Raw genomic sequence first — 70687 nt, 5'->3', positions numbered from 1 at the left:
ATCCTCATAGTAAAAATTTTTTCTTTATGTTTAAGTGGAACTTCCTGTGTTTTGGCTTGTGCCCACTGCCTCTCGTCCTGTTACTGGGCACCACCAAGAAGAGACTGACTTTATTTTTCACTTACTCCCTATCAGGTACTTATACATATGGATAAGATGTCCCTGAGCCTTTTCCTCTCCAGGCTGAGTGGCCCCAGCTCTCTCAGCCTCTCCTTGTATGAGAGGTATTCCAGTCCCTTAATCATCTTTGTGGTCCCATGCTGGACTCACTTTAGTAGTGCTGGGGAGCCCAGAGCTGGACGCCACATTCCAGGTGTGTCTCACCAGTGCTGAATAGAGGGGAAGGATCCCCTCCCTCAACCTGCTGGTAGCATTCTGCCTAATGCACCCAGGAGGCTGTTGGCCTTCTTTGCTGTAAGGACACATTGCTGGCTGATGTTTAACTTGGTGTTACAGGACCCCGAACCTTTTCCCGCAAGAGTTTTGTGTCACTTGCAAGCTTGCTGAGGGTGCACTTTGCCCTGTGGTCCAGGTTACCAACCCCAGTATCGATCCCTGGTATACACCATCAGTGACCAGCCTCAACGTCAGCTTTATGATGCTGATCACAACCCTCCAAGCCCGGCAGTTCAGCTAGTTTTTAGTCCACCTCATTTCCCATTTATCTGCCCATTTAACAGCTTGTCTATGAGGATGTCACAGAAGACAGTTTCAAAAGCCTTGCTAAAGCTGAGATAAATAGCACCTACTGCTCTCCTCTCATCCTCGAGCCAGTAATCTTGTTGTAAAAAGCTATCAGTTTCATGAAGCAAGACTTTCCCTTCATAAATCCATGTTGACTACTCCAAATCATCTTTTTATCCTTCATGTGTCAGTCTGCAGAGAGCTGCTAACAGCTGGAAACTAAAGGCTAGAAATGTGGGCCTTATTAACCTCATTCCCACTTTCAGGTGAAGAATCTCCTTTCAGTTGCTTTTCCTAAATACTGTTGCCCATGGTGGGCTGGCCATCAGAGAAGGGAGCAGCAAGCACCATTTTTTTGTGCTCTCTCTGCTGACTCCCAGGTATACTACAACAGAAACTCATCTTTCTTAAAGGAGTACAAGACTTGTGAGGTAGGAGAGTGGGAATGACTGCAGAAAGAGATTATATGGGGAAAGCTAAATCAAAGAATGCTTGTAAGGAAATCAGGGGTGGAGTTGTGAGCATGTGTGGGCCAGAGCAAGATGGAAAACCTAGGGAGAGAAAGATTGATTCTGTATGGAGATGGAGGCTGAACATAAGAAAGGTGTGGGTGGACAAGTGGGCTATTACTGAGAAAGGGAGGAAGAATCAGGGATGAGTTTGGTGATGGGGTCAAAGAAAGAAGGGCTTCAGGATGTGCTGGACCACCAGGAAGAAATTCTTGAGCCACATCAACAATGAAAATGCGGTGTTGGCCTGAAACAGAGGCCAAAGTAATAAAGTCTGCTGGGATTATTGGTTTGCATTTCACAGCTGGTTTGCATTTCTCCAGTCACTGCCAATTGCACAGGAAAGGAGAAGCAAAGGGAGGAGCAAGGGAGAAGGAAAGAGAAGGAATAAAGGGAAAAGAGAGGTGGCAGAAGAGAATACAGGGCTGGGAGCAGAGCTCACCATCTCCCCTTATCAGAAATAACAGATCCATCTCCACCATTCACTCCTTGTCCCTCTGGTCCTCCGGAGTTCAGAGATGCTGTTAGTCCTGTAAGATGTATTTCTTGTGGGAACTAGAAGCTACAGTTCCTGGAGGAAGGATGAGGTCCTGGTGCAGGGTGTTGTAAGCTGTCCTGGAGATGTGGGTCTTGCTTTGCCTTTACCAACTGCTCTGCACATACTGCCAGGCAAGATACATAAACATGGCATTTAAAAAGAAGCAGTCATGCTGCATGCATTTTCTCTACACCTAGTTTGATTGTCAATAACTTTCTCACAGTTGCAACTGCAATGAAAAGCAGCTGCATATTAAGTATTTACAGAGCTACATAATACTAAACAGCTGGGGGAAAAAAAGATGCCAGATACCTCAAATTGTCATCCAAAATTAGGAATCTTACTGTGACTCTGCTACCGGACTGTATAACAGGGACTGCTTACTGGGGAACTATAACAATGCACTGACTAATGTTGTGTAGAAGACAGTCGTGGAAGTGATCAGCCCCAAAGAAAATGCTGGAGGAAATTCATAAACTTATCATCAGGGCATAGTTTGAATAGCCTACAATGAATGATGCAGTGTGCCAACATGCTGAACAATGAGAAGAAACCACATTACTTCACACATGTCTGCAGTGACAATGTAGGGTCTAGGGTAAGAACAACTATCACATAGTTAAAGACCATAGCAGGATTCATAAGTCCAAGGAAACTGAACTGAGGCTGAAGGGGCAGTATTACTCCTAGCACTGCCCAGCTTTTTAGGGATTCATCCTGAAGCCTTAGTTCTTGTGATGATCATTAGTTAGTATGGGTTAGTAAGAAATGCACTAGAAAGGAGAGAAAAGGATGATAAATCATTTCAAAGGATCTTTTGCTTCATGCATGTTGAAGAAACCATAGGCTTAAAGAAAATAATGGAGGCTGTGAAACATCAGTGCTGCCTTTCCCAGTAGCATTCAGGTTAAGTCCAGTAGACTTCCTACCACTAACATCCAAGACTCTCATCCAGCTACGTCTTCTAGAGCTCAGTCCTCTCCTGAAGAAGGCCAGCCCTGAGAGTGACAGAGTCCTGGTGCCTGCCTGGCTGGCTGCGTGAGTTAACCTGGGCAGGAGGACATCAACACACCTGTTTAATGGCCCACAGTCCCTGCCTTTCCTTCTCCTTGGCCATCTCTCATCTGCCCTGTTATTTTGGCACCTGAGATATCCCAAGGATGTGCACACTCCATGCAGTGCATGACTTCTGAAAGAGATGCGAGCATGTGGCATGTACCAGCCATCCCTCTCCCACACTGAATTTTAAACCCATCATGTTCAATGTATCATGTAAACAGCTGGCCAGGCAGAGGAGAGAAACTCTGCCAGTATATTATAGAGAGAACTTCCCAGAAACACAAACTCAAAATCTCTTCCTATACTGTTACACTGTTAGATAAGTAGCGTTCCTTAAAGGGGTTGGCTTGGGAGTTAGTGCAGGCCAAAGGACCGGTCCTAATTGCTGATGCAATCACTTTGTGTTGGAGAGGGAGAGGTTAGTGGTAGGGGCCTGGCAGGTTTCTTTGCTACTGGTCTCAGAACCAGCAAACAGCCCCAGCATATATATTAGCACAGCTGTATCTTATCTGTGTCCGCTCAGAGAACAAGACTGCTGCCTACCCTTTGTTAGACACCAGAGAACCCACATTGGAGAAGTTAGTACCTATTCTCTAGAGGGGTGACAAGAACTCCAGCTGGGGTCTCTGACCTGTGAGATCCCTGGGTTAAGGACCTGTGTGTTTAAAAAGGAGAGAGCTTATTCTCTAGGTTTTTATAATATTAAAGTAGTAGTTCACCATCCATGCAGAAAAACAGCCTTAAATCACACTCTTTTTTTTTGTATTACTAAAGTTTACCTCTAGTAATGCGCTTGTGTGACAAAGCTCCACAATTTCAGCTCTGCAGGAACATGCTTCACAGCATTCTTAGTGTCCAAGAAGAAGTGGTAGTAGAAACAGTCATGCCAAGCAAACTTTGCACCTGGGGCCTTAACACCTCACAATTTAAACATCAAAGCCAATGTCCTGAACTGCAGCTGGAGATCAAGTGAAGCCAGTCTTGTCTCAAAAGTAATGCTTCTATGTTCTCCGAGTGTCCATTTTTTGATGAACAATTGGGCAACTTGATTTTGCAGCAGCTGTAACTTGAGCAATCTCCAAACAAGCTGACTGTACTACACAATGCATTAATCCAAACTCCAGTCTTGAAGTCGGGATATCTTGGGTAAAAATATGTATTTTGGAGAAATAGCTAAAGCTTTTGTGCTAAGCAAAATGGCCAGCAAAGTCTCCAGGGTTTCCCTTTACAAAGATGAGAAAGAAAAAGGGAAGGGTAGGAGGATGCATTACATTGTGCTTATTACTCCGTTGACATTCTTCCTTCTCAACAAAGCTGAAGGACAATTTTTTTTTCTTTTTTCATTTCTCCACCAATATTTTTTGTCATGTTTTCCTTCTTTTCTCTGCAAGAAGCATGACATCTAATACTTCATGAAACAAACCAGCCAAATTGCTCTGATTCCTTTAACAACAACTTGTCACCCTTTCCTTGCTCACCCAGCAATTGGATCATTAAGCTTACAGAAACTTTGGACTCTTTAGATAGGTAAGGGCTGTGAACAACATCCTCTGATTCTCAAGTGTACTGAGAATAATATCTACAATCGGAGAATACTGCTGTTTCAGATGTGCACGAAACATCATTCTGCCTCTTTGGTGGGTGAGATTCAGGTAAATACTCTCTCTGCTTTGTACTCCACTTCATACTTATGGGAAAGACACCCAGTCACAGTGGTCTGAAGGAAGGAAAAGCATTCTTCAGTCTGGTCCCTGACATTGGCAATGGGTGAAGAAATCAGGATGTGCTGTGGCACCCAGATGCTCTTCAGCCTCAGTGAACCCAAATCAGCCATGGGCTTCTTTTTAGCAATTATGAAACACTCATCAGATGGGAATCCTTAATTCCGTTTTCATCATGTACTGCATTTGCATGATGAATGGATGATGTGTGGATGAAATCATAGAATCACAGAATCATTCAGGTTGGAAAAGACCCTTTGGATCATCAAGTCCAACCATCAGCCCTACTCTACAAAGGTCTCCCCTACACCATATCCCCCAGCATCTCATCTAAACGACCCTTAAACACATCCAGGGATGGTGACTCCACCACCTCCCTGGGCAGCCTATTCCACTGTCTGACCACTCTTTCTGTGAAAACTTTTTCCTAATGTCCAGTCTAAACCTCCCCTTGGAGTTTAAAGCCGTTCCCCCTTGTTCTGTCACTAATCACCTGTGAGAAGAGACCAGCACCAACCTCTCTACAACGTCCTTTCAGGTAGCTGTAGAGAGTGATGAGGTCTCCCCTCAGCCTTGTCTTCCTCAAACTGAACAGTCCTAGCTCCTTCAATTGCTCCTCACAGGATTTGTTCTCCAGGCCCTTCACCAGCTTCGTTGCCCTCCTCTGCACTCGCTCCAGCACCTCGATATCCCTCTCATATTGAGGTGCCCAAAACTGGACACAATACTCCAGGTGTGGCCTCACCAGTGCAGAGTATGGGGGGACTATCACCTCCCTACTTCTGCTGGTCACACTATTTCTAATACAAGCCAGGATGCCGTTGGCTTTCTTGGCCACCTGGGCACACTACCGGCTCATGTTCAGTTACTTGTCAATTAGAACCCCCAGATCCTTCTCTTCCAGTCAGCTCTCCAGCCACACCTCCCCAAGCCTGTAGCGATGCATGGGGTTGTTGTGGCCCAAGTGCAGGACCTGGCACCTGTCCTTGTTGAAGCTCATCCCGTTATGTTGGCCCACTGATCCAACCTATCCAAGTCCCTCTGTAGTGCCTCCCTCTCTTCATGCAGATCGACACTCCCGCTTAACTTGGTGTCATCTGCAAATTTACTGATGGTACACTCTATGTCCTTATCAAGATCATCAATAAAGATGTTGAACAGAAATGGTCCCAACACCCAGCCCTGAGGAACACCACTTGTGACTGGCCGCCAGCTGGATTTAGCTCCATTGACCATCACTCTCTGGGACCGTCCATCCAGCCAGTGCTTGACCCAGCAGACCGTTCGCTCATCCAGGCCATGGGCAGCCAGTTTTTCTATGAGAATCCTATGGGGAACTGTGTCAAATGCTTTTCAAAAATCCAGGTAGATAATATCAACAGCTTTTCCCTCGTCCAATAGTTGGGTCATCTTGTCATAGAAGGAGATCAGGTTTGTCAGGCAGGACCTGCCTTTCATAAACCCATGCTGACTAGGCCTGATCCCCTGGTTGTCCATTATATGACTTTTAATGGCACTTGAGATGACCTGCTCCATGACCTTCCCTGGCACCGAGGTCAGACTGACAGGTCTATAGTTTCCTGGATCATCCTTTATGCCTTTCTTGTAGATGGGTGTTACATTTGCCACCCTCCAGTCCAATGGGCCCTCCCCAGTTAGCCATGATTTCAGGTAAATCATGGAAAGCGGCTTGGTGAGCACATCTGCCAACTCTTTCAGGACCCTTGGGTGTAACCCATCCGGTCCCACAGACTTGTGTGCATCCAAGTGGTGTAGCAGGTCTCTGACCACCTCCTCTTCAACTGTGCTGACCTCAATCTGCTTCCCCTCCCCATCTCCCAGCTCATGAGGCTGGGTGTCCAGGGAACAGCCAGTTCCACTGCTAAAGACTGAGGCAAAGTAGGCATTGAGCACCTCAACCTTTTCCTCATCCTTAGTTACCACGCTTTCCTCTACATCCAATAGAGGAGAGAGATTTTTCCCTAATTCTCCTTTATGCTGTTAATGAATTTATAGAAACATTTTTTGTTATCCTTAACAGCTGTAGCCAAGTTGAGCTCTAGCTGTGCTTTGGTTCTCCTAATGTTCTTCCTGCATAACTTCACTACATCTTTATAGTCTTCATGAGAGACCTGGCCCCTCTTCCAAAGGCAATAGATTCTCCTTTTGTTCTTGAGATCCAGCCAAAGGTCCCTGTTTAGCCAGGCCGGTCTCCTTCCCCGCCTGCTTGTTTTTCGGCACACGGGAACAGCCTGTTTCTGTGCCTTTAAGACTTCGCTCTTGAAGTATGTCCAGCTTTCCTGGACTCCCATATCCTTCAAGGCAGCCTCCCAAGGGATTTTGTTAATCAGTCTTTTGAACAGGTCAAAGTTAGCTCTCCGGAAGTCTAAGGTGGCAGTTTTACTAACCCCTCTTTTTTTGTTTCTCGAAGGATTGAAAACTCAATCATCTCATGATCACTGCACCCTAGACAGCCTCCAACCTTTACTTCTGCCACAAGCTCTTCCCTGTTCATAAGAAGCAGGTCTAGGAGGGCACCTTCCCTGGTCGACTCACTCACCAGCTCTGTGTTGCCATGCTAGTGTAGATATGTGAACCTAAATCCTCAAGTCATCCACACATCAGAGAAAGGAGGTCTCCTGTAGTCACGGAAGCTGGCTGTAAGGTATCCAGGAATTACTGGGGAGATAGAGGGTACACTTGTACACCTTGCACTGTGGAGTAACTGTGGAAATCCCCAGATTCCTTTGCAACTAATTCCTGAGATGTGTTTGAAAATGCAACAGGATTGCCTAAGGTAGTGAACATGCCATTAGAGGAAGGGCTGGCCACCTGTGAGTCCATAGGACCTCTCATTCCCACTCTGGCCCAAGAAAAAAATGTGTACAAGTAAATAGCTTTGAGGATCTGGGTATCAAGGGAATTTGTGTGACTGTTATTTGGAGCATGAACAATAGTTACCAAAAATTACAGGTGTATATTTTGGGGGAGGGGGAGTTTTTTGGCCTGGATTTGGATGCAAAAGTGCATTTGAGCTTTTTTTTGTTTTGTTTTTAACCTGTCTTTTGGAGTCTTTCAAAAGTACTTTCCAAATCCCTCAACAATGTTCACATTCATGCCTCATACTTGTGGCACTTTAAAAATACTAATGCTAAGGGTCACCATTCATGAGGCTAAGGGAACAGAAATGCCTCTTAAGTAACTACAAAATGCTGCAGACAAAGAGCTTCAAGTTTTTCCCCAATGAATATTTCTTTGGAGATTCAGCAGCTGATAATTTAGTGAACTTGTTCTGCCTGTGGGCAATCATAATAGCTCTCAAAAAAGTAATCCACACCAAAGCTTTGAGCTATAAAGCAGAAAGCTGCAGGAAATTAGGTTTATTTTGCCGTTAATGGAAAGAGGCAAAATCCTGCAGTAACTTAACTGTTTTTTTTTCATTTTTAAATGATTGAAAGAGATTAATAAAATTTAAGAGACAGAATGAATTTGCACTTGCTATGAGCATGAAAGGGCACTGTATACTAACAGTAGATTTCTGTGATAACCATAAAGCAGAATTTAATGAAAATGATTCAGAGAAATGCAGCAATAAATACATGTAATGAGCAACAAAAGGAGCCAGGAGGCAAGGTGCTTCCATAGATATGAGTCAATAAGTGCATTAGTGAAAGGAAGAATGGGATCTTAGAGAGAAAATTGTTTAAAGTGATCGGAACAGAGAACAGAAGTAATTTGTACAAAATTCCACCAAGAAGTCTTTTTCCCCTCGGTTATATTAGAATATCTGCACTTTATTAGAAGTCTGAAGAGGCCAAAATGGTAGTTAAACTACTAAGCTTTTACTGTCAGCCGAAGTAGTTTCAAAGGCTGATGTATGATATGAAACAAGGTTGTTCATTCCAGCTCACATGCACCGTATTACCAACCAGCACACAAAATACAGAGCTGATGAGGAAACAGCAGCCTCAAGATGACCATAGCTGGACCTTAGTGTTAAAATATGCATCACTTAAGATGGGGTCCATACTAAATGAACCAGAAGCTCTCCAGCGGTTAGATTTCTGAGGTGTGTGTTTTCCACCCAGCTGGTTACAGCACTCCCCCTCTCACAGACTCAGGCTGCAAGGGTGATTTCTAACAGTGAGCCCAGAGGCATGCGGGTGATAGAAGGTAAAGCAGAACTCCTGTCTCCTTTCCTTTATGGCTTTTGTGGAGCTAGAAAAAACTGGTGAAGGAGCTTTGCACCCTATATACACCAGCCAGCAGCAATTTGCTGCACAGAAGTAATTTTATGATGCCATTCCTGCCCCCTACATTTTTTTTCCTCACTAGGCAGCTCCTGTAGAAGATTCAGGGAAATGAGAGAACTATCAAAGTAACTGCCTCCATTTGCACAAGGCAAATGTATATCTTCAGGAAGCCACTTGTATGTCTTACCAAATTACTTTACCTAGAAGGATGCATGATGATCTGACATAATAATTCACAGCATATATTACATTTAAAAGGCCTAGCCTACATGTAGTCAGTATGTGAAGGCGTTTATTTCTAAGATGTGAAGCTGAATTAGAGCATCATATGCAATGCATACATCTCCTGGGCTGAAAATAATGGAACGTGGTATAAACAAAACATTCTAGAGAAGACATGTTCTCTAGAGATAAGTAAGACATTTCCCTGAAATCAGTCATTGCACGGCATGGAGCACAGATGTGACAAGTCCTGGTTGTGACACCAAATGGTTTTGTCATGTCCAGTGCTGCATGTTTTTTAGAAGAAGGCTCAAAGGAGCTCCAAGGAGCAGTCTTGCCCCAAATAAATTACCAGAAGGAGTCTTACTTAGAGCTGCTCTCTAGAACCTGCTAAAAACCACCCTGTGAAATTAGGAAGCTGGCAGTAGCAGTTGTTTCCTTAGAAGAGAGAAGGGGTTTTGAAGGGTATTATACTCCAGTAAGTACTCATTCTGAACACCAAGGCAGATTTCAACATCTTGTTGGTTAATTATACATAGTATCAGTAGGTATGGATGTTCCATTTTCTGGAATTGATATTTTTTCTGTCAGGTGCTAATGGATGTTGGAGGAAAAATATCTTAAGCAAGCTGCTATGTAAAAAACTAAGTCAAAGAGCAGACCTTTTTAAGATTGGGAGGGCTGCAGGATAGCTCTAATTACCAGGTCATTAACAACCAATGACCAAGCAAGAGCATTTGCGTTCATTTTTTCCAGACTTCTCCAGTGCTTTCTTCACAGCATCTATGAATGGTAAAAATATTCGTCTTCACCATAAAAGGAATGTAAATATAAAGCGCAGTTAATCCATCAGTTAAGAGAAACCTTGAGCATTGTATGCATCCTGCTGAATCCCACTTTCAGACAAATGATGCTGAAAAGCTGGGCAATAGTAGGGCAGTAAAAAACAAAACTTGCATGGCTTTCAGATGGAAGTGGCAATGATGAGCGATTCTCTGGTCCATGTGAGCCTGAGGCTGCATTCAGTCCCAGCACCACGACTCTCCTAGCTCTATTTTTTCCCTGATTATTCCTCTCGCAAAACTTTTCTGCAGAGGCATGTGCCAGCAATACCATCTGCTGGCTAAACCTAGCACTGTCCGGAGGAGTGGGCAAAGGCAGCGGGGCTGACAGCCCCCATGGCAGCCGTTTTTCAACCGTCGCCCTCCTGCCCCAGGAAGGCTCCTGTGCCTGGGGCAGCAGGCAGCTAGAACCAGGGAGCTGCAGTGGCTGGGGAAAGGCAGCAAATCCCTATCCCAGCCTCCCAAGCCAGAAATGTATTCGGTTACTCCTATCCCACATCTCTCAATGTTCTGGCTTTCAGTTGTGGTTCACAGGAGTTGGGGGTTTGGGGGCTTTTAATCATCATGCTTAACAAGAAAAAAATGCCTTGCTTGACCACCTCTCTGCTCAGCTGCCCAGGCACACAGAAGAGCAGACACAAACTCTGGACTGTGTTCAGGGATCAAGCACAATCTCTCTTCCGTATCTCAGGAAAAGAAGAGCTCTCTGTGTTATGCCTTTTGCCGGAGCTTTGCACGTAGCACTCTCGCTTTAATCCAGGATTAGCGTGAAAAACAATTAAGATCATTTTTATGAAATGAGATAACTGAAAGGAGAGAGCATGTGTAAAACTCCTTCAGGAACTGAGCTAAGGGTGTTTTCACTAGGCATTTCTTTTGGATTAAGCTGTCTGGTTATATGAGCCAGGAACAAAGAAGTATCTGAAAAACACTACAGGGCACACAAGGAAAGCAGCCGTGAAGGATTAGATATCTCTGGCTATTTTTTCTTTGGTTTTTTTTGGAGATGATACTTTATTTACAAATAGAATCACAGTGTTATGGTCACCCAGCTTCAGTCCAAAGAGTTGTTAAAGAGGCTGGGAGTCTTCGACATGGGAAAAGAAGAGGCTATGAAGGAGGGATGAGATAGAGGACTATCAAGGGAGTACAAAGGAGAGAGTAAGAAACAATTTTTCATTTTCCCAGATAAAATTATCTGGAAACTCTTGCAGAACAAATTGGGGGAATTAACCATACACAAAATACGTGGCGGAGTTATAGACCTTTATAGGATGCCATGGATGATGAGAATTTGAATGGCTTGCCCAGATGTCCAGGCCCTGAGAATACCAACAGAATTTACTGCCCCATGTCAGGCCCCTGGGGCACCCCCCACACTGCCCATGGTCCAGGACCCCATTTCAGCCCCCTGGGGCTGACAGCTGCCCCAGGGATGCCCTAATCCAAACGTCTGGTCTTCTGCATTCATGTACTGAGACACTATCAGTGAGAAACTATTAGTGAATTCAAGTCAGACAGTCTTGCTGGATAAATTGGGTGAGAGAGAGCCTTAGATTCACCAAAAATGAGGAGGATCTATCTCCAAAGTGCCAGGAATAGCAAAGATAGAGATTGAGTCTATTTCATTCTAGGACAGGTTTTGAATTTGCTTCCATTACCTCTAAGGAATATGTCCCAATATCCCAACTGGTGGATAATATTTTTCACGTGTTTTGTTCTGTTCCTGCAAGAAAAATGGAAAATTTACTTGATTTGGATTGAATTGTTTGGGGTTGGTTTTGTTTATTTTCTAGCCTCAGAAATAATAAAAGTAATCATAGCTTGAAAGAGAGAAAAAGCTGCTTCTTAACCTTTGCTCTATGAGGAAAAGATTTTGGATAGGGTGTCTGGCTGACTAGAAAAATGACTTGGAGTTATGAGCAAAGCCATCCCCCCTCCAGTGATCAGTGAACAAAGAGAGTAAGCTGGTACTCCCAGGCCCTGAGGAGTGCTTCAACTTTTCTATGGGATGAATTAACAGATTTAACTCCGAGGAAGTCGGGATATGTGCACCCCTTATGCTCACCGAGGTCTAATCAGCTGAGGAGCAGAAATATATTTGTCACCTACTCTGAACCCATGAATACGGAGTTATTTTGGAAAGAGATGTCTATAGTTCTCAATGAAGAGACTTGGAAAGGTGGAGGTGTCGCCTACCAGCTGTACCAAAAATTATATATAAACAGTTGGAATGGACAAAGAGTTTGTCAACCTCATTCCTCATGCTCGTCAGGAGGGTGCAAAAGGGGAGTCATGTACAGGGGTGACATACCTTTGGGGAGGACTGGGGAGAACAAAGCAGCTGCTGGGAGCTTTTCTCCATGCAGTAGTTTGCAACACCAACAATTCGTGTTTTGGGACAATTATTTAATCAAAGAAAAACCAACACAATTCCCATTCCCCAAAATAAGTTAACAAAAAATGCAGTTTCAGTGACAAGATAACCCTATACTTGTCATATTCATAACATCAGTGCCTGTATGAACCTTCAGAACTCAGAGTCAGCGTTCTTTCATGAGACAAAGAGCTGCTTTAACTGATCCTGCTGTATTTTTCAGACCACAGAAAGAAAAGCTCTGGGGATTTCAAAAGCCCCAAACTCAGCGGAGACTCTGCAGTTTAATTTGTGAAGTGAGACAGCTGACAGATTACAAACTCAATTTTACTTCACAGGCGCTAAAGCCATAAATCTAGCCCTGTGTCTCTTGAATCAGTGATGATTAATGAGTTTCAAGCCCTTTAAAAATACAAAGGGCAATAGTTCAGAAAGGAAACGCTTCACCTGGCATAGAAAAGAAGCAAGACCTTGTTGCACAGTGACATGAGCCAGATATTATCCAGGTGTTCTACCCGAGCACTCAGGTAGGGCTGGAATAAGGGCTACCATGTTGAATGGGGATGTAAGAATTTGAAATATTTCTCTTCACAGCAATAGTTCACTGTTGTCATTTCAAAGAAAAGTGGACTCCCTGGGGCACCCCAGAAAGAGCACTTTTGCATCAAATGTTGCTTGCGTGCATGAAAGTGAGTATCCCTTGGAGCAGTGAGCTGAGCAATGTATCAAGGAATGACAAATAATTGTTCTATGTGCAGAAAAATAACTCCTGGGAATTTTTATTCAAAGCTATCAGGGTTCAGGCTGGGACTGCAGGGCAAGGGAATCTCCATTTTGACAGATACAGTGCATGTGTTAAGCAAGAAAAAGTAGCTTCAGGAGCATCAAGTCCTGGACCTGTGGCTCTCAAGAACATGAGTCTGAGGGGAATTGAGTATACCCAATTCAGGGATACAAGCATTCTCTTTTCTTTCTTCTAGTACCACTAATCTGCTATTTTGCAGCTGGTCTGTCCCATTTTGCTAAACTAGTAAAATAAAATTTATTTCCTTCTTAGTCATCTTAAAATGAATTCATGTCAGTGAAGAGGCAAAAGGCAAAAATTCTCTGCATATGTTCAAAACTGTATATTGCATTTACTAGATTAGGATGTCTGTGGTTTCCAGTTAAGAGAAAAAAATGAAACTGTGAGAAATGGACAGGGCAGCTGTGAACCTTTGTATGCGACTGCAGAATGAAGAACTGAGTCCTGGGACATGGCTGATCCCACATAGCAACTACTGTAGAGCCAAAATAACTTTGCAATGATTTGTTGCATCAGACATCTTTTAATAAATAGAGAAATATCTTGCTTAAATCAGTTGTCTTCTTTTGTTGAGGTGTTGGTTGTTTAGTCCCACAGTTTTCATGAGCAGCCCTGTATCCAGCAGGAACATCTTGTAAAGCAATTTTCTGGCATTGCCCTGTCTCTTTCAGCTGGTCTCTGTGGGCAGAGACTCCCACAGATGCATCTAACGAAGAGGGAATTACTGCCCTCCCACATCTCTCCAGCCCCACAGTGTACCCGCTGGATGCTGGCACACACCCCTTGGACTTCTGACCGTACTCTGCATGCTCACTTCCAGTAAAGGGTTCTTGTTGTGCATGCACACACAAGGGCACCCAGATCATTACACATGTCTCTTGCTGAAGACACAGGAGAAACAAATGGATACAAATCAGGAAAAAAAAAAAACAAAACCAAAACCAAACTAAAGACTGTGACCATCTTAATTTAGATCTTTTCCTACTTTCTGAAATCTCTGACTCCTTTTCCCTACCCCTCAAATGAGTAGAAAAAGAATTGCAAGAGACCAACTCTACCTTAAAACATCATCAAAATACAAGATTTGCATAGTATTTTCATTTTAGTCTTATCTTTAGTATAGGTCTATTTGAAGGAATTATTCTGTACACTATCTGTCTGTAGGCAGGATTGCAAACACTTAAGAGTTCAGTCCAAACTTCCATACTATCAGACAACCCACAAAATTAGTGCTATCATTTAAAAAATGAATGGGGAAATAATAAAAAAAAAAAAAAAAAAAAAAAAAAAAGAGTATAAACCATTTACTTCTGAGCAAATATCCTATACAATTGTGGTTTTGACTACCATTAAACTGCCAACAAAATAATAGTAAAGAATATATTCCTGACAATCTTTCAAGTCCTGTGTTACATTTGGAATGGTTTCAAATATAGAAAAAGATCCAAACCTCACCTATAATAAGCTTATTCAGTTTGCATCTTGTATAACTTTTACAGTTTATAACTGGGTAAGTGTTGATGCATAAAGCTGTAATTCACCAGTATTGATCACAATTTATGTTAAAATAAATAAGCAAACATACTGAGATGATACAAGCTGAGCACACAGAATCCTTGATCAGAGGGATTCAAGTAAACAGAGTCACACTACAGAATTTCCAGAAAAGCTACCTAGAAGTAACACTCTCACCACCTTCTTGGAGCAATTTTCTCATGATATTAGCATTACTCCTATAAATCCATTGGCTGAAGTTACAACATAAGATGCTTAAAGGTAAATGATAAAATTAGTATGTAAAAAAATGGTTCTTCATCATCTAAAATATAATAAGCTGGATCTTCAGCTTTCAGATGTGTCTGCAGAGCAGGGATTCTTCACACTTTAATCTTCAAAAGTTAAGCACTAGGTTCGTTGTCTGTTCCCTGGCTGTTCAATGCACATTCAGCTTAGGCCAGGTACTGATTTTAGAAGGATCCACATTTCACATCCAAGATGCCTGCTTTTATTTGGCCTATGAAAACAGATGTCTATTTTTCTTCCCCAGCAGGAGGGAAAGACTATAGAAGGCCATCTTAAACCAGCCAGTGAATTTGTACATGGCTCAAATTATGTCTGATGAATGGGGTTGGATAAAGTGAAGGTTTCTAGGTGTCTCTGTCACATGGGGAGTTATGGACCTAACTGTGGTTGTCTTTTTGTCCTGTTAGGTACAATTTAGTGCCCCACAAAACCAACAGAACTGCGCTTGTTGTGTTTGGTCAGCACAAAAAAATCAAGCCATCATACTGGATACCAGCAGTCATGTTGTCCAGCCAAGGGTTTGAATTGTAATTTACATCAAATGTAAGCATCCAGGTAGCATTTCATCCATCCTTTTTAACTTCCCATGTGCGAAAGGAAGGCTTGCACCGCACACTGGCACACTAGTAAACGTCAAAATAAGTTTGTGTATTTGAAGACTGCCAGTCTTTCCACTTACAAGATGAGGACTCTCTACATCTCATTGCTGGCGTTAATGACGTCATCACAGATTTTGGACACCAAGTCCAGTCTTGCAGGAGTCTCCACAGCAAAATGAATAAGAAAAGAGTCTCCAAGAGCGCTGAGGTTTGTGGCCTTCCCCTCCAATGCAGGGGCGACGTGGTGGTAGACCCTCAGGGGAAGTGGTGGGTGTGCTGCTGCTGCCAGGTGATGCAGATGCACCATGGTTCAAAGCTGAACAGGGGGAAGGGTGGTGGACAGAAGAGCTGGAGCTTCAGCATCCTCACTCTCGAATGTGTCAGGCAGCCAATATTCCCAGAGGAACCTGGGGAGGCACAGAGTGGTCATAACTGCACTTTGGGTTGTGGCAGCAGGACTTGTTTGTGGGAGGGAAAGGAAAACACCCAAAGTTAAAGTTTAGCTGCAGGAAATATTTGTTCTTATGACCTCAGTGGAATAAGAACCACATATGTCATGTTTGTTTGAGACATACACTGAGCCAGCAACTCAGCAACCAACTCGGGGGCAGAAATTATCCATTATCTTTTTAATTTGGAGTGGACTTTAATTTCAGTATTTTCATTGTTTGTTTTATGACCACATATTAGAGGTGTTATTATTACCACTCCCATGGAAAATGCTATGAATGAGGGAGCACTTCTCCAAGAAAAAAAAATATCTCACTCTTAAGATGATCTCTCTTCTTGGATGGGAAAGGGGATAAAAGCTGTTGTTTTTCTGATGCATGCTGAGAAATGCTTAGGAAATATCACCTAATTTTCAGGGCAGAAAGGGGGAGCACTCAATACCTGCAGCTGATAGCCTGTTAGCCCGTGTCCTTGAAAAATAATATGCTACAAGGAGAAAATGTGTAGTTCTGAAGTGTGGCTCCCTTATGTCTCAAACCATCAGTAATAAGTGAATTTAATGGATGATTAAAAACTTTCTCCCCACTATGACTGCACTGTAGGGAGCTGCCACCAGCAGTGACCTACTTGCTGTCATGGCAGAAATGCATGCTTCAGATGCTGGCCTAAATGCAGATGATTGTTGGTTGGTGTTCATCTATCCACAGTGTGATATACTTAGAAAATAAGTAACTTCTGCCAGAGGACCTTGCTTCCTTTGCAAGTAGTTCAGTTGGGTTCCACTTCCTTGTCTGTACAGTAGTGTGAGTACAGCCCTCACAAATGACAGGCACATGAGCGCTGCTTACAGAGAAAGTGTAGCTATCCTTAGTATCCTTAATATATACATGACGAGCTGTTAGTGCTGGTCCGGGATATGTGTTTTCTCTGTAAGGGGCTGTCAACCATGAGCCCTCTGAAACTGTGCCAGAGAATCAAGGGATCTATTTTAAAATGCTATGCTCATTTTCTACACTTTCTAGGGAGCTCTTAAGTCACATTACCAAGCTTCACCATGCAACCATGCAGAATTGTTCCTTTCCAAATGATGGATTTGCTGGGGGCAGTGGCAGTGAGGACTCAGCAAGTTGGTCAGTCCTGTGCTTCTTGGACCCAGGGCTTTATTAGAGACCAACAACTATCACAAATTAACATTGCAGGCATTGGCAACGCTACTGATGAGAGAAGAGTCCTTCCTCAACAAACCTTGCTGTATTATTAAAGGCACCATTTTGAACATGAAAGCCTTAAACGTGTAGAAGGAAATGTTTCAGCTCGTCTGGCAGAAGAAGTCCAGTTATTTTTTGATGCTGCTTGTGTCCAAAGCACCTCCTGATGCACAGGCGGCACAACTGCATCAAGGACAGTGGCCCTGAAGAAAGAGACAGGGAAGAAGTTACGCATGTGGCTTTATTGCCCCAAAACTGTAAAGCTGAAACAGCAGCTGTGTGCCACCGCTCCCCCCACCTCCTGCAACCCACCTTGTGCTGGGGGTATGTGGCCCCCAGAACACTCAGCAGTGAAAAGCCAGACCTGCACCCACCAAAGGACATCAGCCTGCCTGCAATTCAGTTCAAGCCTAGTCACTCTCTGTTGTTACACAGCCACAGTTAGCATTAGCAGTGTCAGTCTTTCATGTTAAGTGGCACGAGTGTGAAGTGGTTTATGTTGTCTGAGAAGAGGTGATCGATGCTTCCTTCAAAGTCCTTGGTACCAGGTTTTCAGCCCACTGCTTTCTTGAGACTTATTTCATAACAGTGGCAAACAAATAACAAAAAAATACTATATAATCCTTTATTTAAACCTTCCAGATTAACTGTTCCCATGTTGATAAATAAAAGCCCTGCTGAAGAATCTGCGGTGTTTTCTTTAAATCTAAGTATAATGTCATTACATGTTTATTTGGGTCACCTATCCTTTCCAGAAAGAGGTAGGTCCTGTGTGGTGTTTTAACTGTGGCACCTGTCAACATTCAGACCCCCAAAGAGTCATTTGCACTGCAAGTGAGAGAGCGTGGGACAGGGTGAGTTGGATGCTGGGAGTGGAGAGGAGATAAGAGACAATGTAGAGAGCGAGAGGGAGGTAAGTGAGCTGGGAGGGGACAGTTTAGGTGCCACTGGCTGCATCTGCCTGCTGGGGTCGGGCGGGGAGCGTAAGGTGGCAGTCAGAGCTGAAATGTTAGTGCTGCTGGAAGAGTGCAGGGAGTGGGAAGGAACAGGGGCCGCAGTAAAAATGTGGTGACATGGCAACCTTCATCAGCTTTTGAGATTTCCCTCGTGCAGAACACTACATTTCTAGCAGCTCTGCAAGGCTGAAAACTGCTGCACTACTGGAAGGGCTGTGCAAAGGGCTGCACCCTTCTGCTAAGAGTCAGCAGATGAGTTAGTTACCCTATGCTTGGGTAAAGAGCAAGACAAGTTGATATGGGGCAAGTTAAAGTGGCTATTGCCATGTGTGTTTGGCCATTCTGATCCCACAGATAAATGCCCTGCCTGTAAACATCTCATTTACAAAAGCTTCCATTTAAAAAAGAAAACAAACCTCAAAACCTAGACTTACCAAAACACAAGCAGTGTCACTACACTGAAAATACTTAGCAAGGGCAAGCATACTCTTCTAAAACACAGTGTGTTTTTGGATCGTTAGCTGTTTCTCCCACCCAGACGTAGGACTCTTCCTGCAATACAAGCAGGCTATGCAGTAATCCAGCAGCATGGTGAAGTCCTGAGAAGGGCGACCACCCCATGTTCTACACCTGTGCTGGGCTAGTCCGCTAGCTGTGCTAGTGCTAGTCAGCACACTCACCAACTTATCTCTGGTGGCAAAACACACTCCCTCCAGCCTGGCCAGGCCACGGGCATGGGGCTGCTGCCCCCCAGCACTTGCAGCATAGGGGGAGAGGTGCCCTGCATGGCAGTGGGGCAGGAGAGCAGCAGCTCAGCCGTGACAGTGCCAAGCAGCTGTGGGGCTGGTGGGGTGACTGATCCCCACAACACATTTCCAAACCTCTATGTGAAACCAGAGGAGTAATGTTTACACCACTCTCCCAGGTTGCAACCATTCAGCTGGCCAAAGAAGTTAGACATCAGCTGTCCATCAGGCATGACCCTATTCTGAGAAGAGCATGCTGAAGAATATCAGAAAAACACTATTCAGCAGCAAAATGCCCTTCAGGCATTTATCATTTCTGATTTCAATTGCTGAATTTCACATAGAAAAGTTCCTTACTGCCCAAGATGTCAGATCAGCCTGAGCAGCGTTTCTTGGGACGCCTCCATAGGGTGTGCCTGAAATATTTTTCTATCATCTCAAATAAACAGGACGCATGTGGTGCCACAGAAGTCAGGAGTCTAACACAGCAGGGATAGAGCTCAAAAATGTCACTGCTGTGTGTACCGTAGATTAGGCTGGAAAACCAAATATCAGTTGCTCATACATAACATGCATAGCACAGTTGTTTTCGTGATATTATTTTCATACTACTATTTTAAGCAGGGCCTGATTCATCACTTTGTTATTCCAGTTTTACCTTGGTGTAAGTCTTTTTCATGACAGCAATCACATCAACGTGTAACTGGCATACTAGAGTCATGGACCACACCATCAGCAACTTGGTTAAAATAATGAAAATCCAGATTATTTAGTAATGTGTATAGTTTACTGACTGAATGAGAATATGTGAAGAACACAAGTACACCAATGAGTAGACACTAGAGACCTTATTCTAATTTTCCTCAAGAATGGTAAGTAAAATTTCTCTCCATAATGCATTAAAGTATTCGTAATCAATAAAATTAAATGATCTGTAACTATTTCATTTACAGGTACAAAATAAGCACTTCCTAAAGGTTAAGATTACAGTTTGATACTGCTGGATTATTCAGCACATAATTCTGGCCTTTAAAAAAAGCCTTCTGTATAAACGTATATACATATATATATATATATATATTCATTACATCAGTCCTGTGCAATTTTCCTTAATCCCCACAAAAGAAATAATATAGAGTTTTTCATTTTAATGATATTTTTGTACCTACACAAGAGCTCGGCCCAACAATAAAAGTAAAGGGGAAAGAACTAGAAGATCAGTCTTTCAATATATTTGGTTTTTTTTCAGTATCACATGATTTTAAAATGTCCTGGTTGCAATTTTGCATTTATGCTGAGACGAGTATCTGGCATGCACCTGACCATCAGCATACTGTATAACCAAAGATCCCAGTCTTAGTGCTCACTAGCTAGCCTAATTCCCATCAGAGATGATTTGCTGCCTGCATTTGTCAGCACACTCCAGATAACACTACTGGGTCTACTCCCATCTCAGTCACAAGGGAGTTGAAAGACTCCCACTGACTTCAGTGCTTTAGGTAATCAGAAAAAGCTACCATTAATTTCTAAGGAGCGTTGTGCTTGTTTTTTTCACCCTAAACTCTATTTTGCACTATATTGCAAGCTTCATATGATTGCTCCCCAATGCAGTAGATTCACAACCCAGAGGTCGAAAGATGGGTTATTGTTATTACCATTATCACTGTTAGTGCACCACTGTATTCTGGCATGAGAAAACATAGCAACCATACGTCAGTGAATGGAGGTAAGATTAGTTATTCTCGGTTTTATAGTGCTAGTAACATGGAATAGCATAGCCTTTTGCAGCAGTTTGTGTGTTTTATCCCTAACGAATCCCGGGTGAACGAATAAAACAAGTACTAAAGGGCACCTTCTTTTTGCAGGAACAGTCGGCCCACAGGACTGCCGGGTGGGACCAGCTCCATCGGCCTCTTGCTTTCATCATTCTTCACCCAAATGTCTGCTCCAAAGTCAATCAGCAGCATCACCAGCTCCATACTGCCATTTCTGGCAGCCATGTGCAGAGGGGAGTCCAGGCCTTTGCCGCTGTTCACATTTGCTCCTGAACATCAAGAGACGACAATGAATAATGACAAAGAATAATGACTATACAATAGCCTATTTCCATTTCCTGCAGTAGTTGCTATTTCTCTGAATAATCTGTAAATGCTGTAGCATACACCCAGAGGTGGATTTCCTTATGCTGGGGTCTTGGTACTACAGTTTGCACATGCACAACTCACACTGGTAGAGGATAAGTGGGGTTGTGACTAAGAAAATGATTCCAGAGGAACAGTGCATGAGGAAGTCCTTCATCCACAGCCAAGCCCATGGATATCTTGAAGCAGAACAAAGATGTATTTCCACCTACAGTCCACCTTTGGCCCCCATCCTCATGCCCCATTCCCTTAAAATGCCTGCAGGGTTTCAACCTGCTCTGTGTCGGAGGTTTAAGACAGGGGGATTTCCAAATGTCAAAGTGTCTGTTGGGAAAAAAATGTGAGGATGGAAAAGTTCTAGAGGGCCTTGGTAGAGGAGAATATAAGCAAGCACCCCTGATGAGTATTCCCCCATCCATTATCCTGGGCTAATGGCTCCTAAAACAACCTAAGAAGAGTGAGCTTCAGAACTAATTCAAAACTACTTATAATGTTTTTATACCACACATTCTCAAATATAGAAGGCAGCAAAACCAAAATGACAGAAAACAGAAAATAGTAGTCAAACATTTAATATTTAGATTAATTTGTATTTGTCTTCTTCCAAAAAAGATCACCATGCTAAATAGTGACCTACCTGAAAGGTGATCTACATGATGTTTGCTTGGTTTTTCCAAAGCGACTTTGTTGAGTACTTTAGGTTATATGACCCCTTTGGTTAGAAGAGTTGCACTACTGTAGGTAACAAGAAATGGTCTTGTATAATTATCCAAGTGCTTAGACTTATAGTTAGGTTTGTTTGATGCAGAAATACTTCAGCATCACACTCAGAGGCACTGGAAAGGATGGTGCTTGTTCCAGGCACCATGAGCCACGTCAAATCCAGGATGACCCATCTATTTGTTGGGACCTGTAAAGCTGAGTTCCTGAGTCAAGAAGACCCTGGTTACTCTGCTGTCCCATTTAAGCCAGGAGTGCCATTAAGCGTGAAACATCTCCAGGTCCCAGAGCAGGACCTCCTCTAAATCTTTGATGCAAAGAGAGTCCAAAGATAGATGTCACAGGAAACAAAAGTACACCATCCTTTATTTTTCTTTTACCTGACTCAAGCAGCTTCTTGGCACAGTTCACTTGCTGGTTCTCACAAGCTACATAAAGGGGAGTACCCAGATGCTTGATGTTGTGATCTATATTTACCCCATGGGACGCGAGGAATTCGACACATTGCACATGACCTTAAAAGGGATAAAGGAAGAGTCAACTCACAGAGATCAGGCCTTTTTTCAGCAAACTCTCTATTGCAGTGATGTAATTTGGCAAAGATTCAATGTTTTGTCAAGAGATGGTAGTGTAATACTTTCATCCACTCCAGTGTTTCCAACCTGGAAAATGGGAGCTGCAAAGCCACGGTTAGCAAAACAGGCTAAAGCCCTCGCATTTTATCTGACTCATTTCAGATGTCTACTGAAGATGAGACGAATCATGCTGTGTTTCTCTCCACTGCTTTTGAAGATAGCCAGATCTGACTCCCTCAGATGTCCACAACACAAGTGGCTGACTTGGACAATGCATCCCCTCCTTCCAGGTGTCACCACATGAACTCAGAGGCCCCTGAGATGCCCTCAGTGAGCACCAGGGGTGGGAGGAACTGCCCCACTCATGATGAGACCAACTAGGAAGGTATTTCACATGACCTAAATCAAGAAAATTATCTTCTTTATCTTCCACTTCAACACGCTGCTAGTAACATGGAGAGGAGTGCTGATGCCTGTGGGGTTACCTCTCTTAGCAGCTTCATGGATGGGGGATGCCAAGTCACAGGGTGGGTGTAGGCTGGCTCCATGCTGCAGCAATAAATTCAAGCAAGCCACACTGCCACTGACACAAGCACTGAACAATGGAGTATGCCAGTCGACAGTAACTCCATTCACCTGGGGGAAAAATAACACAATCAGGCTTTTTTCTTTGTCTTCTCAGTATTTCAAAATTGATGAAAATTACCCAGTTCTCAACAGAAAATAGGGTTCTTAATACTTTTTATTTCATTCCCTCTAAAAACTCTCTACTGCTTCTGAAGATTACAACTTTTTTATTAAAAAGATCATTAAAAAAATCTTTTTAAAAATTGCCCCCAAGTCTCTCCTCCTGCAAAAGAATTTTTAACCAGTGCCACTCCAGGGTCTCTCAGTAGTTACCAACTTGCCAAGTTAGATGCGTGCCCATTTCTCGGTTATCTCAGCTGAAACAAACCTGCCTGCAGCCCTCTCCTGAACAGGCCATTTTTAACTGAAAGTGTGCAGCCCTTTTTAAAAAAAAAAAAAAAATTAAACTGAAAGGTTATATATGTATAATGAGTTAATTTTCTTATTGACTATAATTTCAACATTATCTTGAAAAGTAGAGGCCCTGAGACACACCCATTTCACCATGTTACTTGCACATTGTTTCCATTTTCTTCCCATTTTATCATGAGTTGATCCTAACAGTCTTATACCGCTGCTTAAGACTCTGCATATTGACATCAATGAGATTAGTGTGTGCAGAAAATAAAATACACCCTTAACTGTTGCAGGATTATAAAACCTTTACAAAAGGAACTTCCCCTTATTCTTTCAGTACTGATGAGATCATTGCACCTTCATCTGAACAACAATAATAACTCTTGTCTATATCTGTGCTTTTTGGATTGCTTTATAAAGAAGTGCATTTTGTAACATGTACCTTAAGCAGAGCTAAGTACAGAATGCATATATATATATATACAGTGATATGCTGACGTGAAATAGTACTCACCTGAGCACCATGTTTTAACAGGACACTGGCACAAGCAGCATGACCCCCTAGGCAGGCTTCATGGAGAGGAGACACCTGGTCTGCTGTAACAAGATTAACATCGCTCCCCTGATGAAATAATGGAAAATACCGTTACAACCAACTACCAAAACCCTGGAGGTTTTACAATAAAGTACAGATGACATTCAACCACTGAACAAACCCAGCAGAGATCATATCAACCCAGCAGAGGAATACCTGTTTGATGAGTTTCTTCAGAGTAAGAAGACGCCCATGGATAGAGGCATCATGTAAAGGAGACCAGTCTGAAACAAAGTCTGTATAAAAAGAAAGACAGGAAAAAGGCTAACAACTCCATGGATTGTTTCATTAGCATACTTTACTTCAACTGTGTGACCCCAGCAAACCTCTCTTCTTCTACTTTATTACTTGAGCTGCCAAGCTTTCCTTGGAGCAGCTGCTGGGAGGGAGTGAGACAAGAGGATGTCTTCTGTCTGGGAGTGTTTTTAACTCATCCCATGTTGGTGCTGAGCAGCTGCGGTCTCCTTCAGAAGACAAGAGAGGGATTCGCAAAACATCACCTTGCTCTGACTGAGCTTGTCCCTCCTTTTGAATTATTTCCAGTGCCTTTGTTTTCACAAGCTCATTTACCAATTAGTTCAAAAGGACTACGTTTTGCAGAGGGTATGGCTGCTCAGAGCTGGGCTAGAGTCAACAATACCTAACAAGAGAAGGTACCAAAGTACAAGATAAATTGTGTTACCTTTTGATTTTGCCTTTCAGTTTTCAGTGTTTGGTGTTAACCTGTGCAGTGGTGCATTTTAAGTAATAGCTGTATTCTCCACATTGTTGAGGCCACAAAGTGCGGTACAGCACGTATATACCATACAAATATTAATAGAAGGGGATCTTCAGTATTACAGATTTTATGGCTCAGAGTCAGCTGACAACAATAATCCCTCTGGGAGCCATTTACCTCCTTCAGCATTCATTGCCTCAAAACACAGTGTCTGATCTACATCCATGGCCCAGGTTCCCCCTGGGAAGGAAGAGAATATTTTCCAGAGGGCATGTGACCCGGCTTCTTTTGGAAACACATTTTGCTATTCCCTGGAGATGTCTCACTCTCCTTCCACTAACTACAGAGAAAACCCCAGTGACTGATTTGGATGAGTTGCTGAGTTTTTCAGGGACTATACTAGATCACATGCATGGAACAGGATGCTTAACAGTGAGAAGTTTGCCTTCAGCAACAAAAGTTAATAAGTCACCATAGTTCTTGAAAATAACTTCCACAGATTAGCTGATGATGTCAGTGCTTACACAAGATCTGCAGATCTTGTCTCAGGTATGGACACGTGTGGGAGCTGAACCCCTCACAGCCAATGTCCTGACCCTTCTGGCTATGCCACGGTGTGCTGGAATGGTGATAACCAACTGTGTCAGCCCATTGGGCTATTGCTCGCTCACCTTCAAGCATGCTCAGTAAAGGACATCAAATTTAAACAAGATAAGATCTAGTATAAAGACTTACAATGGTTTTGTGATTGAAAAATTCTGCACTAGGTAAATCGTGACCTGAAGATGTGTATCTGAAATGTATTGTTATCACACAAAGAAGATCTTTGCCTGCATAACTATGTTAGGTAGGGAGGTGACTTTTTGCCAGCACAGTGGCCACAAAGTTCTGCTATAGATTTATAGTTATTCTTGCAAGACTCTTTTATGACTGTGCAATACATTTGTCCAGAGTCATTCATATAGGCAAAATGATATTTCTGCTACTATAAAACAACATTTTTGAGCCACTTGATGTCCATCACAATGCTTATCTGCATAGCACACTTTTGCAAATATGTACATATTGCATCTTACAGTCTCTGAGCAATGGCTCATTGATAGACTAAACTAAGGTAAATTTTAATGTTTCTCTTCTTGGACACCAAAAATGTGGGTCTCTGTAACAAGCAGCTTGTCAAATTGGTAGTAGTCACACATACATCGCAAGAGGTAACCAAACTGGTCCCTGTGATAGCTCTTATTTGAAAGAAGTAATTTAAAAAAATCTAGCAGAATAATCAAGACTTCACCATCTCTTGTGAGAATCCTCTAACAATGCTCCAGCATGCTCCTGGCTCACAGGACAATCCCAGTGATATTCTGGAAATAACCTCAGGGTGGGTTTGAAGCCTGAAGAGGGGTGAGCTTGTGGGACAAGGCCCTGAGGAACAAGGGCCTCATCAGGGATGATTGAACAAGCAGCTGATTCACAACTTTCACCATTTCTCCTCTTTTTCCTGTCTGTGGTTATGACTGCTAACTAGTTAGGGGAAGGGAAAGGGAGAGAGCTTCTATAAAATGCTAGATCATTCATTAGTTTATGCCAGGTTTATATTTACTTGATCTAAGCTATAACTGGGTGACCCTTGGGCCAGAAAGGAGGTTTACTTTGTGTCCACCAGAGACTGACCACAACTAGAGACAGGACGCAGGTCTAGCAGCTGCAGCTTCTATTACCTGGTCAGTATATCCTGATTATAGGCGCAGTTAAAATGACTATCAATCAGCTTTGAATTCTGAAGGAGAGATGCCTTGGAGAGCAGGCTGAGAGGGACCATCAGCCCTGGGGCTGTGCCTGCTCTGAGCATGGGGCCCAGTCCCTCTCTTGCACTCTCCCTGGGAAGAAAGTTTGGTGTCTTCTCCTGCTCTTGGCATGTATTTTTTATAGCTGTGGGTTTGGGTCTTTTCCTTCAGATCATAAGTTTGTTGCCAGGGAAGTGGGAAGGTGTTTGGTGATCTACTGACCATGGCCTACAGACTAGGTCTTTGGTGGACACTTTGAAACCTACCATCTATTCCACCGCTGCCTGTGACTATGAGACAATCAGAGACTGTGAAGACTTGGTAGGTAAATCTGCACTGCCAAGCAAAGAAAGCCAGGAGGATAATTCAGCATTGAGCTTTAAGCAGGTGAAGATGTGAAGGCAAGTCATTCTGCACCATTTGGTCTCAAAGACATAAATGGTCCCAATCTCCTTTATTTAGCAGTATAGACATAGCTAACAAGATGAGACTCCATGAGTCAAGTGATCTTTTCCAGTCTTGTATTATTTTCACTATGAAAGTCAAAAGGGAAAAAATGAGAAACCGAGAAGCAACTCAAACCTCACAGGCAAAGATTCATCAACTCAGGTGTGATTTGTGTTTGGGAGAAGACTCAAAATTAGAAGGCCAGAATTAGAAGCCCAATACATCTTTATGGGTGGTACCCAGTACGTGAAATGAACAGAGGAATGAGCTCAGGAAATCTGGGTAATGTATGTCATCGTGTACTTTGCTATTAGCATAATTTGAGCTCTGCCTGCCTCCTTCTATATTTCACGGGCTATGTCCCACAACAAACACATAGTTCCAGTGAGTTCACAAACTTTCTTTCACTTTAGCAAATGGACAGCCATTTCCAGAAGCTGCGGTTCTGGTCTCATAAGGATAGACAATCTATGCTACAATTATTAAAGCATAGTATTATTAATTGACTAAAATATCTTTGCTTTGAGTTATGTGTGTCAAATGGTGCTTATCTGACAATACTGTTGTTCTTGCTGATCCTGCCTGTGCTGTCATTGGTTGTGTTTGAGGCTCTGTAAAAAGCTTTTGATTTTCCCATTTAGAAAATAATACCATTGCCCAATCTGGATGAGTTGCAAGGGAAGCATGTTTATAGTAATCCTAAAAATCTAGACTGAGGAACAAGTTTTCTGAGCTACAGCTTGATCTTTCTTTGGCCACACAAATACAGGCAGGGTTTTGTGCACACTACCAAGTTGTTATATCGTCGTGTCAGCATTCTGACAAAGGGGAAGGTGCACAGTCATGCCATCACATCCATGTGCAGAATTTATGAATTCAGTGCTTGCTTGAGAAAAGGCAGGTTTCTACTAAGACTCTAAAAAGAGCCAGACCACACCATAGTCCTCTATGGACTGGCCATTAGCTTGCAATTTTGCCAAATCTTAACAATGAATTAAAAGACTGAGCACATAAGCATCAAAAACTAAATGTCAGTGGAAAATAAAAAGAGGTATGTGCCAACATGTCATAATCCAGCTGTGAATTCTGTACTGAGAGGAACCAAGGTTTTTGTCCTAAATTGAAGTGGAGGCCTATCGTAGCTTCACACCAGCCTTGGATATGTTGGGAAGAAGGGGTTTAAAGGTCTGTCTGATGACTAATTGCCACAATGTACTTCCAAATCTGCTGCCGTGAACAGCATGGCCCCAAGCTGCCATCTCTCCTGCCTGAGCTCCGTCTGCAGCAAACGCCTCCACCCTGAAGTAATGCCGGGGAGGCAACCTCCCTGCAGGGGAAAGCAAATTTCCCCAGTTCCTGCACCCAGGGCATCACCCTCCAGCAAACCACAAAGTTTCTATTTTCTGCCTGCTCCAGGTTGGAACTTGTGTTTCTCGCTTGGAGGAGCAGGGAGGCTGCAGTGGATGTTGGGGTCTCACTCCTCTCTTCTGCACAGCACAGGAAGCATGCTGTCAGTAATATCAATGATCAGTATTTATACCATACACAGGCTTTTGATTAAAGCCTAAGCAAAGGCCAGTGTTAACTGGCCATGGACTTTTAAAATCCTGAAATAAAATAGTGACTTTCAGGAAAGCTCTCAAAACACTTTGCCCACCAGAGCTGTCTGTGAAGGAACAAGGCCAGTGTATGGGGGTGGCACAGCTGTGTTCACTGTATGTACTACCACAGGAACAAGGATTTCTGGTTGCCAAAAATATGTACAACTGCTCTTTCACAGAGGAACAAGACTGGATATCCAAATTTGACATTTACCCACACCCTAGTCCACAGGGAAGCTGAGTCAGGCCTCAACAACTTCACCATCTAGACATCCAAAACACACCGGCTTTCAGTGGCATTGGGTGATCTAGCTCCCCTTCCACTGCTGAAGATCCCAGTCAGCTCAGAGGTTACATTAAACCTCTGGTCATATTTGATTGCACTGTCATCTCTTGGGCACATGAATGTTGGCAGGATGGTGTATAGGGAGGAAGCCTTATAATGTTAACCATGCATGTCTGCTCCCTGTGGAAATTGAGCATTCACAGGACCTTTCTAGAACAGCACTCATTTTTGTGGTGATGGCTGAAAGTACTTTTTCCTAGCCTCTGACCACATGGACGGTGTTGCAGCCTCTGTGCCTGTCCCCAAGCTGGTTTCCTTCCACATTGGTCACACACGGTGCAGCTTGCAAAGGCTTTGAAATTGTTTTGAGAGGTATGCTCTTACATGCATATTTGCATCCATGTATGCCTATGGTATTATATATAACAGTATTACAAATGGTATTTTTCATATTCTAAGGCTTTCCGCTAAAGTCTGTGATATATGTAGCCTGAGCCAAATACATTCCTGCTGTAAGTCACCAGCAGAGCTTATTGACTCTGCTAAGGATCAGGCAGACACAAGAAGAATGGACTAAACTCTGATTTTCAAAGGACCAAAAGATCTGTATGCAGCAGTGCAGGGTGTGGATCCCCCTCCTTCCAGCCTCCATTTTGCTGGAGCTCATCTCCAGTGTGGACCTGGTTTGATTCATACTTCCCTCCCACGCCAGCCTCAGGATGTACATAAGTGACACACATGAGGAGAGGCAGGCAACACAGCAGAGATACTGATCCTCTTTGCATTGTGTGTTTAGGGTCTTAATTTTCTATTTGGTATGAATGAAAGCATCCTGAGCAGCCCAGGAAAGAAGTGAGGACAGTGTAAATTTGCATTATCTTAATTTACCTCATTCCCTCTGTGCTTGCCGTAAGCTGAAGGAATAGCCTCTCAGAAAACAGAGCTGCAAGGAACATGTCCAGCTAAACTGCCATGTGAAGTTAAATTACTTTTTTTTTGTCACCATGTCATATTTTCAATGGCTCTGGGCCCGAAAACAGAGCAATGATCAGAGTGAGGCCATTTGTCTGAATAACTGTTCACCGGTTACCACAGCCGCATTGGTCACAACTAACCACAGTGACCTGGCCTGGGCAACAGGCTGGGCAACAACAACACCTGGATCTGCTCATCTGAAAGAAAAAAGAAAAGGAAAAGGATAAAAGATAAAGGAAAAAGGGAAAAGGGAAAAGGGAAAAGGAAAAATAAGAAGAAAAAGAAAACAAAAAAAGGGAAAAGGGAAAATAAAAAAGCAAAATGAAAATAAAAAGAAAGGAGAAAGGAAAGGAGGAAAAGATGGAGGAAGGGAATGAAAAGAATGAAAAAGAAAAGAGGAATTGAGCCAGTGCTGAGCTTCCAGCTGGCACTAATCTAAGTCAAACATGCCACACTGCAACTTCTTTTTCAGCGTGCTGTGGTTTAAGTGCTGCATTTGTTTCTGCTTGTACAAATTGCGGTGCAGAATCAGACACTCTTTTCTGTGATACACCAAAAAAACACAAAAAAATTCAGTATCAAATAGGAATAGCTTATTAAAATCCCTCTGAAGTGCAAGAGCATGGGGACATTTTGTGGGACTGACTGTAGACCTGCCCTGGAAGCAGGACATCTGGAGCAGCACACCATCATAGCCTGACCCTGCCCTCTGCCACCGCTGGCAGAGGTGAAGGCTCATGGCGAGGCAGGAGTGTTACTTACCCCTCATCTGCGAGTTTGATAGAGACATTGCAGACGCCTGGCCTCCGGCTCCTTGCAATTTGCTGGTGTTTTGATTTGTTCCCTCATCATCCATCTCAGCCCCGTCTGTCCAATTTCTGTTTTTTCACTTCGCAGTCAGTCTCAAAAGTTCAAATTCCATCGTCCCCGGTGAGCCCCCAGTGGTGGGAGTGATCTATTAAGCAGACTCTGCACGGACAAGTCAGACAGACCTTGCAGCAGACCAGGATGTGGTGCTGGCAGCACTTTGTGCAGAAACTCGAGTACCTGGGTTGGGATTTAACGAAACAGCTCTCTGGCTGCTCTGGTAGGCTGCCAGCGATCCGGCGAAGCGAGAGATGTGCCTGATGTCACATCCTCTCCAACGCGGCGCCCAATTGGGGCGCCTGCCGTCCGTTTTTATCAGGAAGGAAATTCTTAGTTTGCCAAAAAAACAAGACAGAAAGAGCCAGTTCAACTAGTTGAGCAAACTCTGCCTGCAGGGGATTTGCAAAGAAAACCCACAGATATATGAGTGCACGCGGATCTGCACCACTCCCGAGCAAGTTGTTTGCAGACAACTTTGCTGCACGCCTCCCTGGACGATGTGCACAGTGCAAAACCACCCCTCTTATCTGCCAAGCCCTGATGGTATGCAAGAAACAGAGAGCTGAACGTCTGCTGAGCAGCAGTGATCACCACATACCCTATGGATATTGAAACCACATGTCAGGGGAGCTGTGGTTCCCACTGGAGGCCCTGTGTTGTCTGCATGGCGTGGAAATCGTAGTGCTGAGCGGGCTCGTTTCCTTCCCCCACGGTTCAATTGATTTCACTGAGTCACAGTCACACCAGGAGTTTCATATCTGAGCACTGCCCTTTTATTTTTAAGCAATTTCTTGGTCTAAAACAAACATCACAAACCTACCAGTGAACAAATGGCAGCATTTTTTCAGGAGGACCTCCACCTCATTTCTCTGAGTCTGTTTGCGAAAATTCTGTTCTCACAGATTATCTCCATTTTCATGTTTTTCTTTCCCAAAGTAGCATAATTTACAAGAACAAAATCGTTTTGCTCTCCCTGAATATTTGACCATTTGCGTACAAGTGCAAGAACTTCCATGCAAAAATCTAAATCACATAAATAAAATTTAAGTGGGTTTTTTTTTCCAATTTGTCTATTAGAGCGGAATTTGCATTTATGTATTTGGAGATACAAAACTGCTAATCCTGGGCTAATTCTAATCCTAATTCAGATGAGCCTAAGCGACTTGGTTTCATTTTTATTCCTATCTATAACACATGCAAGAGATATGGAATCATATTTAGGGTTTCTTTGCCCATATCTTTAAAAATAATCAGTTATGTTAAAAGATACAAACAGCAGCTGAACATCATCCATAAACCCTGCCAGCAGGGAATCTGTGAAGGCAACCTGGGCACACACTGATGGACAACTGCTGATGAAATATGGATGAGGACAGGGCCAGCCTCTTCCAGGGCTCTCACTGCTGAATGCCTCCTGGCCCCTGGGTTTGGCCCTGCATGCTGGATGTAAGCTGACACTTTAATCTGACTGGAAATTACATTTGTGGCTTAGCCATTGAAATTTCAATATTAAAAATGTTGTGGGAAAAAATGTGTAAATGGAGAAAGTGGTCTAAATATTGGGTTTGATGATTAACACATAAAATGAGGAACAGAAAAACAATTTTTCTCCTTTAGTATTGCTTGAGTTTAGTGGCTAGGTTGCCACATCTTATGTATAATCGTATCTTTAGCAGTATTAACAAACATGTCAGCAATTCCACCACTAAAAGGAATCAGCATATGCATCCAAATCTGCAGTTATAGGGGTTATAAGTGAAGAAGCATTAGCTAACAGCTTTAAATTCAACCATAGTAAGAAGGAGCCTACAAGACAGAAATACCTTAGTCCCTAGTCACTCATGGACAGGGAGACTTTGGCCATTTGGTCCTTTGACCAAGAGACCTGATGACTGATAGGGGAATTGTTTATTGGTTGCACGTATTTTGGTCATATTGTGTTACATAAACCTCTGCCTTGAGAGATGAGCTGTAGCCTGGTCTTCCTGGAGGCTGGTAAGGTTGCACAGAGCACCTAACTGGGCCGGCGAGCCTGCAGCCCTCCCCCTGGGGGCAGACATCCCAGGCCCTCCATCACCCTTTCTGAAAGGGAGCCCTCTGAGATCTCCACAGCAGATTGGTAGCCCAAAAGCAGACTTATCTTGGGCTGTTGGTGGGTGTCCTGGTCCATGTGTATTTATCTCATGGAGTAAATAGACACAGGGTTCACAAAAGGAGTTTCTGGTTTGATCATGCTTATCTTCTGACAGCAGCAGAGAGGCAGAGACTGGGGCAAAGCCACAACAAGTGCAGGATCCAGTTGCCACATCCATTCCTCAGAACTGGGGCTCCTTTCAGGGCTACAAGACCACACTTTGTAATTTCACTCTTTGGGCATGATTTCTCTTTTGGATCATGGTATATTCCCAAATAACTAGACATTTGTCCCCTGGGATGGTCCTGAAGTCTTTGCTTAGTCAGAGCATCTTCAGCTCCTGGGATGATTCCCTCATCTTTATTCCAGCCTGGAAATGTCTTACTTTAAAAAACCCTACTTGTTTGTTAACAAACTGGAGAAAAGTGATCCTTACCTGGAATGTAGCCATCGAATTTTTTGGTGCAAGCAGAATTTCTTCAGGTACTAATAGTCTTAGCAACAATTCTACCAAAAATTATGTGCTCAGCTGGCTCTGGCTCTTTCTGGTAAGAGTATGAGGAAAGAAGACAGCACAGCTAATTACTTTAAACCTACAAAAAGTTCATGGCAGATGGGAATGTGATAAAAGGCTCATGGGATGGAGGTATCCAATTAGGGGACGACTCTGCTCTGGTGCTTCTCTTCTCCAGTTTCACTGGGGTTGAATGTTCACTGCTCATCTAGCACACTGCATTGCAATAAGCTCTTCCACCCACAATCATGAACTGCTTTCCAGACCTTGTTGGAACTTACCTCTAGAAATTTCCCTCACGTCACATCTCTTTCCACATTTCTGCCTGTGATGGGAACAGCCATCGTGCTCCAGCTGTTCTCACAATCACGGTCTCCCAGGACTTCCCCGTGGGGAAAGTTACCAACACCTTGTCACTACTGCAAAATGCAATTTGTGTGCTTGCAAAAAATTAGTCCATGATCCCTTAAACACTTGTCCTTAACTGAGGCTTCTGTTAGCTTTCAAAAATGGCCTGCAGAAAGCTATGCTGCCAGCTCAACTGCCTGGGCAATTATGACAGAGAGAAAAAATGTCCCTGGACCTCGCATCTGGTTCTGTTCCCTCCAGCATCCCGCTGGCATAGCAGGTGCTCTCATTTTCTTTTGGTAAAGATTATTAGCAAATTACTAAAGTGGGTGAAATTACTAGACTCTCCTGAACAACATACTTGTCTCCTTGCCCTGCTCCTGGAAGATGGCATGCGATGCTGTGGAGAAGAGGGCTTGTGGAATAGCCTAAGTCAAGCCCATAGGATCTGAACTATTCCCAATGTTATCTTCAGTCCAAGATATCCACACATCTGGTATCAGACAGATTAGCTGCTTAGATCAGCAGCTATCCATATTTTCTGTCTTGAAAATGTAAAGTTGGGACTGCAAGAAGCAGCCATCTACAGCAGTAGTGTGCCTTGGAAGACGTTTCCTTTGCTGTTCACAAGCACAGCTTGACTTTTGCTTTGCATGGGGCTGAAAATCCTCTGAAATAGCTAATGGATTCTGATTCACAATGTTGATATTGTAGAAATAAGAGTTTCCCTTCCTAAAGGATTATGATCTGAGCACAGTGACAAGTATACAAGCTTGTCCTAATTACCACCCATCCAGTTTGGCCGCTTATCTGAATAACTGATGTTGCAGCAGAAGGGAAACCACCTCTGGAAACTGATGTATGGAGTGCAAGGCTTACCTGAAGCTGAAGCAGAAAGACCAAAGTGTGTGGCAGGACCACCTGGCCCTCCCCTTCCCCCAGCTGTGGGGACATCCCTGGTGCCCAGCAGGCTCCAGCCAACCTTTCCCAAGGCTGCGCATAACCTGGCGTGTGGGCCACGCCACATCAGGTCCCAGGATCATCCCCTGTGTCCCAGACCAGGAATGACAGAGCCTCCCTGGGACCCCAACTGCCCTTTGGCTGGTGCTGGGGAGGGAAAGGTCTGCACCCAGCTCTTGCTCTGGCAGGGGCACAGAGAGGCAGTGGGAGCCAGACCCACGTGCTCCTGCACCCTCCCAGCCTGCACACCCCCTCAGACTGCTTGGAGGGGCCAGTTCTCCACGCAGATGCCCTCTTCTGAGCAGACCTGGAAGCTGCCTGCAGCTGCAGACCACAAGAGTTCTCTAAATCATTCTCCATCTTGAAAAGGTGAGCATGTTGCACCCAGATATTGTTCTCATCATGTCTCCTCACGATAGCATTGGGGCAGGCATCTGAATATCTGGAGCAAACCCCTCACTCAGCTCACTGTTTCTTCTGCTGACAAAGTTTGCCAGAGATTTATACTGACAAAGAGAATTATCTGTTAAAATATCTCAAGGATGAGCCTTTTTAGTTGTTATGCCTGAGATACATCCAAAAAAAAAAAAAAAAAAAGAAACAAAATCCCTAACAAGTGATTTCATGGTCAGTGGCAAAAACATATTTCTTTCCAAGCTGCTGCACGCGTGAAAAGCCTAGATATTTCTCATCCATTTACAATGGGTGAGTAGCAGACAGGGAAATTTTCTGCACAGAATGAGTCATTTCAGCTCAAAGACTTTAATAAATGTCAAACTAGCTGCCGTCCCCCCGGATACCCATCAGAGCAGCTGTGGTGCCTTGCTACTGTGGCTGCCCGCAGCGTGTGGGAGGGGAGCGCTTTGAGGGCAGAACTGGAAAGCACTTTGAGCAAAAAAGCAGTGTCAGGCTCAGGGCTCTTTCTACACCAACAGCCTGTGGGAACCTGCTTGTGGAAACAAGCTAGAGCTACTTGTTGGCATCATTTTAGAGGAAAGTTTTCACTGAAGTCTTGGAAAACCCCAACCCAAAAAATCTGCTCTTTGGTCACTGTAGTTATTCAGGATGCCATGTTTCTTATATATGCCTTGCTGTAGAACTGTGGTGACACTGAAAGCACAAATAGCCAACCAAAATTATCCCACTCATTAATTAGGAGCCATTCTGGGATATTTGGGGATGAGTGGTCTTCGACAGGTACTCAGTCATGAAAGGCACAAAGCTTCTGGGATAAAGCCAAAGTAGCTTTATACACAGGCTACAGGCAGCAGGAACCCACCTTCTGAATCAGTTAAAAGCAAGCATCTCTCCGCAAGGTAATGACATACAAATAATAAGCAAAGGATGTGCCTCTGGGCCAGTGTCCTTAAAAATATTTCAGTTCACATTGTGATGGAGAGAGCATGAAAAGGGAGTAGTGTTTAAACAGACTTTGAGGATGATCTTTAAGCAGGTAGCAATTCACAAACACTATACAATGCAAACATAGTCCTCAGCCAGAGCTACACTGTTAATATTCTTCATTTAATACTTCTCTCCCACTTGCCATAACTAGTTGGTGTACTTATCTTTGTTAATGCATAAAATGCAAAAAAAATATGCCTTGTTTCCACTGTTAATAAATCCTATCACCCTGATGGGGATTGCTACACCAGCCTTCAAAGACACACAAGGCCATTGTCACTACCTATAATCATTTGTTCATTGTGACTAGGGTGAAACAGGAATTTAGCCAGGATCTAGTGTGAGAAAAGTGCAGCGAACAAAGATTGATAACATCCTAGCTTTAAACTGACTTTCTCTGGGATTCAGTAAGTTCATACATCCCCCCCTTCTCCAAATAGAAAGAATAATGAATGTTCCTTGTCACCCCTGGAAAACAGAGAAAGAAGTTGGCATTAATGTTTGTGAAGGTGGTGGAGCACGACATGGACATCATTAAATGATTAAGTCATAAGGCCTGTGGAGTCTTTAATTCTCCTCTTCCTAGGAGAAAAAAAAAAAAAAAAAAAAAGTACATTTTACTCACACACACTCCTGGGACATAAAATACATGTTAGAACAAGTTTTCTCTGGAAATCTCTAAATCTCCCTCCCTTCCCATTTTATTTATTTTTTACACTGTTATGGCATGTTAACCTCTATAGCCAGCAGGGAGACCTGGCAGAAAATGAACCATCCACCACAAAAACATACAGCTAAAAATAGGGTAGGATGCTACAAAATTCACCTACCAAATGCCAAAGAACCAGCACACAGTCAACATAGCAATTTTTGTCCTTACTGACCTTATTTTTCATCTTATTTTCTACAAGTTTGGGTTCTCAGAATCACAAGCATGAACTCGTCAGCCTTTGGCCAGGCACCACCCTCCGGCACAGTGCACTGGCTGGCTGGCAGTGGCAGCAGCAGCAGCTCCTGGCTCTGGGCAAGAAGAGATGTATGCAAAGGAGAAGACAACCCTCATCCCACCACCTCCCCGGGGCTGGGGTGCTGGCCAGCCAGGCAGAGGAGCCTGTTTGACATCCATGTTTTGTAAAACACACTGTAGCCCAAAGCATGGTCCTGGTTAGTGAAGTTACTGGGTGAGATCCTGTGGCTCGTGTTATGGAGGAGATCAGATGAAATAGCTGCAGCCTCCAGGCCTAAAAAGCTGTTAAAGGGTAGGATATTTCTTCTCTCACCATCTTCAGATCTTTTCCACTGAATCTCTACATCTAGGGGAAAGGCCAAAACTAGAAAGGCCTGTATATTAGACCATTAGGTTGTTTCAAGAAAACGTGTTTAAACCCAAACCCTCCCTTCCCCGCAAAGACTGGTTTGGGAGTCTCATTTTTCCCCTGTTCCTAGTCATTACAGAGTTCAGTACATCTTGTAGCTAAAAGCATTAAGTACTTCATTACCACAAATACCAAAATCACTTTATTTTTTTACATAGCTGGAATGTAATTGTATTTCTCAGAGCTCACTTTTGAGCTTGAATGAAAGTGAGCCAAGCTTGTGACTCTGGTAACCCAAACCTGTAGAAGATAATACCACAGACTAGGTGCATGATGACAAAAATTGCTGTATTGACTATGTGCTGGGTTTTGGCATTTGCAGTAGTTTTGCTGATTGCTGTGAATGAAAGTTCTGGATATACAAGTTTAATTAACTGAAAAAATAGTTCAAAATCTTTCACACGCGTGAAACTTTATCCATTGCACGTAAGTACATATATTAGTTGCAATGGTTTGCTGATTAGTGTGTTGCTTTGCCCGACTTGTTAAACAAAATGCTAAAATGACATGGTCTGCTGATTCATCTCTCCCCCCTTCTAGATGTTATTCTCAACTGAACATGTAAATTATGCTTTCTTCCACAATTCCTGGTACCTTTTATTGAAGATTTTTCAATTCCAAACCCGATGTAGTTTTCTGTTTGCTTGCAATGTGCATCATGAGTTTCTACAAATGGTATAAAATCTAAGGATAAAGGAATTTTCAAGAAATAGAAATCAAATTAGATAGAAGGTCTGTGTGGAATAATCTGTATTTGGCATTAACGTATTATACATCTCTTGCAGAACATTAAAAAAAAAATCACAATGAGGAGCAATTGGCATATAGAAAAAGTTAATTTCTGAAAAAAATACACAAAGGCATCATGAACTGTCAGCCCAGCATAGAGGTCAGCCAGATTTTTCAACTAAGAGTTAGTGAATGTGTTTCATTTACATTATTATCAGACTTGCCCTAACGCCCTGCTGTGACACACCACCAGTAATTTCAATCCAATAAGGACTGGAGGGTTGTTAAATGTCAATAGCAGAGTTGCACTGCAGGAGACAGAGGTCAGGTTTGGGACAGCAAGGTGTCGGGCAGCCCCTGCGCCTCCTGCCCTGCAGAGTAGACAGCAAGCGGAGGAGAGTGGTACAGACGGGGCGCTGATCTCCTTCACAAGGGTTTGCACAGGGGCAGCACAACCTGAGTTGCTAGAAGAAATCTAAATACCATGAGGTGGATGTTGACCAGGCTCAAGTTCCCTGGGGGAAGACAGAGTCTGGAGGACGTGAGCACCTTGTCCTGCTGTCCAAATTGTCACGGGCATGGCCCATCACAAGAAGAGGAAGCACATAGGTGGATGGATAGACAGCCTCCCTCAGAACCTTCATCTGCCTGGGAGGGTGGGATGCCAGCACCTCAAGGCAGATGTGGGCAGTTTCACCTCCTACAGTATGACCACAAGTTTCAGCAGCTTAGCATTTTCACCCCTTTTTGATTTCACTCTGTGAATGGGAGATTCAGACGGACAGACAAACAGGAACTAGCACATCTTTTATGAAAAGTTGAGTCCTAGAGAGGATGGAGGGTTATTAAATGCCAATAACAGAGTTGCACTGTAGAAGACAGAGGTCACCTTGAGCCCAACAGGTTGGTCAGGAGATCAGAACAGAGATCTTTTAGGTGCCAAATTAGAATGTAACTTCTCTTTTCCCACCTACCGTGAGAAACATTGTTCATGAAACCCTTTCAAAATGTGTTAGTCTATTCATTTTCACTACTGTATGTCCCTGATGAGATGGCCCATTAGCCAGACTGATTGCAGACAGGACTCTGGGAAAAAGTGCTCTCAAGCTACAAGAAAACCTGTGGAGCCAGGTTTTGGGTCAGGGTGCTGGGATAGCAACAAGGGGGGAGCAAGAAGAGCATCGCCACAACTGTCTTTACAAATTAGTGCAAACTGTGAACAGTGGCATGTCTCCTGCTGTGGTCAGACACAGAGGAAAACAGCTATGTGCAGCCAGCTGGCCAGCAAGTGGAGGTGCTGTGCCTGGAGATAGCCCAGGCAGCACCCGGCACAGCAAAATGACTTGCTCCAGTTCTGCACGAACACAGTGGCTAGTACAGTCCTGCTCCTGCAAGGATGTGCCAGCTGAGAAGGCCATGAGCAGGACATGTGCCACAGGGGTGATGGCTCTTTGAATACCTATGCCCTCCCCTGGGGCTAGGGAGGGTTGAGATGTGCAGGTTTGGAGGGGGGGACCCCAACACAGCAGCCTGGTGAGCGAGGGAAATAACACATCCAACAAGGAGACAGGCTGATCCTCACTAAGATGCCTGCTGTTGAAGAGTCAGATTTCTCAAGGAGGAAACTAAAAATCATTTCCTTAGTGACAGAGGAGAAATATGTAAATCCAGGAGAAAGTTGATCAGGAAAGACATGATTATGAACAAGAGTTTAGTGGTGTGAGAAAAGATACAGTGGGAAGAAAATAAAAAGGATTGCAAAGATGCTTGGAGACACAGAAATCCTACTGGTAGAAAGAACATTGATATAAAGAGTCCTTTTTTTAAATATAAAGACAGGGCTGATACAAAGCCCATTTAATTTTGGTTTGCTTTGGATCACCAGCAATGACACACATACACTGAAGAATGAATGATGGCTTGAAGTCAACATCTGATTAGGTCGAGATCTGTGAGGTCCTCATCACTGGCATTTCTGAGTTTGCACTGGATCTCTCATAACAGATGGATATGAAAACTGAAAATGGCCCAACAGGTTGAGAACAATAAAAGGAAGTCTTTCAGGTTTATATTGCACATCAGTAACGTATTTAAACCACTCCTGCAAAATACACTAAGGAGCAGGGACTTTTCAGCTAGCAAGCATCCATAGCCCAAGCTCATGCTTTACGCTGAAAGTTAGTGTCTAGTCAGAATCAGTAAGCGTTTGTGATTCAGAAAAACTTTTCCAATAGCCAGCCTATTGTGTAATCAGTTCTGTTGAGATATGCAGCACTTTTCACCAAAGCAGATAGTACTGGCAGTTGTTGGGGGTAAAGTCATAGGGATGTGGTATCGCAGTTGACATTGCAGCACAGAAAAATGTTTGTGTTCCCAGAAAAAACATATTTTACCCAAATAACTGGTTTCTGTCACTGATTATAGAATGACAGAGAAGACACCACCTGTTTTGAAGGAAAGAGACCTTGTGAGACAGCCCTTCTCCTGCCTGGGGAAAAACAGCTGTATCCACACCTGATGTTTTTCAAACTCATTCTGAAAAATCACCAGTAAGAGTCAGTAGTCTCCTAGCAAATTGTCCCAGTCTTTCCCTATTGTCACATGAGATGGCTTATTTGAAAAAAAATGAAATACCTCCTCCAGCTATTTCCTCAGTAGTATCTCCACGCATTGTTACAACACAAACCACAGTCAATGAGAATTAAATGGGTAACAATCTTTTGAGGTAAGAGCAAGAAAGTCTAGGTAAAGTTTCTAATGAAATTTCTTAACATCAGGACTTCTGAGCTTCTCTTCTGATTTATTAAGGCTCTGTTCCCTCCAGACTCTCTGATATACAGAATTTCAGGAAGAATGATGGCTCCAGGAGGAAGCAAAGGGGAGGTGATTTTTTGATGGGAAGCTAATATCAGCAATAAATATAGGGCAGCTTCTGCTGCTTCTTAACATAAACCTTTCTGAGAGGCTGAATAGACTTTGTATTTCCTCAATGGAGATACATTTTTTCAATTTAAATTCTTATGCAGGTGAAATAGTGCTTTCATTGATGATCGCAGTAGAAAATCAATTCAGTATTACACATTGTGAAATAGATCCCATAAATTGTCCTAGCCCCCTGATTGCAATGCAGATCTGACAACCCACACAGCTGAGGCTCCGTCTCTATTTAGATAGCAGATGGCATTCTGACTGCCACCTTATAAACAGAGCAGGTGAGCTGGCAGTAAAGATAAGACAGAGAGATCTGCTGACATCAGATTAATATAGACATTTCTTTCTTGATAGTATTTGATTTTCAGAGGCTCTTGAGAATTTAGAGTTGAAATCTCTGAGATTCATTATATACTGTACTATACAAGGTCACTCGTGTCACTGACAACTTTATGGGCAATAACTCTTGCCGTCAGATAGCATTCAATATGTGCAAACACAGGCTGAAAACTACATTAATTTTTGGCTCTAACATTGCAGGTCCAGTCTCATGAACTGCTGGGAGCACAATTTATCATACTGGTGCTGAATTAATCATAAGAAAGTACGGGAAATATTAGACCTATATCTCAGAGAGGGAAACTGTCATGGTGAAATTACGGGATTAGCATCGAACCAGAGAGGCTGCTGCTGCTGGAGCAGGGACAGGAGCTCAAAGGCTGCTGGAAGGCAGCCCCGGATTCAGGCTCCAGCAGGCCAATTCCCCCTGACTTAAGATGTATGGGCAGTGAAAATTGGTACCAGCATGCATAGCTCATAATGAAATCACTACATCTCACAGCTTGAAAATGAGTCATCAGCCTCTTGGACCTGTGAAGTCGAGCTAAGTGGAGACAGACTCTCCTTTTAACTCTACTTACCATTTGTCTCATGGCAGACATTTACCAAAACTCAGGTCTGAAGAAACATTTCTTACCTCAGAACAACGTCCACAGGAAAAATAAACAAATCTTTACAGATCCATGCAGGCATTGCACCAGTCACTGGATCCCACATTTCTCAGCTCAAAGAGGTGAACATTTTTAGCTCTGCTGTGTCCAGGCTACTAACCCTGATGATATTTAAATTAATACCACAGTGGGCAGTCACAACACTCTAAAAATCCCTTCTCCAGGGGGGTAATGAAAGCCTCTAGTAGGGGACAAGGGAGCAGACAAGCCTGTAAACTTCTCCCCCTGTAAGCAATATCCAACAAGAGAACATCTGGGTGATGCACACTCATACTTAGGGGCCCTGTTTCTCTCCTGCTCTACAGTCTGAGGACTTATGAGAAATGTCAAAGCATGCAAAGCCCAAAGAGCAGCAACTCATTCCTTTGCTTTTCTTTAAACCTTGCAAAGGACAAACACTGAAAGCTGGCCTACTGTACCTATGAAAACATTTGCAGTTCTGTCCTGGAATTAAGCTAAGAAAAATTATTGACGTAATGAACACAGTGATATAGCTTAGGAGAGATTTTTTTCAGAACAGATGAATGTTTTTTTAAGACTTTCACACATTTTTGTGGGCTTGGGCCAAACCCCTGCACCTGCTTTGGTAACATCACTTGCACTTCAGAGGACAAGATGTGCTAGCATTAAGGGCATCTGGGTTCAGGGCAAGGGGACATACAGTGGCTGGACAGCCAGAGCCTGCTGGAAGTTGCTACAACTCCACCAGACTATAGGAAAGAGATGGCAGGATGCGAAGTCAAAGCTGACAAAAGATGTGCAATATATTATATATACAGCTGATGCGGGGCACTGAAGGCTTTCATTCTCACACTAGTGGAAAAATAGCAGCCACTACATTGATTTTGACAGTGAGACTGGATAGACAAGAGGGAAAGCTGCACAGATACTACATGAATAAATATAACACTAAATGCAGGGGAAATCTCTGTGGGTGGGTGGGTGAATGTGTGCATGTGCATCTACAAACATGTCAAGTGAGCTATTCGTGTACTACAACTTCTCAGGCTGGTGTAAGTGGATGTGGCAATAGACTGTGAAGGAACTGTATCCATAATATCATTCACTGTGAAAAGCTGTTTTCGATTTTCACTATCACATAGCAGCTAATGTTTGTTATCCACAGTAGACAGTAAATGATGTCTTTGATTTTTTTCTTTGATATAATAATTTTGGAGTAAACAACCATTTGTTCCTCTTTCTTTTCCAGCATAAAGATAGTCACAGACTTATCGATAAAGGAGAAAGTTCTCAAGTGGCTCAGGCAGGTGCAGCTTGTGGATTGCATATAGGCATGACCGACCCAGATGCTTTCTGATACACAACCGGCACAGCTGGGCAAGGCTGGCAGGACCTGGGGGAAAAAAAAAAGGCAAGAACAGGCACCCCCAACCCCACCACCAGTATAAGTCAGAAAACAACAAACACCAGCAAGATTTGCAAATCCAATGAAGCACTACACAGTGACTTGCTGAAGTCAGGGAGAGCTAAATACATTATTGTTCATATTTAATTTATGTTGTCAAAGTTGGTTCAGTGATTTGAAAACTATGAGCACTAAAAACCTTTTTCTGCATGCACGGCTAGGCTTTTCTACATCTTTTCTTGAGCAAATACTTAAAATACCATAAAGGTATCTGCACTGGAGAGAGAGCACCAGGATGCATATCCCTTGCTCAGGATATAAGACAACTCCCAGCAGTATTGTGAGGATAAAAACAAGAGGGATTACAGGAAGCTGCAGGGGTTCTCAGTGTAGACCAGCCATAAGTGGGTAGATATGGCAAATACAGTTAGTTGTTCAAATTTACAGAAAATCTTTCTTCCAACTGCTGGTGTCTCAGCAGATACTTGCACAAGTACTGACTGCAATTTAGCCTTTTTTACTGTCTCTGAATATTTATGCGTGTCAGTCAGTCTATCAGTGCTCCTCAAAATAATTTCTTAATGTGTCATCCAATTTTAATTAAGTCTGACTGAAAGGAAAACATCACGAAGATAGAAAGTCTCCAAAAGTTTTGTGCAAAAAGGCACCAATGGTAAAAAAAAAAATTTAAAAATAAGAATAAAAAAATAATAAAAATGAGAAGCTTTTTTCCCCTCCCCTTGCCTTGGGGTGAAGGTTGCTGCAAACTCTTGTTAAACATTGGAGAGTCCAGGGTAGGGAATCTGTCTGAGGACTCACTGGGACGACGGTGAGGCCGGCTCGGGCAGTGGCTTGCACAGTACTGCATTCAGCAGTGCTGCCCTGGTGGCTTCCCCATGGGGTGTCCAGACAGGTGCTGCCAGCCCACCCCACCGCAGGTCAGCTGAGGGTCACACCAGGCACAAACCCCCTGGAAATGAGTCTCCGTTGCTTCTGCAGCCGCATGCTTGCATGTGCAAATGCAGCTTGCTAGTGAACATGTCCCTACCTCCCCTTTGCTTTCCTCTTGCTGGAGCTGCTCCAGGTTGAACCTTCACGCCCGCTCAGAGGTACTCAGTTTTCAAGCCCTGTCTCAGCCCTGCCCCTTCAGTTTTTGACCAAACAGTACTGATCACAGCAGTGTTTGGCAAGCAACGCCAGACTAGAGAGAGGTGTGTGCTTAAAAGCCTGTCTTTATATTTTCCAGGTAAACTTCATAATCTGTGCTTTTACTACAGTAAAATATAGGAGTTTAAACAGGCTGATAATGCCCCCTCTGAGAAGAAATTAATAGAAAAATACGGGATATATAGAAAAGAGCACTTGTACTACTGTCACTGGAAGTGAAGAAAGAAGCTCCATCTCCCAAAGCAGTTAGGAAAACAGAAACATTTTGTATCTCACATCACTTAATAGCTAGGAAGAGGAGCAATTAAAGGGAGCCACTTAAGTAACCCCAGCAGAAACGTCAGGAGGTAGAAAGACAACTCTTCAACCTAGGGTGCTTATTTCAAACAGAAGGACCTCAGAAAACACAGAAGTAGGGGGAAAGGGCAGTTGCAGATGTTAGATAACAGCAAAATATCTGAAAGCAGGACTGAAAGGATAGGTGAGGAAACTGAGGAAATTTCATTTCTGAAAAATGAAGAGTCAGCAGGAGCTGAAATGCCCTTATAGTTCCTTTGACTGTAAGGGAGAAGAGGGTGACCAGCTGAAAGTGGAAATCAAAAACAAAGTTCAGGAAGAGAAAATTATTAGTATTGGGATATTTCTTTAGCTTCACAAACTCTCATTCACACAGGGCAACTGGAGCAGGACAACCACAAGCACTGCCTCTGCTCATGCAGCCTGCCATTGCTGAGCCCTGAACATCTCAGATATGGGGACAGAAGTCACAAGAGGTGAGAATCATTCAAGCAGAAGTCCTCCCAGAAGGTTTTAGACATGACAGATTAAAGCTCTGCATGAAAAGCCATGGAGAAAGGGAGTAGGACAGAAGGCTATTAAGCCAATGTTTCATTTCCTCCATAAAACCCACCTGTGTGCGGAGAGCCAGCACAAAGCCTGTGCACAACATTGACAATATCAATTTACCATCCAAGAGCTATTCTGCAGCTGGAAGCAGGCTCTCCATGCACATTGTGCTTTGCTCCTTGGTGGGGAGAGAGCGGGCTCAGGAAGGTGGCAGGCTGCCTGCATGGGGGAGCACCATTCACCCCCCGCGTCAGCAAAGCCCTGGGAAGGCATACACCAACTAACGAGATACCAGTGAGCTGGGAAACACTGAGGTTAGAGGTGGGGGGGGACCTAATTCAGCAAGTCCATATCCCAGGGATATTGCCATTGGATGGATGAAGTTCTGGCTGTAAGTAGTGCAGGTGGAAATGGCACAAGAGGATCTAGATTAATTTCTGCTCAGGAGTTTCTTTCAGTAGATGGGAAACATAATTAATTGTAGGAAGGCTGAAAGTAAGCTGCAAAGGGCATTGCTGGTTTGTGCTGGGATTGCAGCCCCATGAACCACATGGAAGACCTGCGTGCTGTGAAGCTGAATAGCCACCTGGCAAATAGCTCTGCTTTCTCCTGGAGACCGAGAACACACACACTCGTGTCGCTTTTTCTGCGGGAAGCAGGACATTGAGCCTCGGTGCTAGGTTGAACATAAGGAGGTGGTAATAAAATATTATCTGTCAATAAACTCTCATAACAGTTTTTAATCCTTGGATTAAAAGTCCTTCAGTAGACAGGAAAAGAAAGCACAGAATAACCGACCAGTTTAGCCACTGGAACCCTAACACTTGGTGGCAGATCTAGCAGCAAAACAGAGATCTCTTACTCATTTCTGTGTCATGTGCTGCAGGTTTGAAATTGGTAGAGAAGATAAGAGAACTTATATAGACCATTACTTATAAAAGCAGTTAAGAAAATGTAGTTAGGTAAAGGAAATAAATACTCTTCTACCTAAAAAAGAGAAGAAAGGAAATCATTACCTTCCCGAAGCAGAAGCACCTGCTCCACTTTGCTGTTGGGTACTGCAAGATCCAGGGCACATTTGAGTTCAGCATTTCTGCATTTCGGGTTAGCACCATAGTCTGTCAGCAAGATGACTACCTCCATGCTGGATTTCCTTGCTGCTGCATGGAGGGGGGTGTCTAATCGCTTCCCCATGTTAACATTGGCTCCTTGAGCGAACAAGAGTGCATGGTTAGATCTGGGAGGCAGAAAAACTGTCCAAACCCACATCAGATGGGCTGGTTTCCAACAGTAGCCTCAATAAATGAAGGGGTTGGATGGCACACAGGCCTCCCTCATTTCTCTCAATAACAGCAGTGCAAAACTCAGCAGGTCAAATACCTGCTGTGTAAAAGTCCTGTGAGCTATTGAACCCTGTCTGCAATGGACAGAACTGAGCACTTTGACCTTCAACCCAATAGATATTCAAAGACTACCATATGCTCTGTAAATTTGTTAATAACATAAAATCTAACATAGATTATGTTAATTTAATTGCTGAGGAAAAAAAAACAAAAAAACAAAAAAACAACACCTTTAGGTATCTCATTGTAATAACTCCAGGAGCACAGCAAGCGAAATGCTTGCCCTAAGCTCACCAGGCACAGCAGGGCCACATTTCGAGCAGGTGTAAGTCAGCTAATGTACACTGACAGCAAAAATTTATGCTAGCTCATAGGCTGTGCTTGGACCTGCAGTGATTATTCTTTCAAGCAGCTTTACTGCCGTCTTCATCATCCACTGAGATGTAGGTGAAGTTAATGTTTAGCAAGGCAGTTTATCATGATCAAGAGTTGATTTTGGTCACTAATACTAGCCAGCATTGTCTGTGCTTCCTATCATCATTCTAGAAAACTAAAAGTATTTTATTTTCACATTCAGACAGTCTCAGGGACGTCTCTGTAATTAGGGCTTTTTTTACTGAGGAAATCATAAATTCTTCATCAATGCAAGTGAAATTTTTAATAGCCTCAAACAAGTCTCACAGACTTGGGCTGCTCAAACACCTCTTGTGAAAATAACCAGTGATGTTTGCAGTGGAGTGGCAGCCTGGAGAGACCAGCAGTGCTGGCTCACACCACCGTAGCTCTACCCCGGCCCCTTTTCCAGGTATACCTAGTTCCAAAAGCTTCTTGACACAGTCTGTCCTCTGGTACGTGCAAGCCACATAGAGCGGGGTCCCGTGCTGCAGGTCTTCTTGGTCAATATCAACCTCATGGGCCAGAAGGATCTCCATGCACTCCCTGTGACCTGTGGAGAGAAGAAGAGCCATCACTGAAGTGCTGTAGAGCAGAATACACCCAGATACAACCAATAAGCCCCAAGAGCTGGGAATAAGCCAAGCCTATTTATCCATACCAGTACAGACAAGTTTTTTATGGAAGAATATTTTAACATCAATAAAAGATGTATTCCTCACTTAGTTATTGTTAGCTTCACTCACTGCCTGAACGTTACCTCTCTTGACCGCTTCGTGAATGGGCGATGCAAGGTGGTTGCCGAGCTGTGGCTTGGCTCCGAATTCGAGTAGCATGTTGACACAGGCCACACTGCCACTGCAGCAGGCATTAAACAGAGGAGTGATCCCATCAATGGTGACAGCATTGACCTGGAACAGCAAGACATGCTCAGGATAATCCAATTTAAGAGGAACGCCCTTGCAGCGTGCCTCATGCACAACAGAAATGCACCAGAAAAAGATGCTTGTCTTGTTTAATTTCAGAATTGATTTTGTCAACAACTTACACTTTCAGAGTTATATGTTGTGGCACAACATATATAACATTCTCCTTTGAGGTCTGCCCTCTTTCCCGGATAGCTAGTGCCATAAAGCAGCAACACTGCCTGCTATGAATGGTCCTCCTAGGGTTGCTCAGAAAATGTAGATTTAATTTTTTTTATGTGGAGAACTTGAGTATCTTCATGGCCATCTAGTTTGCACCAACCCAAAGCCAGAACACACTCAGATGAAAATGGCTTTGCTTTTTAAATGAAAACATTTACTTTATGTTTAATACTTTCACCTGAAAACACATTTCCAGCAAAAGACATTTTCACGGAAACATAGTCTTAATCCCAAACAGAAAAGGAGCTTGAAAGAGTTTGTGTTCATATGCACGTATGTTTATGCATGTTTATAAGAGAGAAAGAATTTCCTTCCTTCACCTCTGATGTAAAACCTGACAAGAACCACCATCAGTCATTCTCCACTGGGACAGGACAGTCCCTGGCTTGTGTCGTGCACAGCACCGTAACTGTTATGTTTAACTACATAGCAAACCCTCAGAGGCAATTTATGCAGCAAATCTGCATGTCTTTAATTCTGTGGCACACTGGAGAAGAGCAATGGATTATGCAAGCACATGGCAACCTGAGTGGTTTCCAAATCAGGGAGAAGAGGAAAGAGATGGGAGAGGAGGGGCTAGAGAAGTCCTGGGCCACTGGGGAAGTAGAAGGACTTTGCTACCAGTGCAAGCACAGGAGCTGCATTGCAAAGGGGTCGGAGCACCAGGCTAGAAATACCTTAACTCACAGAATTTAATTAGCAGGATATCTTGCCTTTAAAGCAGAGAAAGACTGACATTTAAAAAAGAACCTATTAGTCTCTTCTGGGTACTTCAGCAGTGGACCATCTGCAGTTGATACCTTCCTAGGTACCATTTGTTCTTGTTCATTTGAACTACTGACTTGTTTATGATGCTGTATGAGCCAACTCCTTTTCCCACAAGGTGCTTTCCCCACAATTACAAGCCAGTCCTTGCCATTTCCAGTGTTTCAGTCCTTGCCATCTTCAGCAGCAGTCTCCAAGCATGCAGCAGCCAGTGCGAGGCCACGCTCCCCCACGTGAAACTGCACTTGCAGGTTAGGCAGGTACACTGGCGGAGGCAGCCCCTGCTCCTTGGTGCCTCCTCTGCTTGCTCACCTTCATGGAAAACCAGTGGAGGAACAGATCTGGCTGGAAAATAATCATGGCAGGGCCAGGAGGTGGACAATTTGGCATGGTATGCGGATATACCGGGTACCACAGCATGGGGGATATCTGCTTAGATTTTGGAGCCCAAAATGTGGCTTGCTCTTCCTGAAATTGCAAGGGTCCAACTAAAACTCTGTTTCAACAGCATCATCACTACAGATCCCAGCCTTTTTCTTGATCTTCCTCCCCTCCTGCTAATTGCTGAGGTAAACTATCCCTCATCCTGCACAGCTTCTAAAACAGCAAAAAGAAAGAAATAGATATGCCTTGGGGGTATCTGTATTTCAGACTGATTACATACTGCAGCCCTGCAGCTCAGCACTGCCACCCACCTCCCCCCAGTCTCATCAGGCAGATGTGGCTGATGCTGCTGGAGACACTGGGGGTCTATCAGCATCATTTCACAACAGGGCCAGTGAGGGTAATCAAGGAGATAAGTGAAGAAGAAAAATTACTTCTTTGGTTTCCCTCTCCACTGGGCTTTGGTTTAACTGGTAAAAGAGGAAAGAATGGTAAGACAGATATTACGGAGTAAATGGTTTGGTAAAAAAAGGAAATAAAGAAGAGCACAGCAAGAAAGAAGAGCAGCAGAATGGCATATTTTTCTCCCAGAAGTTAGACAACTGCCTGTTGACTTTATTTATGAACAGAGAGCAGGGGGAAAGCAAAAGCCAAAAAAGATTGGAGCTATATATTATACCAGGAATAGGCTGATAGAGATGATTCTCTGAGTTATAAAAAGGCAATGCCATTAATATACCAAAATCAAGTAAAACTGAGCAGAAAGGGGTTTTCCTTTCATCTTCCTAAGGGATTGAAATTTGGCATACAGTTTATGGAGCTAACAATTGCATTTTCTTCTGCAGAGGATAGCTTGATTGCCTGTTTTGGTGTTGCTCAGTTTCTTGCCATATAAATTGTACTTCAAAACCCAGCTGAATGAAATATATTATTATGTATTTCACCCATCCCTCTATCTCCATTGTTAACATGTATTCTACCTTAGGTCCAACTGAGGAAAATGTTATTTTATTAGCAGATAAAATGTTGCATTGCTTCAAGCACATCTATTTTTACTTATGTGAGACTCCCAAACCATCCTGCAGAAAACCAGAGGCGATCTCAGTGATAGTTATGGGGGGAGAAAAAGGGATGTCATTTTCTTCACCTAGCATTTCTCATTCCTTTTCCATCAATCGTGACTACATTTCACATACAGAGGGAAAACAAAACAGAGTAATGGGGTGACCCAAGCAGCCACCAGGGAAGGCAAATCTGTCACCCACAGAAACAAAGCATTGTTTTATTTTTCCCCGTTTCTGCCTGAGATGCTCCTGTCTGTCTGCATCCCGGCCCTGCTGCTCGGGCAGCCCATCCGACATCCCCGCTGCTGCAGGGAGCACCCGTGCTCCAGCCACCCGCATCCCCGCCGGCCTCCCCGGGGCTCACCTGAGCGCCATTCTCCAGCAGCACCTTCGCACAGGCAACGTGGCCACCCAGGCAGGCCTCATGGAGAGCCGACACACGGTCTGTTGTCACCAGGTTCACGTTGAAACCCTGCAACGCACGGCAGGGGGCATGAGGGGAAAGCCCTGCCCAAACCACGCGGCTCCCCCGGGACCAGCACAGGCATGAAGGGCAGTTGGACCGCAGCCGGGGAGAGCCATGTCGCTGGGTGTGTGTCCAGGGAAGGTTGGATTAGTGCTGTTCAGTGCTTTGGTGCTCATCCCCAAAGACAGCAGCTGGTGATGGGGTTAAAGAGAAAGCAAGGACAAGCTACGCCTTCTGTTTCCAGTTCTTTACAATGCACAGTCAATCGCAGGAAAGACATAGCGTTTCTTTAATTATGAGGGTGGCATTACGTTCCCTATTAAGTCCAGCACCAAGGACTACAGCTGGTGAGCTTCGCCTCCCTGAACAGGGACACCTCTGGCACAGGTATCAGCAGCTCGGCCGGAGCCCACGGCTCATTCAGTGGGGAGAAACAGGTTCCCCTAGGATATGATTCATCCCATGCAAACCAGCTGTTTCTAGTAGGTCAGATGAATTCTGTCTGAAAAATACCTCCATTGACTGTATGGGGTGTATGAGTGCCTAGTGTGTTTCACTCAAAAGTAGTAAGTACCTCCAAAACCATAAGACAGATGAGACAAATCCTACCCACAAATCAGTTCCTCTTATTGACCACCCACAAAATGCTTTTGCACCGGAAGAAAGAACTGCTGCCTTATACAGGTATTTCCCTAAATAACAGTTTTTACATCTATCCCTGCACAAACAGAAACCAGACATATTCACAAAGGAGAAAGCAATTGTCATATGTGCTTTCCCCAGAATGCAGCTAAATCTCCTGGTAATTAAGATTTCACAACCATGCGTGAGAACAGGCCTCGAAGCAGCTCCATTTTCCGCTCCATGTCTTGTGTTTTGTAACATGTTTTGTGTTTTTGTCTCTACCTGATGTGCTATAAACACGGAGATCACAAGATGGCAGCAATGCACTTTTTGGTAGGCAGTAGCAAATTGGACGGGTAGAAACAAGTCTCTGAGCAATATAACACTGTAAAACTCACCAGTCCCCATGCAATGAGCATTAAAAGCAAACACTGTACCCACTTTAAGATAGAAAAACAATCTATGATAGAAAAACAACCGTTTTTCAGTTACATGAAAGAATTATTAATGTAAAGGCTGTCACTAAAAATTTCCCATACATCAGTGCCAAGGGAATAGATAAAACCTTAAAAAAATGTTGAGATTATTCCATTTTCTAATTGTATAGATGTTTCAGACTTAATGATCAGCATATTCCTTCAAGAGGAATGTCTTCTAAATAGTCCTGATAAGGAGAGCTATTCATAGAATCACACTCTCACAGAATCATATTCTCAATCGTTATTCATATATATATATATTTTTAAAAGGAAACTCAGTCATTGCAAATGAAAAGCAAACCAGCAATCCATTTTTACAAAATGGAGACTGAGTTATAGCTCTTACTATAGCTGTTTGCCAAACACTGCTCATGCTAAACCTTGTTTTCAGATGGTTATTAAACTCTTTCCAATGTATCTGAAAAATAAAACTTTTCTTCCAGTGCCAGAACAGGCATTGGTGAGTCCCTGAGCTCTTTCAAAACTCCAGCACTCCATTGTCCCCTTATGTCCTGGCATCCCCGGGAAGTAGAAGCCTCATTGGCTTTCTTGAAAGCTATGGTCCTACGGCAGAGACTTCTGAGTGCCCCACATATACTCTAAAGTATAGCTCCATATTTAATTTTAGGCTAGTAGTGTAACTATATTAGAAGCAATGAGCAATGATTATGCTGCTCCATGAACAGCTTCATCCCTACATTTATCAAGCTGTGGTGAATCAGCTCCAATTCAGTCTCTACAGACATTGCTGCCTTGATCTCTTTTCATCACCAAGGACCCTTATCCTTCACTCCCAAAATTAAATGTCTTCAGGAGAAGGAAAAAGGGTAGATTAACTAAATTATGTATAACCACACCGGGTGCTTCTCCAGTGTGTAACCATGACCAGTGTATAACTGGGGCATCTAGTGTATAACCACAACACCGGGTGCCCCACTAACAAGGTGGTGTAAGGTCAGCATAAATGGAGATAGAGGGGGTCAGAAAACCAGCAAAGCCCTGAATGAATAAGCCCTTTCCCTTATTATCCCTAACCTCCATCACTTCCTTTTCCATAGAAGAATTATTTACCTTGAATATAAAAAGTCTGATGGCCAAGTCACAGAGTTTACACTCAGGGAATTAATTTCCCTGCAGTTGTCTTTGATTGGGAGGGGTGGGGGACAGTTGCGTCTTCGTGCCAGGTGACGGCATTGAGTTTAAGCAACGGTGGTAAGGAAGATGGTTGGTAAAACACAAAGAACCATAACCTGTCCCTTGGCGGCTGCTCACTTTTGTATCCAGCTTCTCATCCCTTCTTGTATAATCTTTCCTTTTCTCTTCCTCTTGCCTGAACTCTTGGTTTCATTTGGAGCAGAGGGTTTAAGGCTGACAGCTCTTTCTTTAGGAAGACCATGCTTGCTGTTTTGTAAAGCAAGATGTACTTTTACAGCTTTCTACCGATTTTTTTTAATAGCTGATATATACATTGTCCCTGTTCCCAAGACCAGTCTACATGAGACTTCTCATTGAGAAAGAGCCCAAGGATCATTGTTTATCATACAGCAAGCTACAAGCTGTAGTAGTCTTTGTCCTGGGCTTGTCCCCAGCATCCTAACTAAGCAAACTAACACATGCCCAAAAGCATACATGCAAATGTATTATTTATACAACTGCATTTCTTATGCCCTACTGTAGTCTATTACCAGCTCACCAACTCACAGATCCAATTCAACAGAAACTACGCTGCTTCCCAACCTTTTCTTTACCTGTGGGCTTTTACCTGTGCAATCAAGGTTTTCAAAGACAGGAGGCGTCCTTGGAAGGCAGCGTCATGAAGAGGGGATCGGTCTGCCCAGCTGCCTGAAACAGCAAACGCATAGAAGTTAATTCAGGTAAGCAACAAATCCAGATCCTGGGAGGGCAGGGAAAAAACAGATGCGTGTAAATGCAGACCGGGACTGAAATCAGTGTGGGGTCAGCGGTGAAACTGCTTGATAAACTGATTTCAGCAGAGCAGCTGAGGGCTCAGGACTCCTGAGAAAGCTGGCCACTTGCTAAGGGACTTAAACAAAATCTTCTGGTCAGAACTTTTAGAAACAGCTAAAAACATGCTTCAGCAAAGACCACGAGTTTAGTGATGCTGGGATTCACCCGGGGACTTCAAAGTCCTGCAATTCTCCTATTCAAAACCCTATCAGCCTCTGTCTTTCTTAGCAAGCTTTTGTCACAAATCATATTGCAGCTTCTCTTGCACTTCTTTAAGAGACTCATAGCAGGGAGACATTTGTCCATCAAATTAATTTTACATGTCCCTGGCAGTTTTTCTTCCTGAACTGACAATTTCATAAATAATATCCTCCAGCTCAGACTAGCAGGTTTCATCCTCCTCCTCACTGGAAGGCTTCAGAAAAGACATGGAAAAATAAATTCTGCCTGAAGCTTTACTTTTCTTCCTTAATCCTTTTGAGTTGTTGAACTGTTCAGACTCCTTCATGTATGCTAGTTTGCCCTTTTTCTTATCTTAATCTATTCATGTGCCAAGAAAAAAAAATTCCTTAGCCTAGCTACTACCTACAGGCATAGTCAGTCAGCTCAGGTTATATCCCTGCAACTCAAGTGGAGAGCAAATTTACTTGGCCTATAGTAAAATGTATAACTATACCGCAACACAGTGTGTAGTAAGTATTTCTCCAAAGGCCAGCTACATTTACATTTCCACAGGACAGAAGCAATACCAGTGTTTGCATTCATGCTCTGTTGTACAGCAACCCCATGAGCACTGTATTTGAAACCCTTGTCCTGTTTAATTTTTTCAGCTACACCGCACACCAGAGAATGGAAAGGGTGATTTATCTCCATTTCAGGCATTACCCAAAGCAGAGAGAAATCAATGAGAGGCACAGACACATCCCTGGGGACTTCAGGCCAAGGACACAGCAGAGGTTTCAGCCTTGGCTAAGGGAGTATCCTTTTGTTGCCCAAGAACCAGGGTGCGCTTCAGCTCATGGGGTTTTGGTTTTAACTTTTGTTTCCATTTGTTTAAGGAGCTGTTTCTGGGCTCCTAAGCCAGGAAGATGGCAAATGCACACTAAGGCAGGTCGCACAATATACAACCAGGCTCCTAAGGACCAAGTAGGATATACCAAGCAAAATGATGGAAACAGGAGCCAGGTAGGGACCAAGAAACATTTTCTTGAAAACATCAAAAAAAGCCCACATCCCTCATCATGCTGGTGACTCAAATAGGCAAGCTCAGTTCAAAAAGTTAGAAGACAGTGCAAGTGACGAAACCCAGGGACCTTATACAGCAGGAAGATTCAGAAGTAACTCAGACAACAGAGCTACAGTGCCTTATTTAATCTTTTATGTGTATAGCATAGCACGTGCAAGCACACGTCACATGCATTTACAATGCACACATGCACACATGCCTCACCATGAAAACACATGCTGCTACACACTTCCATGCTAGCCACAGCAACCTACCTCCCTGAAAAGTGTGGCAAATATAGTTCCCATATGGGGCACATCGTCCCTTCACAGTTGTGAATGACATGTCTGAAAATACTGTGTCTTTTTAAATGTCTACAGATAAATTAAGCAGCCCTGCTGCTGCTGCGCTACTTCACTGCAAAGAAAAAAGGCTGTGAGGCTCCACCTGTAATCCAATATAGTACCCCAGCAACAGCATCACATGATCTTATGTTGTGTAAGATTATCCTTAATAGCTTTTTGCAAATGGCAACTTGCAGATAAAAATATGTTGTGGTCTGCTAAACTTCAAGGCACTTCGATAAGAACCTGCATGAAGGAAAAAATGCTGTTTGCCATGTGTCTGACTACAATTTCATAAAGGCACTTGGAAAAAAATGACAGTAACAAATGACTGGAATTATATTCTGGAGAACAACAAATAAATTAATAATCCAGACATGCCTATATATAAAGGCTTTGTAAAAAATGCTTTGCTGCAGTATTTCTCTTGGCCTGATCTTAATCTCTCTGCTTTGGGTGGCCATCTCACACCACCCATGTTCTGCTCACATTCATGTGCTTGTTGATGATGGCACTATTCATCATGAAGTAAGTGCCCAACAAATGAGTCACATAAAAATCTGTGATGTCACAATGCTGATCAGAATCTTCAGGTAGGAAAATATGTCCTCATTAGTAGCAAATTTAAAATATTGTGTAATTTTAATTAGTGGAATTACTGGGCATGCAAATACATGTCTACTCATTAATATGGCAGTGATGTGAAGGAGTAAAATCACTTTGAAAAAAAAATTAAAAAAATAACCTACTAAATAGCCTACTAAATACAATATATTCCCATTCCATATATTTTTCAGAATAATTTCAGCTGTATTCATTTTATCATCTGATTTAACAAAACAGAGGTTCTTGGCTTGGATTCATAAAGTCATTAGTTATATCCTCCTAGTATCTCCTTTCAGAAAATTAACATGTTAAAATTTTTCCCTAAATATTCTCTGGAAGTAAAGCTAGCTATTTAGTAAAACCATCTGTAACCCCTGCTAAAGAATGCCTTGCTTCCAAGAACAACTTTTTTACTTACCATAGTGCCTTGAGCAAATGTTGTCCTCATTTTAGCTGGGTAATTGTTGGAGTCTCATATTTTGCACACCTAAATCATGCCAACACATACTGACACTCCAAAGACCCCAGAAACGGAAGGCACTTCAAGTTAAAACATTCACCCATGCATTTAGCAGCAGATTCCTCATTTCATGGCAACTCAATTATTTAAACCCTCAGGTTACAAAAATGTAGTAACTACATATTTAAATGTCAATATTTTTACTTTACCTGGGACTATTCCATAGATCTCTTCTGCTATCCTGGCAGCCTCTTTTCTGTTGCCTTTAACAATATAGAAATGGGTCAGCAAAGCCAAGGAAATCTTAATTAAAAGCTTGAAGCAAAATAAAGCAAAAATGGCAAAATAAATGTTAGTGAAAGCATGGAGTATAGAACTGCTCTCCATTTTGGTTTGCTCTTCAAATAGTTTCTCAGGTTGGCTAAATTGCACTGGGCTATTCTTGGTATCATATGTCATCTATTTTAAACCCTCCAGAACCTGCTGTTCCTCAGTTACCAAAAATACATTCTGGTTTTATTTGGTATGGGTTATTTGATACTAAATAACAATACCAAGGATAAGATAGTTTGAACATCCAGCGCCATATAGGAAACAACAGAAAATCCTTTCCAAACCCACATAATTAGAATAAATTTTCAGATAGATGCTCTCCATACCACCTGAAAGCCTACACATCCACATTTTATATATATATTCTTTGATGTAGCAGTTCCATGTACAAAAGCTACATAGGTAAAGTTGCAGAAATTGTTCAGAGATACTGCAAAAATAATACTTTTCTGTCTTTCCTGTCTTGGTAACAGGCCTTGCTGGTACTCAGATACAGAACAAAGGCAAGCATATCAAAGAAAATCATTATCATGAAAGAATCTGAAATAAAACCACATATTTTCAAAGCCAGGGCTAAGAAGTCAAAGTTATTCTAGGAAGGAAAAAAATACACTGAACGTATGTAATCAGAAACACATGATAACATACTGGTATTTTCCATCACTCAGCGATAAAGAGTGGTGTCCATTCATATCTCTTGCAAACAGCATCTCACTGGTTTGAAAGAATGGAAATATTTTTACATTATCCATCATTGATTCAAAGGTGTAATACTTGAAACTGAAGAAGATGCACTCTTTCTTTAACTGCTCTTTTTTCTTTCTGAAGGCACTTGGCTTACACAGAGAACAGAGTAATTTTTTCTGCATGTTAATTAGTTGAATCTATGTAGAATACCCCATCTCCTTTTCATTTAGGCTTGTCTTGATTCCTATTTTCCTATATGCACAGCAGAGGGAGATTTATTTCTTTCTTTGAATCCCCTCCTTGCGCAGGTTCTCTTACCCTTCAATTTACACACCTGTCAAGGGAAAATGCAGGATGACTCTCCTCTTTTAGAGATCCCAAGGAGATGGTGGATATGCAGAAGGAAATTTTACAGCAAATTATTTCCCTGGACATTTTAGATGCAATTTGTTTTGTTTTGTAGCAATACAGCTGGCTTAGTACCTTGCTGTCTTCAGCACTCTGCACTCCCAGGTGCACTAGAATGTTATATAAAATACGTGCAGACAGACTGAAAAAAACACCCCAAGCTATTTTTTCATTTTTCAAGTGAACCAGTTTTTCTAAAATTCTGAGTTAAACCAAGATATTACATTTTTACCAATAACTTAATGCTTTACATAAATATTACATATACCTTTCCTTCCACAGTGATATAATATACCTGTAGAAACTATAAGACCTCTGAATCCAAAAGAAGAAAATTACCTATTTTTAGTCACTTTAATACTCTTTGCCACAAGACAGCTGAAGATACAGATTACACAGCAAGAGAAGTTCAGTTAAGAAATCAGAGAAAAACAGTTAAGTTTGCTCAACTGTGAAACAAAAAGGAGAAATTAGCAAACAAAGGTGTACCAAAAAAGGGATGATCAGTTAACCCTAGAAAAATGACATAAATGAAAACACTCCTCCTGAAGCCAGAGGAATAGCAAAAGGTGTACAGGATGCAGAGAAAAAAAAAAAAAATATACAAAGAAAAGGTCAGCCCAAATGACGGACAAATCTTTCTCATGTGGGATCTACAAAACTGGCACTCAGTAGGATGTAAGCAAGAAGGAACAGCACCTTTTAAAAGAAAACCAGAAAATGGACTTTTGGTTGAAAAGGAGATCCATTGATCTTCTTTCACAATTAGCCTGCCAAATAGTTGGTAGAAGTCCACAACCCTCAGAAAAATACAAGAAACTGGAGATCAGGTGATTTCCGCTGAAATTCTCTTATTCCTAAAGGAAGGTGAAATTCCAGTAATAGTGAAGAGCTCTGCAGGTGGACTAAAAAACCATGAGGAAGTTTGACCACTTGGAAGTAGTCCCAGGAACATGACTCTTCCAGAAGGACAATCTCCATTTGTGTAGTAGCAAAATCACCCTCCTGGCTTCAGAACAAGACAACTAAAGATTTTTAGTTACATGAAGTAATTTGAGAAAAACTCATGTAATCTCTTAATCTGCTTTTAGTGTACAAGAACATTAGGAAAATTACTGCAGTGGATTTAAAAAAATCATCAGTGGGAAGATGGATGAACAGCATGGGAAGTATTTATACTGGTGAAGGGGGTAGTCAGGTAAGCTGTAGCAGGATCTGGTGTGATCACTCGGAACTGTCTGGTATTTCTGAAACTAAAGAAAGGTGAACAACATAGGCATGAGAACAGCTATAACATAACAGAAGAGCAACGACAATGCAGAATCAGGAATCTCATCTTTCTTCACTCGCTGTTTTGGGCAGCATCGTTGTGAGTTGAATGAGATGGATTATGCAACTCCATTGATAGACTGGAGTGAACAAGTCAGTCCCCCGTAGAAAACCTGCCTTATTGAGAACTTCTACAGGATGCCTAAACTACTCCATGAATCACTCTAGCTTTCAGCTAGAGTAATTGTCAAATTAAAATATCCAGAAAATATATTAATCCTTCAATAAAATTGTTATGAGGTGGTGAATGAATAGAAGCAGTTTAGCTAGATCCTCCAAAGAACTCGAAAGCTAATGTTTATATATCCTTACTTTACAAACATGCAAGGAATAAGCACAAAAGAAAGGCAGTCCCGTTTAGAAGACAACTCATTTTCACTACGGTTCACCTTAACTTTAGCCAACAGTGAGAAATGTTAGATGTGACCTGAAGAATTTGGCAAGGAAATAAAGATTAGTGGGATTCTATTCTCAAAGAAATAGAAAGAGGTATTGGTCTATTCTTACACTAGACACTTTTTGAATTACAGCTATGTATTTCTAATGTATATAGTTGAGAGTGTGAGTATCAAATATATTCAAAGACAACTGGGGGAAAAAAGGAAACAGAAATCCTTTAACTTGAAGGGAAGAGATCAGAACAAAGACGTACGGAGAGCCTAGCTATTTCTCTTCTCTCCGTTTGGTCTAATAAATGATACTACTTCCCATACAAGCCTTGCCTCATTTGCATCCTTAGGTCAGCACACTTACAACACTCCTGCTTTTAAAAAGGGATGTATACAGTGACTCACTGGTTGCTCTCAAACAAGCAGATGTGGGATTCATCTCACCTATCTGCCACCCATTGCGCCACGTAAGGTCTGGTTGTCTAAACCCCTGCTGCTGCCTGGGCAGGAAGACAGCAAATTCCAGCAGGTAATTAATTTTCCCCTGTCTGCCTCTAAGGCCTGTGCTAGCAGGGGATGACTCCTTCCTTCTTTAGGTGCATGCCATCAGTTCCCCCTGCTTAAACAACCAGCTTAAAGAACTAGCGTGTACTAGACAACCAGCTTATGCATGGTTAAAGTTCAATGAATCCTGCACAAATATCATCTTGAGAGTTATGCCAGTGTTGAAGCAAGTCAGAATCCAAAATCAATCCAATCTGTTAAGTTTACAAGAAAAAAGCATAATTTCAGTACAATGGTAAATTCAAATGTATAACCACATCCTGCATTCAATTTTGTTCCCTTCACAAAAAATATCCATTTATCTGGCTATGCTAATGCTCAAGTAATTAGGAAAAAAACTGTGAAACTCAACACACTACTGAGTGTCATAAAAGATGTACAGTAAATATGATGACAGTAGTTAATGAAATTAAAAATATTTAAATATTTTTTAATTTTAAAAAAGTTTGTAAAACCATTTTCTTTTGAGATTGTTTGTTCTTATTTCTATTTACATAAAGACTGTATTTTACTGGAGCATCAAAAAGATGCACTTTTACAATTATTTGTTTATGAGCCTAAGCATACTTAAAAAAAGGACTAGCAAAGAGAAAGAAATATCAAAAGGGGAAAAAGTAAGTTTATTTTTAAAAGATGCAGAAAAACTTGACCACAAAAATAAGTACGTTACAGTCTATTTACCTTCTTACAAATCCATCCACATCCACTAAAACACAATCTGAAAGACAAATCTTACAATCATACTTTACTTGATACTAGTTCTAGTTTAACATAAAATTTTCAGTTATCACCACTTGGTCTATACCTTAATTCACAGTGTCTGCATATAATGTATTGGAAACACAACTTCTTGTGCCTGTGGGATGGAATTTCGTTGCGGATCAATGGTCTCTTCTATGTAGAAGGTTTTTGGGTGTTCCCTCCTCCTCCACACAGGAGGCTCTGCTCAATGCAAGACATAGTATCACTCTCTCTTTGGTAACATTTCTCTAGTATTTCACAATGATCAAATGTTACCTACAAGCACAACGGAAACATTTTAGATTTTTTAAATAGTTATTTTATTCATTTCTAAATACACTCATTATCTCTGTTTGGGGTTTTTTATTGTTGTTATTATTTTCTTTAAACTTTTTTATTTTACCCACTGATGCTTTTTAAAACTGTAAATGATTCAGTGACATCATCCCTTATTCCACTGTACAAAGCCAGTAAATGAATCAGTCCCACAAAGAATTATGTGTAATACAAGTTGCAGTACTTGAGAAACAGCATGTTTGTAGTTAAACCAGTTATAGATTGAATTTTTGTGGCAGCTTGTGCAGAATGTTTAACAATCACCTTTCTCATAAGAAGACCAACCACCAGTGATGAGAAGCAGCAATATGGAGTATATTCCGGTATTTTCTAATTGTATGTTCCCACATATTAATGAAAAATATCCATTCTTTATGAAAAGATAAATAAACTTTTAGATAAACTGTAAATTTGTCTTGTAAGCAAGACTATAACAAGGTTTTATTATGTTATTCATAAGTACACAATGTTCTACGAGAGAGTATTTTGAATAAGTTCTCACAATGCTGTTGAAAACTGTTATAGTCTTGCAGGAAACCAAAAAGAAATAAACCAGAATCAACAAAATATTATTTGATATATATATATATAAAAAACATTCCCCTGGAATAATAATCAGTTATTTTTAAAAAGTTGTTATAAACTTGAATGTTTGGGAACAAAAAAAAAAAAAAGTAACTTTGAAAAGTAAAATATTACCTTAAATCCACCCATTTATCCATAATCTGTGTGGCACCACTTCAGCTGATCTCCACTTTTCATGTAGAGTTCAGAAAGTTCAAATTGTAATACAATGCATATTGTATGTTACATATCAAAGGCTAAAAATTCTAGTAAAAGAACACAGACTTTGTCTATGGTGTTTATTTCATATGACCTTTCTGATTCATGAAAATAGGTTCAATTAAATTATAAAATGTCAGATGTTAAGGTAACTATGTCTACAGAAACAAGATATTGACAGAAGTTGTGTTTTAAATACTTCCCTTCAAGGGTTTGGAAACAGTATTTTCATATTGCAAAGTTTTAATATTAATAAAGTATCCATCACTACATAATACTCAGAGTCATAAAATCATAGAACTTTTAGTCTTTAGTGATGGTTGAAAAAGAAATTAACACAGTGCATTAGGCAGGGGGAGTTTCAGAGGTGGTTGACATAAATGAGATAAATGCCCCCTCTCACACATTGGTATGTTGTGTTGCCTATTCCCCCAGGTATACTTTTTTTCCTTTCCATGAAAAGCATACCTATTGGTTATTTCCATTTAAGGGATACCTTCCCAAGATTTCACTTGCAGAACCTGCCTGACAGTGTCTCTGATTTAGCACACTGAACACTGTCCCTCCCAGAGATGGGCTGAAATGCCATTTTGATCATAAGTAAGGGGAAAGAAAAAGAAAAAAGAAGAAAAACAAAAAAAAGGGGGGGGGAAGAGGGAGAGAGAGCAAGCAAGCATGATGGTGCTTGCTAAGCCCTTCACAGATTTTTCTCTCTCTCACACACTGCACACACACACACACGTGTTACTTCACACTTTGGCATAGTCTGCTGGAGGAGTTTTCAGGCCTGAGCTGTTTCTGAAGGCTGTATTATCTCTAAATGATATAATTTCTTCACCTATGTACTTTAAAAAAATGCCATAAGCTTTACATCACTTTCACACATGTAAGTGAACAGGACAAATTTAGCACCTCTGAAAATATCAAAAATTCATTATGGAGTTTTGATTTAGCAACAGGACGATCCAATCTGACTAGGGAAGAACCTCAAAATAATAACACTATGCAGGCAAAACACTGTCACTGGGACACAACTGCTAGAAAGAAGTCTCTGAAATTTCCATGGTAATAGACTTCATTACTAATTTCAAGTGTCATTTTCATCTTAGGAGAGAAAAGATGTGTTTTACTGGGTTTTTCATTAAATATTTTTAAATAAGTCTCAAAAATCACAGTAAATATCAGGAATTAGCAGGGACTACTGTAAGCTAATAATTTTTGTGTCTTTCTGTCTCAAATACCACTAAAGTTTACAGTAACTTTCTGTAATATTCAAGTTGTTGAGAAAAATCTTGTATTTTTGTCTCAAAGGCTCTTGACACATATAAAAACCCATCGTCTCCTCCCAGCTTTAAGTGCAAAAGAGATGTCCGTAAATTTGCATGAATCCAAAATTAAATTAAAACATAATCCTAAATTGAGGTAGACATTTAACCAAGTTTCTTTCCAAGAACTTCAGAAAGAAACTGAAGAATTTTAAGAGTAATGTCTCTCAGCAAGCATTAAAACCTTTAGCAACTGATGTGTTGTTTCCTCTCCATTTGAGCGGTTTAGGAGCTTGGAAGTTCTTCTTTAACTCTCCCTTTTTTCCCAAAAAAATACTGTTTAGTCCATGCACCTTTAGGTCCTGTGGCATCTATTGCAACATCAATAATGGAATCTGGAGTCATCCACCTCAGAAACACCAAGAAAAGGAAGTTCAGAACAGCAAAAAGAGCAAAAATATACCCAGTCACTGGGCCACAGTGAGACATTAGTCTGTTAAGTCGCTCATCCATTGGTAAAACCACTTCATCTGCAACCCTGTCATACACCTAAATGGAGAAAAGACAGAAAGTAAGATCTTAAAACGATGTTGCTTCTACCTCAAAAATCAGGCAGTACTTTGTTGTCAGTGTGCAAAATAAATTGCCTATTCCTAACTACTGGATGAGACAAATATTACCCCAGAAAAGATTTGCAGATTTTAGGTGCTGATTTATGAGTACTGTTCTACAAAATTTGTTAATTTATTTAAGGAGAAAAAGGAAAAGAAATATTCTATTTTTTTGTCAGACCTCAAGATTATTTCATTAAATAGGAAGGCTCTTTAATGAAAGAATCTTCATGTCTCTCATGTAATATTATATAGAGAGGGTTGGGTTTTTTTAATTAATTGAATGGGTTCTAATCTCATATTCACACCAGTGATAGGAAAAGTCTGAACATGCAATTACTAGATTTTCAACACAAAGATGGATGAACTCACAGATGAGTTGGCAATATTCCAAATCACTGTATTTGAACAATCAAGCAAATCATAACAGGATACTGATCTTCATTTAAAGAAACACTAGTAATTCTTAGTAAAATTCTTAAAATTCAATAAATATGAAAAGCAAATACATGCTACTAGTGACTTAATATATGTATTAACCACAACCATTAAAAAAAAAAATAAAAATATAGTCCTGGGTTTCACAGAATAGAAACATAAATACCCACTACACATAACAAAAAAGGCTTAAAGGATATAGTTTTCCCTTGAGAACATTACAGACTTCATCCTACATGTTACTTAACAATGGGTTAACAAACAACTCTTTTGTACAACGTAAGTTCTACGCATACTTCTTCCAATTATTTTAACATTTTCTTTCACAGATTTGTGCTTTTTTGGGGTTTTTTTTAAGAAAGGGCTACAAAGGAAACTGAAATCTAGACTAACTTCTATAAAAATTTTGCAGTTGAAATATTGCTTGCAGTTACAAAATCATAAAGTGAATTGTGCTGACAGTACTGGAAAACAATAAACTGGTTGTACATGATATTCAAGGAGACTTGTAAGAGATATATATCTGAGTACACTACAATGTAATTAAGAGGCATGGGGTTCAGCTACTCTCTTGCCTAAAACATAGGGGCTGAAGTCATAAACGCCTGTGGAGATCTGTCGTTTCTAACATCATTGCAGTTAACGTTCTTCATTAACAGCAGAGTTTTTACGCTGAAGCGCAGCTCTAATTATGAAATATGATTTCAAAAGTGTGAGAATTTATTTTCATTACATCCATAGCCTATGTAAATTCAGCTATGTTCAGCCTACCAGCATTAAACTACCTCTCATAATTTTAAGCCACTTGTTTGCACATGGCAGACAAAACATCATGAATTCCGTCTTTTCCTTTTCATACATCTTATACAGCATGTTTTCCATTAAGCCAGAAAAGTTACTTAATGTGAAGACTGGAAAAAATATGAGTAGAAATGTAATAAGATCTAGGCAGTTCTTCAGAATATTTATCAGCAGTTATGGCATAGAAAAAAAAGTGCAAATAGAAAAAACCCACCAATCTAGGGATGTATTTGCAGAAAAAAACCCCAACTTTCTGAACCTTTTTAAACCATGTATGTTTGACAGGAAACACACTGAAAAATCACACTGAGAGATTACATAGAGAATGTACATAGTAATGTTTCAAAGAAACACCTGTTTCAGAAATGTACTTTAAGAGAATTTAAAAGAAGTGGTTATACGTACTTTTTCAGTTCTCTCTGCTACATTCCTCCAGGTATAAAATGTCTTTACTTTATTATGAACAGTTTCTGGAGATTGTAGTGTTCCTGATCTGAGCTGGGCAATAGCTTTTTCTAATCCATCACACAAAGATTTCACAGAGGGTTCACATAAAATAATGAGATTTTCTGGAAGTACCTCAGGAATCCCACCAACTCTTGTACTCACCACCTTTGAAAGAAACAAAAGAAATAGCACATATAGCTACATAACAATAAAGCTGAGTGATAACACTGCTATTACACTTTGATGCAGCACTTAAGAAGAATAGGGGAAAAAAAATACAATCAGTGGTTGCCATAAAGCCTGACATGCTTTGGAAATTTTACCTGTATGCAAACTAATGGTCTAAGCCCTAGAAAAGACCTAGCATAGCATAATACCTTTAAAAATGTTCAGAATGATTCTTTGGTAGCATGACAAAACAGAAGACTTCATCTAATAAGTGGTTTATAAGACATCTTTCCTGAAGTTGTTTCTCACATTACACAACTAAATCTATATAACCAGATTTTGGACATTCTCTCCATAGTCCCTCATGAAAACGGTTACCTCTACTTGGAGAGGAGAGTTTTACCACATCCACCTTCAGTTTATGCCTTCTACAAGAATTTCTTTAGAGGTTCAGTAATTTTAATCTAAATTATTATTATTTTTAAAAGGAAAGTCAGAAACTACTAAGACTCACATTGCACAATCATCTCTAAACTGCTAAACTTCCTCACCTCTAGAGAGGAAAACAGATGACAGGGGAACTACCACAACTAGGTAGTAACTACTGTCAAAGGATACTGGAGTAAAAAAAAAAAGTCCCTCACATTTTCTAAACTTCTTGTATATTAGACACTCTTATCAATCTTTAAAAATGTTTCTTTATATTTTAATGTAAGAATGTAAGTTCTTTATGGCTGTAGATTTAACTTTTTTTGTCAATCTGAGTTGTAAACTAGGCAGAAACAGCTTTTACTGTTTTCTCTCTCTCCAACTCTTGTCTTGAATCCCTACATAGTAAAGCAAATACATCCTCAGTTACTATAAGAAAACAATTGCCAGCTCTTGGTGCAGGAATAATACAGTTCTGGTACAAAGGTTTAGTCTGGCAATTCAATAGCCCTGACTGACCAGTCACCCATGCTCATAAGCCATTTTTCTGCAGTGTCAAAGTAAACCTTCATGAACATCAACGACTCCGAAACTCTGTAAAGAAGTACATACAAAATAGCATTTTGGAGAGGCAGTTTGGTTAGTTCAGAGAACTGAGTTAGTTCATTTACATGATATTCCCAGTTCTGCACAAGTTTTTTCTGGGATCTTAAGCAGTTTCAGTTAATCCTTCTGTCTCAGCATCCAGGTAATCTGTAAATGGGGATAATATTTGCTCACCTTTGTAAAGACAGAGCCTCAGATGAAATAAAATGTTACAAGCACATACCACTTAATCACGAACTTTGTTTAAAATGGATACATGCGTTGTAGATAGTTGAGTTCTTTTTAACTTTTTTTACCTGTAAACCACAGCTTGCTGCTTCCACGATTGCCATACAAAAGGCCTCAGTAAGGGAAGTGTTGAGAAAAATGTGCCCCTGGACTAGAACGTTCCTAACATCCTGGTGTTCCAAGGCTCCTAGGAGACGTACCCTGCATATAAGAGAGCAGGGGGAAGAGAGATAAACACTAGATTTGGACAGTAATAATGCTGTATAGCGTTACACATATTCTGAAAAATGTACCAATGATTCACAGTTATATAGCGAGACAAGGAACACAGACACCTTTGTTCCATTTTCTCTAAATTTTTGCAGAAACGAAGAAAAGAAATAGAAGACTCTGCTTCTTATTTTTACACTAAAAGAAACTTCTGAAAATAAAGTTGGGGAAGGAAGTTGCTCTGTTTTAATGGCAACTGCCTTCGAAACATTGCTACTGAGCTTTCTAGTTCTGTAAGAGAACATGGCTTCATGGAGTTAAGATTTGTCATCCTTTGTTTAGATGTATTATCTGAATTTTCAATGTGAGGTCTGATCAATCTCAGTCTGGAGTGGAGGGCAAAAGTATTTTCGATACAATAATCAGGATCTATTACTTTGAAGAGATACTGGGAAACAGGAAAAGGCTAAATAAGAATGATACCAACAAACAATTTTATCAGAGGAATCACTGACTGAAGTACAGAACGGGCAACTGGAAACAGAGAAAAGGAAACAGAAAATTAAGAACCCTGTCTTTGCCAATACAACTCTTTGAACAACAAGAAAACCCTGAAGAAACACACAAATGCATATGCATCACAGAAACACTTCGGTAACACAGCAGCACCAGGGAACATATTTGCAGTACCACAAGAACACATACTAGATAAGCACTACCCTGAAGAGTTTCATACTGAAATAATAAAATAAATTACTAGCAGTCATCCTCACAAGCAGCAGGGACACAAACTAGCTAACAACTTATGCCATATGGTAATATGTGATCTACACACCACAGTTTCAGAGAGAAATATGATAAATTTATGTCTAAGTCAGCTTCTCTGACTCGAGTGAAGATTCATACAGGGTCTATTTCTATGAATTAACTTGCAGGATCACAGCCCAACTCTGTAAGTCTTCAGTTAAGTGTCTGGTCTATCTGCCTTGGCTTCAATAGTTCTCACCTCCAGCCTCAAGCTTTTGGTGTTTTTTGGGAGGAGGGGGCAGGCAAAAAGGGTGTTGCTGTTGTCTTTCCCACCCCTAAAGTACATTTAAGGGTCATAGACATGCATAGAACAAACCTGTCATGTAGCTGGTATCTTTCCCGGACTTCTTCCAGTACGATTCGTTTTGGTCCTTCTCCTCCAACTAAGAAGTGTAACTCTGGATATTTCTGACAGAGCTCAGGAATGATACCACTAAGCAAATCTATACCTAAGAGTAGAAAATTTAGGGCAAGCCATTACTGTATTTAATTTTAGAACTTATGATGTAGCTTACTGCTACAACTCTATTCAAGAGAAGGAAAAAAAGAAGTCTCTTGAAGACAGTTACACTGCTGAACACAAAATTCTGAAAAAAAGACAACTTGTGATCTATTAGGACACAAATATGAAAAAAAATCACTTAAATTGATGTTGCTTGATTAAATAAAAAACAGTTAAAACATTTCTAGCAGAATATATAGATTAGGGCCTAAATCATATCCATAATATAAGCCAAACCTTCCATTTTACAGATTTCAATTTCCACTATCTTCAATATCACAAAAGAAATACACCTCTGAACCCAACGTGCGCCAGCTGAAACGGACATTTCTTCTTCTTGAATGCACAGACAAAAAAGCTCAGAACCATCACTTTAGAATTCCTGTTTAAAACCCAGTCCATACCACAAATACAGCGTAAGCAGTACCTAACCAAGATCTTTATTACCATACCCTAAAATAAAAATTAACCAAAATAAACTTACATTTTATCCCCCATTACCTTTTCTGTAAACAAGTCTGCTGACAACAACAATTGTTATCGTACTGTCATCCCTCCTTGACGGGTCTGGAGTGAAGTCGGTGGGATCAACAGCGTTGGGGATGACAGAGACTATGCGAGGGTCCAAAGCTGCTCGCAGCACCGTGTTTTCCTTACTCGTGTAGGAGACGCAGACGATGTGGTTCGTATCACACAGGGACACCGTCAGAAGTTTGTTGGTGAGCACCGAGCTGACATCCGCAAACCCAAAGAGAGAATGGTCCGTGAACACCGTCCGCAGCCCCATGGTCTTGGCATGGAAGAGGGCGTCGTGGGCCATGGCGGAGAAGGAGCTGTGAGCGTGGACGATGGTGACCCTCTCCCGAACAAATATGTACCTGAGCAGGGGCAGGCTGTGGAAGAGCGTCGTCGCCGTGGACTGGTTGTACATGACCTTCAGGGGCAAGTAGTAGACTTTCAGCCCGTTGGTGAGGTAGCGGACGCCCTTCCGGCAGCCGTAGGCGTGGGTGACCACCAGGACCTTGTGGCCCCGCTCGATGAGGCACTGCGACAGCTGGTACACGTGGCTCTCCACGCCCCCCATGTTGGGGTAGAAGAAGTCCGACACCATGCAGACGCTGTGCGCCCCCCCCGCCGGGCCCCCGGCCGCCATCCCGGGCCCGCTCCTGCCGGGGGAACCACAAGGCGCCGTCACTCGCCGGCGCCCGCCCGCCAGGACCCCCGGCCCCCTCACTGCCGCCGCCGGGCCCGGCCATCCCTCCCGCACAGGCCGCACCGCGGCCCCCGCCAGCGCCACCAACACGCACCGAGGGGCGGCCGCCGCCGCGGGCCCTTTAAGAGGGCGATCACCCCGGCAACCGGCGGCCGCCTCGAGGGAAGGGGGGGGAGCGGGAGAAGGGGGGGGGCCGGGGGGGGCGCATGCGTCCGGGCGCGCGCGCGCGCGCGCACGTACCTGCCGGCCGCCGGCGCTCCCCGGGCGCTTCCCGGCGCCCGCCCATTTCCGGGCACGGCCGCCCCGTCACCACGGCAACCTCTCGGCTATTCCATGTCCCTCCCCCCAGCAGTCAAACGCTCCCGCCTCCAGCCCGCCTCCACCAATCGTCGTCCGGCGCTGCGTCACGCGGGAAAAGAAAGAACCAATCGAAGCGGCGGGGAGAAGGGACGTGAGGGAAGCGGGGTGGGCCCGAGGCGCGGCGTCCGCGGGCTGAGGGGCGCGGCGGGCCTCGCCTCAGGCCTGCCGCCGGGACTCCAGCCGGGCACCGGACAGCGAAGTGTCCGCGCTCCTGTAACAGCGTTGCTCTTGCTGTAGCGGAAAGTCTGCCTCGACCGGTTGCTGTTAGAAGAAAAAGCTTGCACACAAAAAAGCGTAGTCCAAAGTAATGAAAAAAGTGAGCTGCACGCTGTGAAGTGATAGAATTGCCTTAAAACTCCAAAGGCTTTGCCCTGCCCCCGGTGAAGAAGCTGTTCTGGTGTATTTGGCTCCGTCACATTGGGACTCCCGAAATGTGCTCAAGTGTTTTGCTACGAGTACTGGAAGCTTGCTCTCTCTAAATAAAAAAAAAAAAAAAAAAAGAACAAGCAGCCA

General features: G+C 42.3%; 3 protein-coding genes and 1 long non-coding RNA gene across 9 annotated transcripts; 1 reads left to right on the top strand and 3 right to left on the bottom strand.

Moving 5' to 3' along the window:
• Positions 1-14546: 14546 nt before the first annotated feature.
• Positions 14547-30865, bottom strand: ASB9 (ankyrin repeat and SOCS box containing 9). 3 transcript variants are annotated; one of them, XM_074814761.1, is made up of 8 exons: positions 30361-30865; positions 23944-24023; positions 23707-23814; positions 22694-22844; positions 22014-22148; positions 20625-20816; positions 17108-17273; positions 14547-15819 (listed from the first exon to the last, which is right to left on the bottom strand). In XM_074814761.1, exons 1-7 carry the CDS (start codon positions 30452-30454, stop codon positions 17149-17151), a joined length of 885 nt encoding a protein of 294 aa, XP_074670862.1. In that variant the 5' UTR covers positions 30455-30865; the 3' UTR covers positions 14547-15819; positions 17108-17148. The 3 variants fall into 3 exon arrangements, 2 of the variants coding, with proteins under 2 accessions (XP_074670862.1, XP_074670861.1); XM_074814760.1 differs by having other exon boundaries at positions 14547-17273; XR_012621954.1 differs by lacking the exons at positions 14547-15819; positions 17108-17273 and having other exon boundaries at positions 20714-20816; positions 21551-22148.
• LOC141919368 (uncharacterized) lies at positions 22140-27800 on the top strand. The gene is made up of 2 exons (XR_012621955.1): positions 22140-22593; positions 23728-27800. It is a non-coding gene; the product is annotated as an uncharacterized LOC141919368 (long non-coding RNA).
• Positions 30866-37933: 7068 nt separating the features above from the next.
• ASB11 (ankyrin repeat and SOCS box containing 11) lies at positions 37934-57536 on the bottom strand. 2 transcript variants are annotated; one of them, XM_074814759.1, is made up of 8 exons: positions 57501-57536; positions 56729-56782; positions 53679-53758; positions 50712-50819; positions 47747-47897; positions 47405-47539; positions 46267-46458; positions 37934-43225 (listed from the first exon to the last, which is right to left on the bottom strand). In XM_074814759.1, exons 1-8 carry the CDS (start codon positions 57511-57513, stop codon positions 43101-43103), a joined length of 858 nt encoding a protein of 285 aa, XP_074670860.1. In that variant the 5' UTR covers positions 57514-57536; the 3' UTR covers positions 37934-43100. The 2 variants fall into 2 exon arrangements, with proteins under 2 accessions (XP_074670860.1, XP_074670859.1); XM_074814758.1 differs by lacking the exon at positions 57501-57536 and having other exon boundaries at positions 56729-56949.
• A 3292-nt stretch (positions 57537-60828) lies between these two features.
• PIGA (phosphatidylinositol glycan anchor biosynthesis class A) lies at positions 60829-70135 on the bottom strand. 3 transcript variants are annotated; one of them, XM_074814756.1, is made up of 6 exons: positions 70055-70135; positions 69103-69767; positions 68416-68548; positions 67151-67283; positions 65610-65816; positions 60829-63903 (listed from the first exon to the last, which is right to left on the bottom strand). In XM_074814756.1, the coding sequence occupies exons 2-6, from the start codon at positions 69752-69754 to the stop codon at positions 63640-63642; spliced, it is 1389 nt and encodes a 462-aa protein (XP_074670857.1). In that variant the 5' UTR covers positions 69755-69767; positions 70055-70135; the 3' UTR covers positions 60829-63639. The 3 variants fall into 3 exon arrangements, with proteins under 3 accessions (XP_074670857.1, XP_074670858.1, XP_074670856.1); XM_074814757.1 differs by having other exon boundaries at positions 69103-69535; positions 70055-70087; XM_074814755.1 differs by lacking the exon at positions 70055-70135 and having other exon boundaries at positions 69103-69836.
• Positions 70136-70687: the final 552 nt, after the last annotated feature.

Source organism: Strix aluco, chromosome 2 (assembly GCF_031877795.1).
Source record: "Strix aluco isolate bStrAlu1 chromosome 2, bStrAlu1.hap1, whole genome shotgun sequence".
Classification (NCBI taxonomy): Eukaryota; Metazoa; Chordata; class Aves; order Strigiformes; family Strigidae; genus Strix; species Strix aluco.
This window is presented reverse-complemented; position numbering and strand designations above follow the sequence as displayed.

What these genes read in the sequence shown, in the direction of transcription:
- ASB11 (XM_074814758.1), bottom strand. Translation starts at nt 56,906, where the DNA reads ATGGAGAGCAGTTCTATACTCCATGCTTTCACTAACATTTATTTTGCC. An exon ending in GATCTATGGAATAGTCCCAG is followed by an intron (nt 53,759 to 56,728) that starts GTAAAGTAAAAA and finishes TTGCTGTTTCAG; the next exon opens with GCAGCTGGGCAGACCGATCC. An exon ending in GGTGCTTCTGCTTCGGGAAG is followed by an intron (nt 43,226 to 46,266) that starts GTAATGATTTCC and finishes TTTTTCCCCCAG; the next exon opens with GTCCTGCCAGCCTTGCCCAG.
- PIGA (XM_074814756.1), bottom strand. Translation starts at nt 69,754, where the DNA reads ATGGCGGCCGGGGGCCCGGCGGGGGGGGCGCACAGCGTCTGCATGGTG. An exon ending in CAGCAAGCTGTGGTTTACAG is followed by an intron (nt 65,817 to 67,150) that starts GTAAAAAAAGTT and finishes TTTCTTTCAAAG; the next exon opens with GTGGTGAGTACAAGAGTTGG. An exon ending in TAGCAGAGAGAACTGAAAAA is followed by an intron (nt 63,904 to 65,609) that starts GTACGTATAACC and finishes TTCTCCATTTAG; the next exon opens with GTGTATGACAGGGTTGCAGA.
- ASB9 (XM_074814760.1), bottom strand. Translation starts at nt 30,454, where the DNA reads ATGGATGATGAGGGAACAAATCAAAACACCAGCAAATTGCAAGGAGCC. An exon ending in TGAAGAAACTCATCAAACAG is followed by an intron (nt 23,815 to 23,943) that starts GTATTCCTCTGC and finishes TTATTTCATCAG; the next exon opens with GGGAGCGATGTTAATCTTGT. An exon ending in TGTTAAAACATGGTGCTCAG is followed by an intron (nt 22,845 to 23,706) that starts GTGAGTACTATT and finishes TTTTTCCCCCAG; the next exon opens with GTGAATGGAGTTACTGTCGA.